The sequence below is a fragment of the Nicotiana tabacum genome, chromosome 4, assembly GCF_000715075.1.
Source record: "Nicotiana tabacum cultivar K326 chromosome 4, ASM71507v2, whole genome shotgun sequence".
Taxonomy (NCBI): domain Eukaryota; kingdom Viridiplantae; phylum Streptophyta; class Magnoliopsida; order Solanales; family Solanaceae; genus Nicotiana; species Nicotiana tabacum.
In genome coordinates, this window is record NC_134083.1 from 100,615,163 (window position 1) to 100,687,251 (window position 72,089).

At 37.7% G+C, this 72,089-nt stretch overlaps 1 long non-coding RNA gene across 1 annotated transcript; it reads right to left on the reverse strand.

The window, feature by feature from the left end:
- Positions 1-25,524: 25,524 nt before the first annotated feature.
- On the reverse strand, positions 25,525-41,805 carry LOC107789929 (uncharacterized). Its single transcript, XR_012708867.1, has 3 exons — positions 41,255-41,805; positions 27,972-29,043; positions 25,525-27,247 (listed from the first exon to the last, which is right to left on the reverse strand). It is a non-coding gene; the product is annotated as an uncharacterized LOC107789929 (long non-coding RNA).
- Between the last annotated feature and the right edge of the window lie 30,284 nt (positions 41,806-72,089).

Consider the following 72,089-nt stretch of genomic DNA (forward strand, 5'->3'; position numbering starts at 1 on the left):
AGTTCATTTACAATAGATGAAAAATGATGAGATTAAAATAAAATGGCCGAGTCTGACTCAGATTGCCTACGTATCCAAATGGAATCAGGCCAGAACGTAGCTCAATTCCAAAAGATGACTGAATCTGATGAGGATTGCCTATGTATTCCTTCCAGAGGAAATCTAGTCATGGCATAGTTCCGGGTAACATACAAAATGATATTTGGATTTTCTTTTACAAAAGAAAGGGGGAGAGAGAAACCGAACCCTACGTGGGTTGCCTATGTATCCCTCCGTGGGAAGTCAGGTTGAGCGTAGTTCTATTACAGCCAAACCCTAACTCTATTGTCTTCAAACATAGTATCTCTTGATTGTGTCTGAGTTGATAGGCTTTGTGCCGACTCTTCCGTCCATTTCTTCCAAGATTAGAGCTCCACCCAACAACACTCAGTGGACCACGTAAGGACCTTGCCAATTCGGTGCGAACTTTTATTTGGCTTCTTCCTGATGGGGGAATATTTTCTTCAAAACCAATTAGCCCGATATAAACTGGCGAGGCTTCACCCTTTTGTTAAATGCACTGGCCATCCTATTTTGATATGGCTACCTATGACATACAGTGTCCATTCTCTTCTCGTCAATGAGTATGAGTTGATCCTACCTGACCCGTATCCACTCTGCATCGTCTAACTTAGCTTCTTGGATGACTCTTAAGGATGGTATCTCAACCTATGCGGGTATCAAAGCTTCGGTGCCATATATCAACATGTATAGTATCGCCCCAGTGGATGTTCTCATGGTAGTTCGATAACCCATTAAGGCAAAGGATAACCTCTCGTGCCATTGCCTATGATTGTCCATTATCTTTCGCAGAATCCTCTTGATGTTCTTGTTGGCTGCTTCGACTGCTCCATTTATTTGTGGTCTATAGGTTGTAGGGTTGTGGTAGACAATTCTGAACTTCTCGCAAATTTCTCTCACTAGATCACTGTTAAGATTAGTTGCGTTGTCAGTGATGATTGACTCGTGGACCCCAAATCGGATGACGGTGTTGTTTTAGACGAAATTTTCCACTACCTTCTTTGGGATGACCTTGTAGGTAGATGCTTCGACCCATTTTGTGAAGTAGTCAATGGCTACCAAGATGAAACGGTGCCCATTTGATGCGGCAGGTTCTATTGGTCCAATCACGTCCATGCCCTAAGCGGATAATGGCCAAGGCGAACCCATTACATTCAACTCATTAGGCGGGACCCGGATGAAATCTCCATGGATTTAGCACTAATGACACTTCTGCACGTAGCGAATATTATCGTTTTCCATGGTCATCCAAAAGTATCTAGCGCTCAAGATATTCTTGGCTAAGGTGAAACCATTCATGTTGGGTCCATATGTTCCTGCATGTATCTCTTCTAATAGTCTGGTTGCTTTGGCAGCATCTACACATCTCAACAAACCCAAGTTTGGGGTCCTCCTATATAGGACTTCCCCGTTAAGGAAAAGGTTATTTTCCAACCTCCTGAGAGCTCGCTTCTAACTATTAGTAGCACTCTCTAGGTACTCTCTTGTTTCGAGGAACCTTTTGACTTTATGGTACCATGGTCTACCATCTGGCCTTTGTCTACATGAAAATAGTATGCATGTTGATCTATGATTTCTACGTCTATAGGGTCAATATATTTCTTATTTGGATGTTGAATCATGGATGATATGGTTGCAAGAGCGTCAGCAAACTCATTCTGGGTCCTGAGAACGTGCATGAACTCAATCTTTGTGAACTTCTTGCATAACTCTTTTACACAGTGCAGGTTTGGAAGAATCTTGACATTCTTGGTATACCACTCCCTTGGACTTGATGTATCAATAGATCATAATCCCCTATGGCCAAAAGCTCTTTGATGTTCATGTCGACTGCCATCCTGATCCCAAGGATGCATGCTTTGTACTCGGCCATATTATTTGGGCAAGGGAACCTTATCTTTGCTGATGCTGGATAGTGCTGTCCTGATTCCGAAATTAGGACTGCCCCAATTCCTACTACTTTGAAAATTGCCGCTCCATCGAAAAATATTCTTCATCCATAGAATGACTCTGCGATATCTTCTCCGGTGAACAACACCTCCTCATCAGAAAAGTACGTGGTGAGCGGTTCATAATCTTTGTCTACCGGATTCTCTGCAAAGTGGTCAGCTAAAGCTTGTCCTTTGATGGCCTTCTGCATTATGTACACAATGTCAAATTCGCTGAGAAGAATCTTCCATTTAGCTAGCTTTCCTATAGGAATCGGCTTCTGAAAGATATACTTAAGCAGGTCGACCCGAGATATCAAATATGTGGTGTATTCTATCATGTAATGCCTTAATTTCTGAGAGACCCAAGTCAAGGCACAGCAAGTGTGCTCTATCAAAGTGTATTTGGCCTCACATGGTGTGAAATTCTCGGTTAAGTAGTAGATGGCCTGCTCTCTTCTTCCGGTTTCATCGTGTTGTCCCAACACATATCTAAATGTGTTATCCAAGACCGACAGGTACAACAATAGTGGAATCTCGGGCTCAAGAGGAACCAACGCTGGTGTACTTGACAAATACTCCTTAATTCGGTTGAAGGCTTTCTGACACTCTTCTATAAACTTTGTGACAGCATCCTTTTTCAGCAGCTTGAAGATAGGTTGACAAATTACTGTAGACTAGGCTATGAAACGGCTGATGTAATTCAGTCTACCCAGGAAACTCATCACATCCTTCTTGGTCTGGAGTGGTGGCAGCTCTTGAATAGATTTGATCTTTGAAGGATCCAATTCTATCCCTTTTCTGCTTACGATAAAACCTAGCAATTTTCCAGTAGGGACCCCGAACGCGCATTTTGCAGGGTTCAACTTCAAACTATACCTTCGCAAACGTTCGAAAAATTTACTCAGGTCGTCCAAATATTCTAAACTATTTTGAGACTTGATGATGACATCATCCACATATACCTCGATCTCTTTGTGAATCCTGTCGTGAAAGAGCGTCGTCATGGCCCTCATGTAAGTAGCACCGGCATTTTTGGGACCGAATGGCATGACTCTATAGCAACAAACTCCTGAAGGTGTAGTGAAGGTTGTCTTTTCTGCATATTCTTCATGCATCAGGATCTGGTGATACCCAGCGAAACAATCTATGAACGACTGCAGTTCATGCTTCGCACAGTTGTCGATGAGGATATGTATGTTTGGTAAAGGGAAATCGTCCTTTGGGTTGGCTTTGTTGAGATCTCAGTAATCCACGCATATCCTAATCTTCCCATCTTTCTTGGGTACTGGGATGTTATATTCCAACCATGTGGGATAATTGGTGACCCTCACTACATTCGCCTCTATTTGCTTGGTTACTTTTTTTATCCTCAAACTCAGGTTAAGCTTGAATTTTTTGGGTTTTTGTTTGACTAGTGGTCTAGCGGGATCAGTAGGCAATCGATGCGAAATGTATCCGTACTTAACCCATGCATGTCATCATACGACCATGCGAACACATTTATGTATTGTCGGAGGAGCTCGACCAATTCTTCCTTCTGCCCGACTTCTAGATGGATGCTGATTTGGGTTTCTTTTACGTCTTCCTTGCTTCCGAGGTTGACCACTTTTGTCTCTTCAAGGTTAGGTTTTTTCTGGCTTTCCAGCTGTTAGATTTCTTATGGGAGATTATCTGGCATCATACTCTCATCGTATTCCTCGTAATCTGGATTGTTTTGCTCGAGGGTTTCTTTACATGTAACAATCGTGGAATGCGGGTTTTTACCGTTTTGATTAATGAAAAGAGAAACTAAGTATAAATGAAGTAATAAATAAATTTGCAATAATTTTAAGAAAGCAATTCTTTTTATTTCATCAAAAGAGGAACGTCTAAGCTTTCAAAGAGGCAAATGACAAAAGCTACAGACACGGTTCAGGCCTCAATTGACTGTGCGCTTTTTTAAAAACAATTTACAATTCCACACTACCAAGACTCTCAGAGAACCAAAGACGGGCTGGCGGTCCAATTCTGCAGGTCTTCTCCTGGTTCGACATTCTGAATGGTCGATGTCTTGATATCAATTCCTTCACATCATTCTTCGATCATAGTTACGGACAGCTTTCCCATTCCATCGACGATGTCGTCCTTTGGTGCTGATCTCTGGCCCCTACCCAAAATATGCTCTGGCACAAAAGCCTTTTTCCCGGAGCCACCTATACAACTATTTCCAATCGGAGGCTGATAACCTATGCTAGCTCTTCCTTTTTTCCTACTTGGCTCAATCGACTCTATTATCCCGTCTGATCAAGCTCCTAGCCCGGTTCCTGTTCTGCATCCGTACTTCATTATTTCCCTCATGGTCATCCTTGATCTATACGGTGACTGCATTCCCAAATTTTGCTCAGTCTCTTCTATTTCGGTGATCTGCATGATCTCAATTGCATGGAAAGCGACCCCGTCTAAACCTTCTATGAACGGGACTGCATGTTCCAGATAAGCTGACTCGCTCCATTCGTTATAGACTACGATCTCTTGACAGCCTCATTCGAATTTTATACACTGGCATAGGGTATATGGGACGACCCCTGCCATCTGTATCAAGGGTCTTCCTAGTAGTAAGTTGTATGAAGATGAAATATTCATCACTTATAATAGTATGGGAATCTCAACTGGTCCAATCTGCAGAGCCAAATAGATTTCTCCAATGACATCCTTCTGTGACCCGTCAAAAGCCCTTATTCTCACATAACTTTCCTTGACTTCCCTCAGGTAGATACCCAACTCTCGTAGAGTATAGAGTGGGCAGATGTTGACTCTTGATCCTCCATCAACTAGTACTCGGGACACTACCTTATCTCCACATTTGACAGTGATGTGTAGAGCTTTCTTGTGACCCATGCCTTCGAGAGGAAGCTCATCTCTTCGGAAGGTGATCATATTTGCTTCGACCATTTTCCCAATGGTTGCTACCAGTGCCTCACTGGTGGTGTTGCTCGGCATGCTCATCCCACTAAACACTTTCATCAGGGAATCTTTATGTCTGTCAGAACTCATCAATAAATCCATGATTGATATTTGTGCTGGAGTTTTCTTCAGTTGTTCCTCCATGAAGTATTATTTGGTTGACATTCTCTTCTAGAATTCCGCAGCCTCGGGATCTGTTATATTTCTTCTCTGAATCTGCTCCCTTCACAAATTTCCTCGATTTGCATCCCCAAGAGTGTAGCACATCCCCGAACTAGTCATACCGTGAGCCGCTGCAAAACCTGTCATCTTGGCTTTCCCCTTCTATTCATATATCCATAGGACTATCTTGTACTCCCGATCCTCTTCGTCCCTAGTAGCAGCAGTGGGTTGTTGCTGGTAAGTCTGAATCATTACCATAGGTTTCAATTGTATTAGGATCATCGGAGTCCTCTTAGGTGGGACCCCTGTAGCCTTAGTATTTCCTATCATGACAATGGTTTCAAGTCATATTCTTGGCAGCGGATTGCGGTTCACATTGGGTGGAGTCAGAGTGCACTGAATGGCTCCGCTTTTGATCAGTGACTCAGTTTCACTTTTCAACTTAAAACAATCTTCAGTATCATGACTAGGTACGTTTGCGTGGTACACACACCTTTTGGTTACATCAAAATACTTTGAGGTATACTCAGGAACCCTTCCTTCTACTAGATGTATCAAACCTGCTCTCCTCAATCTTTCACACAGTTGAGCTAGAGGTTTAGCAATCAGGGTGTAATTTCTAGGACCTCTCTCTTCAAAATTTGGGCGAGGTCGGGGTGCATAGGTGGGTCAGTTTTGATGAGTGGTGGTTTGAACATGAATGTATGGTCATGGTGGTTTTGGATTGTTATGGGCTCAAGGCGGGTTATATTGAGGTTGGGGATTGTAATATGGTTGTGTGTTGTAGACTGGAGCATAAGAATGTGGTTGACACTGATTGGATTGCTTTACTAGCTGATTGCAATGCAGCCATGGATTGTACCTTGCCGTACTATATACCTTCTTCTAAGAAATCTCCTATTTTGACCAGTTCAGGGAATTTCTGTCCCATCATTCCCAACATTTTCTCAAAGTAAATCTCTTCCTGGGCCCTGATAAAATACTTATTCAATTCACTATCGTCCAACGGAGGTTGTGCCCTGGCGACCTCTGATCTCCATTGACTTGAATATTCATGGAATGATTCGGAAGGCTTCTTCTGTAGGTTTACCAGTGCGAACCTATCGGGAGTGATCTTTGAGTTGAATCGTAAGCGATTCATGAAATCTTCCGCCATATCCTGCCATGTCCTCCAGTTTCACGGATCTTATCAAGTATACCAAGTAAGTGCTTCCCCTGTCAGACTTCTTATGAACAAATTCATTCTCAACTTCTCGTTTCTTCCCACTCCAACTAACTTGTCACAGTAGGCTCTTAAATGTGCATGGGGATCATCTGTCCTGTCAAAGATATCAAACTTTAGAGGCTTGTACCCTGCCCTCAAATGCACATCGGGGTGGATACACATATCCTCATAGTCTAGACTTTCTCTCCCTTGAACGACTTGAAAGTTCTTCATTTGATTTCTCAAGGGTTGTAATTACTCAGACACTGACTCCTCCTCCTCCTTATGCCTAGCTTCCCTTTCCATTTCGGCGTACTGGTCAATTTCATAAGGCACCTTGACTGTGACAGGCATTGTAAATGTGGGCTCATGTGCAGCGGTATGTGTCGTGGGAATGTGCTAGTTTTGGTTAGTGGTAAAGGTGACTATGTCACGAGGAAGGGTATGAACTGGTGGGTTTTGTGGCGTCTGAACATAATTTGGTATGTAAATTCCTCTCCATCGTCATTGAACTCAGATTCTTTCTCTGGGTCTTCCTCCAAGTCTGTTTTGGACTCTATCTTGATACATTCCACTAATTGGTCATCATCTTCAGCGGGTGGCATCATGTGATCAATGGACCTCGGGACCACTTTGTGGTGCATGGAGGTAGTCACAAGATAGTGCGGCAAGATCTCATGATAAATTTGCAAAGCTGCCAATGCGTCCTCCAAACATGCTATTCCTTCCTGGCTTAGTCGGGCTAGCTCGTCTTCTTCGTTGATCCAGACATAATATTCCAGAGTGCACCACGAGTTTTGACCCATTGGCATTGTGACCAGATCATTCCACTCTTATTGGAGCCTTCTTATCCTTGGTATTGGGATCTTTCTGTTGTACTCGTCCTCATATAGTGATGTCCTTGTCCAGAGAGGCACATCCTGAATCAACCCGAACTGTATGAGAACCCGTAGAGGTGAGTATGGTTGGATACCCTCAAGTCTTATAAGCTCAATGAAGTATTTTTAAGGAGTTCTTAGGATTGCCCTTTCTCCTAGCCATGACAGCTTCCAATTGACCCATTCTCCACTTATGTTAGTCAGCATCTCTCTCCATTTTTCCTGCCCATGTGGGGAGACCCAACATCTCATCCTCTCATTGTGGCTCTGAATCATGTTGCTCATACCCACAAAGTAGTCAATTGTGGCCTCTCGCTAAAAGAAATGCTCTGTGGCCCAGATTTGAAGCAGCAAGTTACAGCCCTTGAAGAAATCATATCCTCGAGAACATACGGACAAAGCCCCGGGAATCTCATCTAACACTATGGGTACTAGAGTGGCTTGGAGGTTGCCTCGGAATGTCACCAGAACCATGGGTAACAAGTTGATATAAATCCTCCTTCTTCTTTGTGGGAAAACCAGCAGTGCCAAGGAGAAAGTTATGGGTCGGAGACTCTCCCACATTTCCTGATCATACTGAAATTCTCCCAAGTACCATTCATAGTTTTCACGATGTCCGAACCTGTCGAATAGTTGGTACAGGCTTACACATCCATCCTTGATGCTTCTCAAACCTTGATTGTTTGCTAGACCCAAAGCGTCAAAAAACCTATAACCGGGCATGGTGAATGGTAGTATAGGTTTCCTCCCTATAAATGGCAGCTCTGTGAAACTGGTAACTTCTTCCAATGTCAGTACAAACTCATAATCAGCAAACTTGAACATCACCTTGGCCGGGTCGCAGAACTCTATCAGTATGCGAGTAAGCACATTGTGAGCCTGGATGCTTAGAAAAGCGGTCAGTGATTCTAGGTGTATATAGATTTCTTCCCCATGTTCTCGGCAGATATTCTTCCACCATTGCTTCAGCTTGTGTGGTGCTCCCATCACCATATTGATCTCGGGGATATTTTGGTTGATTTTTATTTCTGAAGTGGGTAAAGAAAGGATTTGATAAGTTTTTTTTTTGGATCTTAAGTGTCTCGTCATGGTTTGTTTGTCTATCCATAGAAGTTATGTCGTTGGGTGCATGACCCGTTGACATTGGGGTGGCTTTCCTAATTGTGTATCGATGCCAAGGACTGACTCACCCGTTGATAATTCTGAAAATGCTAACAGAGGTGTAGACTAACAATTGCAACTAAACATCTAAGGGAATTAGGAGAGGGTAGGTTAACAATCACGACTAAAATCCCTTAAGAGTGCTAACCACATTACAAGTTCGTTACTACAGTTGATGCTTTCTAAAGAATGCTAATAAAGACCCAATTCAAACAACTTCAATGATAAATACATATCAATAACCTTAATCATGAGGGATAGGCTAACAACTTTAAATAGGACATTCAAGAAGTATTGACAGAAGTTCAAAAGCAGTAACCATAATCAGAACTCTCACTGGTACTACCGCATATATCAAACTACCATCAAGATTTCTCAAGCAATGACAGGATCACAGATTTTATCTTAGAACAACACTTCTAAGGAGATTAACAAGATCATAAATTAGCAAACTGTGATTATAACTTCTAATGATATTAACAAGGTACAAATTCATAAATCCAATTAGAGCTCCTAAGAGTACTTAGCAGGATTTCAAACCATCAATCCTATTTAATTTTAACAATTAATGACATGTTCACTTTTTTAAGAGATCATAAGTTAAATCTAGTATACTTAAGAGAATTTAGTGAGGTTTCAAAGCAATGTTGGAATGTATATAGTCATGAGGGGCAAACAGAGATGCTGGATAACATAGCTGAACCCAGGATCACAAAAACGCACAAAGGGGACATAGTAGAGATCATATCATAGAAGTTCTACAAATAGTGTCATCATGTGAGGTCCAAAAAAAGGAATAAAGATACCATCACATTAAGGGAAACATGCTAAGTATGTCTGGGATTGGGCTTCAGGTACAAAGGAAACTTAGCAGCAGTGTTCTGAATGAACAAATGTGTTACCACAACTTAAGTACATTTCAATAGCTTTTCATAACTTAGGTTCAATATAAAGCAATCTCAGAATCATACACAATGTAGCATGAAGATCTAACTAATTCAAGATATACCTACATAAATAATCATGAGTTCAATCAAGTAATCGACAGAATCATAGAGATACACCATAGAGGTAAGAATCGATTTAAAGGTCAAAAGCTAATGCATTAACACCATAATAACAAACTGATTTTTAACACCTAACAGAATCATGCTCTATTGGATTGAATGAACCAATGTAGAATGGTAAAATGATGTTCAAGACAGATTAGTGCAACAATCACGACAGTGTTAACAGAACATAAGAGAGAGAGGTTTGGAACTAATATTAAGAAAGTCGAGAAGACATTTCAAAGTTAATAATAGACATGAATCAACATATGCATTTCAGCGTTCAAATATTTTTAGAAGAGGTTAAAGGTTGCAGAATGTACTCATCAGTTATTAACAAACACATAAAACAACTAAAAGACATGAATACATTATCAATAAGATCAATCGATAGAGACAGTAAAGCACTTCATATTCAGGGATTTAAACTAGTAAAAAGAAGAGTAAGGTTAAAGTTTCACTAACCTCTTTTGGGGCAGCAAACCAAACGAGTATTCAAATGAGCCTTTAGGAAACCAAGAGCTCAAGCTCTTTATCAGTAATACACTCAAAATCAGAGAGGAAAAGAAGAACAGAAAATTGACTAAGAACTCAGCTTAGTCGAAATCTTCCTAAACACTGTATTGCGTGTTAACTTTATTAGATGTTAGATGTAGCTAGTAGATATGTCTTGTTGTATGTTTTAGGTAAAGGCATTAAAAGCCTCAATTTATAGTGGTTATGAAATCCTAGAGTTTCAGATTCAAAATCAATAGTGAAAGATGACGAAGGATAGATGATGATAGAAGAGAGGGTAAAATCAGAGAGAAATTGAATCTGAGAGAAAAATGAATGAGAGTCTTACATGAGTGCACGATAGTCGTTACAAGTGAAGAACCCATCGGACAAAGATCGGAGGTCCAGAGGTCATTGAATTTGACCTTTGGTTCAGAATAATCATCATGAGAAGCTCATGCATGCTCTAATTTTATCGCAACATCAGAAGATTTGAAGACTTGAAGTTTCATATTTGTGTTTGGGTCAGAAGACTCGAGATTTTGTAGCTCTATGATGAAACGAGAAAGCGACGGCGAGAATCGCAGATAGGGAAGCATAAGGAATGAATCTGGGTCAAGATTTGGAACCTTGAACAAATTTGCATAAGGAATGAATCTGGGTCAAGATTTGGAACCTTGAACAAATTTGTGCAAGGTCTGTGGTTGATTCGTTCATGGAAGGTCGAGGGAGTTTAGAAAAGAAAAGGAAAGAGAGGCGGCAGAGTCAATAAGAAATGATTCTTGGGTTTTTGGGAGGGGCTGGTTGTCTCTAGGGATAAGAATGGGAGACTGAACGGGAGTCGTTGGATCATTCGATCAACAACTCTGATTACTTTGACAATTGAGTGTTTTAAAGATGATTTATGGACAAAATTTAATGGTCGTTCGATTGTTGGATTTTGATGATGAGGATTAGATCTGAAGATGTATTAAAAATAAGAAAAATGGAGTTAAAATTGTGGGGCATTGATCTATGGAATGGACGACCCAAATAGTTTTTGTTTCTTGTGTGAGTGATTGGGATGGGTGACGTGGCAAGGTTTGATTGGTCTAATAGGAGTGGCATGGATTGCCAAGGTGGAGAGGGAAGGGTTATTTGGACTAGGTATTTTCCGGATTGGGCTTGTAATTTTGGCCAAAATAAATTTAAAAGATGACCATTTTGTATTCAATAGAGAATTACAATTATAACTTTTAGCCACTTAAATCCCTTTTGAAATTAAATTACATAAACTTAATTATTTTTAATAAAATATAATGAATTTAAAATTATCATACACACTACTAATTATTGTCAAGTAATTAATTATAAAATTACTCTATTTTTCAAACTATAATATTAGTTTCGAATTATTAAAATGATAGACCAAATAACTAATTAAACTAATTACAAGACCGATGTAATGTATATAAAGTTATTTTACTAATCATAAAATGGTAATCTAAAAATAGCAAGCATGGTATAATTATAACATTGAATTATTAATTTTAAAACTACTAATACTAAATTAATCTTGTAAAAATAATTATTATTGATTGAAAATATTTTCAAAATATTTATTGTAAACTATTAAGTATAAATAAATTAGTTTTAAAAAGGAGGGTCAAAATTGGTCGTCAACAGTAACGAAGGAGGAGAAGTCATTGTGGCTTCTTGGGTTATGTGATTGTGGCATAAAGCCAAGTGAGGGAGCCTATCGTCGATGATTGGGTCACATGGTCATGTATTGTTTTATAGTTTTTGGATTTCGTTACATTGGTGGATTAGTTATGACTTGAGTAGGAGGACATCAAGGGGTAACTCAAGCAAGGAATTTGACGGATGTGTGTTATATTTTGCCTCATTGATTTATGTAGGTTGTAGGATGACTCAAATTTGATATTCCTTTGTGGATGTGATGTGCAAGGGAAAGGATTTATTCAGTTGCTTCTTTTGGAGTATTCGTGTGCTAACGGAGCACTAGTCATTTGGAATGTTTGGTTATATACTCGGGACTAGCTTAGAGTGGGTGACTCTCAATAATAATTCTAGTGGGTTCAAAATTTAAGGTGTGCCTAAGGATTTTTGGATTTGTTGTTTGGCCAAGGGTTGAGCTTTGCAGCAGATTGTGAAAAAAACTTGGAGTATTTCTATATCATTATCGGGTCTGCGAGGTAGTATTAGAGAGATGGAAGAAATAACTTTGGATTCATAAAAGGTCTCTTCGTAACGGGTGTATCAGTTGGAGGAACTATTGAGTACACGAGAGGGTATGAAATGGCTTATGGGTATTGAGACGACATGGTCATCTGAGTTGGGATCACTCAGGATGAGTGTTGATTGAGATACATTGTGTGATGGAAAAGAGAGGTGTTATTTTGAAGGTAAGTCTAGAGAAACTCTGAAGAAGTTGGGTCAATTTAGTAGTGGCTTGGATCAGCATGGTAACGAAAATGAACGGTTCCTTCGATATGATAAGGCCATACATGTGTTTGCAGCATTACTTGCAGTCTTGGTGGTCTGCATGACTTGGTTGATTCAGAGAGATTCAATCTGATGGCCTGATTATGTGCAAGGGGTCCCGAGGAGTTTATGATGGTTTTGACCATAACTTGAGATTTGGGTCTTCTACGGTTATGGAAAGTTAGATGCGTGTTGTGATTTTACTCTGAAATAAGTTAAGTGAAAGGTTCTAGCAAATGAAGTGCTTATTCTACTAGTGATTCAGGATTTATGATGGAATTCCTTTCCATATGATAGCATGGTGGATGCGGTGAGCTGTGTGGAATTGGTAGCCATTGATGTTCAGATTTTGTTACTTGGAGCAGAAGGTTGTGGGAGTATATCATATGGGATGATTGTGTAGGTGTGACGTGTCATTTATTTAAGTGAGACATATTAATATATGTAAAGAGATTTTTGTATTGTCGCAGAATGGAGAATTTATTTCTGAGGGGCGGACTATTCCTCTAGCGGCAAACTGTGAAAGTTTATTCAGGATTTGACGGTTGATTGTATGTGTCATGGATAGGATCATTGTGGATCTTTGAAAGACTAATTATCTATTTTTGAGAAGATCAGAATCATTTAGAGGTCCATTAGTAGGCCTAATATGAATGTCTATTCTACACTATACCAGATCTATTTATTTAGCACAATATTTGTCAATGGATAAGTCTTCGAGCATGGTGGAAGTTATTCTTGTCATCATCTATTTCATGTGTTACTCTTATGGTATGGTGGATAGTGAGACTACTGGATTATTTAGGCGCATGTTGTGGTCCTGTGTAGGTAATGTGGCAATATATATGATCGAGGTGGCTCCCAAGATTCCAATTTGTTTATTGCACCTTAGTCGTGGTTGGCCTTGTTCGTAGTGCAATATGCTATCTATCTCCCTAGGATTATGTTTATGCACTTGGCGTGCTTGTTGTTGATATAAGTGTGTCTAATGAATATGAGCATCTTGGCTCGATGGGTATTCCCATGCAGATTATTATGTGTGGGTCGGGTGGCATGCCGCCACAGATATGATGTTTGGATCGGGTTGCATGCAGTAATGGTATCATGTGTGGATGGGGTTGCATACTACAACGTTGAGATGTTGGGTAAGATTCTTTATACTTATTTTGTGTGTTTTGTTTCTCCTATGTGGGATAGATCCCTAGCATTTTGCTTGGCTGTTATATCTATTACACATGTTGGGTAGTTTTGGTACTTGGGTTCCTCTCCTTTTTGATCATATTGGAGTTGTGGCTTGATGGCGTATGGATCACGTCGTCTGAGATTTTAGATGGTGTTTGATGTGCCTTGTCGGCCGAGAAATTTGTACTGGGTGAGACGAGGTTGTTGGACTTGAAATCAGTGCAATCGAATTGGTATAATGTATGTTTGGAGGAGGAATGTACTAATCAACTCAGAATTTGGTAATGGGTCTTGTCGAGCGAGAGAACTCCATGGCTTATTGATTTGACTAGTGATTATGAGTTTCTATACATCTCTTTAGTATTACAAAGTTTGTAACATGATTATTATGTGTCGAGAGGTATATTACTGGTACCGGCTTCGGTAATGAGGGGTTATTGTAGTTGGAAGATATTGATATGGGCATATGAACTATACGGTACATTAATTATGCTTTGGTATAGCTTATTGAGGTTGAAGGAAATTTCAGCGGTGGTAGTGTTGGACTTCGCGATTGCGAGGGTATTTCAGCGATCAAGAAGTGGAAGGGGCTGGGAAGAATATAAGTTAGCAAATCTGAACCTAGCTCATTTTCATCTTATTTCTTTCATTGGAGCCGATTTTGGGACGATTTTGAAGGGCATTTTCATCATCTATTACAAGGTAAGTGATTCCTACTCATTGTGAGCTATATACATGATTTATGTATGGTTTTAAACATGAAAATTGGTAGAAATTATAAAATTTTGGAAGAAAACCTAGAAATGGTATTTTTGAGTTTTGACCACAAAATTGGACATGAAATTTGGAATACATTATATATTAGAGTTTGTGGTGCTATGGGTTATATTAATCTTTGAGAACTTTTGCAATCCGGGTGCGTGAGCCCAGAGGTTAACTTTGTTGACTTTTTGTGTGGAGTCGAGAATTATTTCTAATTATTAAATTATGAGTCTTTGAGTATATTTTGATTGGTTTGCACGTTATTTGACTAGTTTCGGATTATTTGGCATTGGTTCGAGATGTTAGAGAAGCGTTGGAGTCGGTTATTAGATTTCGAAGCGAGGAAAGTGTCCTATCTAACTTTATAAGAGAGAATTTACCCCTGTAGGCACTATACTTGCTACACGCTACGTGTTATGAGAGTTGTGCACGTATGAGGTGACAAGCATCCTTGCATATGCTAGGTTCTTGATTATGTCCGAGTAGGCTTAGACTCACACCATGCTTTAATTGTACTACTTGAATTATTCTTGCCTGTTTAAATGCTTTAATTTATGTTTTTGCCTGAGACTAGATTTGCATAGAGTATCGTACTTTGCTATTCTAGAAACTTGACGCACCACTTGATTAGAGGCAAAAATTACACTTTCTCTTACGGATTTCTCACGCGTTGTACGTATATGTCCGAAAGTTTCTTGATTTCATAACTCGCACATATATTCGCAAGTTAGATTGATGACCCGCCAAAAATTTTATCATTCTTATGGGATCGGGCTGAAGCCTTAGCAGTACTATTAAGGATCGGGTCGTACGACCTCGGCAGTATTATGAGATGTATCTATGGATCAAGTTGTACGACCTCAGCGGTATTATGGGATTGGTCCGTACGACGACGGTGGGATATTGTACAATCACTCTTATGGGATCAGGTCGTTCTCCTCGGCATAATCATGCGTAATATTTGAGAGAGAGTCAGCGTATATATGAGTTTTTCACTTGGAAATTGACAGTGTATTTTATTTTGGTGATCTTTGTTCTCCTTCGAGGTAGTTTATGGTATTCGATGATTTCGTAATTATTGTTACATTGAGAATCATGTTATTTATATTTATGTGTTTCGATGCTAGTTGTTGTGTTTCATACATGTCTACTTTTATGTATATTATTATTATACCACTAGTAAGTGTCTATGTCGATCCCTCATTATTACTTCTTCGAGGTTAGACTAGATACTTACTAGATACGAATTGATTTACGTACTTATACTATACTTTTACACTAATTGTGCAGGTACTGAAACATGTACATTTGGTGGTCATACCGGCGCGTAGGTGAAGTTACTGAAGAGATTTTATGGTGAGCTGCTCTTTGTGTTACAACTCGCAGCATACGGAGTTCCCTATCCTATTCATTTATTTTACTCTATCTATTTTCTGTTTGAGACAGTTGTTGTAGTAGTATTGTATATTCTAGTAGATGCTTATGTACTTATAACATCAGGTTTTTGAGATTTAGATTTTGTTCTTGGTTGCATTTCTGTTATGATATACGAATTTATAGTTCGACCATGTTCGAATATTTAAGATAAAATCATTATTTTACTATAAAAATAGAATGATTCCGCTTATTTATTTCATCACATGTACTAAAATATGTTATGGACTATCAATCAGCATGTTGATTAATTGTTGGCTTTCCTAACTGTAGCATTGGATGCTATCACGATCTATGGTAGAAATTGAGTAATGAGAATGGAACTGCTACTAAAGCTAAATCACGAGATATGACATTTCTGGAAAATAATTTTTCAAAGAAGGGCAAAGTAAAGAACGAAGTGCCTCCTTATGAAATATTGAATCAGACAGCCAGTGTCTTATGACATATCTGATAATAAAATCGATCGAGATCTTATTCATGATCTGAGTATAAGAGTTCTTAATTTCAACATCCTTTTGATGAATCTGAATTCCAACTGCAAAAGAGTACCACAAAAATATTCCTAAATGTACTTATGAGATTAAAGGCTATGTTTTCTTGGTTTCTGTCATGACCCAAATTACCTCATGGCTGTAATAGGCACCCTACGAGTCCTAACATCCCAACTTGGAAGGCGAACCTTAATAACAAGATAACCAACAATAATAATAACCAAACAATATAAGTCTAACAGATAACCATAATATAAATAGAATTAAGTGCAACATTAATAATACGCTCCATTGGCTCTAACGTGCTCAACATACCCAAACCACAGTCATAGAAAATTTAATATAAAATACATAAGTCTGGAAATATCGAATAATACAATATCCACTAAACATAAGATATAAAGCTGAATAAAGATAGCTGGCATCCCCACGAACAAGTGGCAGCTCACCTCCTCAAACATTGCGGTGGAAATGTAGGAACAACGGCGTCCAGTGGAGGAGAAACAATAGAATCCAAAAGAAAATGTGAAATAGAGAAATGAGCTATATATGCAAGATATATGATCCAATAGGTTCAACCGCTCCAAGATATATCTTTGAGACAAGAGTTAGAAAATATAAACACAAATATTAAGAGTACAAAAGATACTATAGTACTAAACATATAACACCAAGTCAGAAATAACATATACCCTCTAGTACTCCACTCAGTATTGCCCTATGATCGATTGTAACGGTGTTGGACCAACCTACACTTTATTCATCGGTGGCTGGGAATGGTGCTGGACCAAACTGCACTCTATTCCCGAATCAGAATGATGGTGCTGGACCAACCTGCACTTTATCACTCTCTCCCAAATTCCATTTCAACATACCGAGTGCCAAACTCTAAGTCTTACTCCAAGTATGTCCCTAAAATCAGCATCGAAATAAGTCCTACCCGCATTCACACAGTTTATGATGCCCACCTCTCTACTTGTTGTACGCTCGTCCTAACACATAAGGCAGGTCGAGCCACATAGCAGGCAAGCAATGAAAAGCAAACATAACAAGGTTAAGCATCCTCTACATGGTATTCGGTTCTCAAATGCCTCCAAAGTCCAATACTAATCAAACAGAGTCTAGATGCGCTCAACCTATCCAAAATCATGATCAGAATGATCAAAAACCTCAAAATAGCCATTTTTGAAGTTTTAGGATCCCCATTAAAGCAAACTTTAACCCACCAGGTCAACTTTTAGTTAATCCATCCCGAATACGCTCAAACACTCTCCAATGAGTAATCTTCACCTATAGGAGTCCGAATATATGCTCAAAGTCAAATCTTGATGATAAACGGCACATATAAAAAATTTTGAGTCATTTTTCAATACTAGGTAAAATCACCATCCAATCCACGGGATCAAAATTAAAATAATTGTATATTTCCACAAAGCTCAAAAATTAAGGTTTTCAAATTCATAATCAATATATGATTTTAATTGGAAATTGATGGTCAATTGAGCATTTTTCCAAATTAGCCCAAAAGCAAGAACCCTATAAAATTCCATAATTTTGGTGTTAGATTCATGATCCAACCATGTTCACTAATCGAAAATGGTGCCATAACATTACCTTAATGTTTCTTGTTGATCCCCAATATTTTTCACCTTTTTTCCCATAAGCTATGCTCTCAAAATCTTCAATAAAGTTTGGGCCAGATTTTTTATATATAATACAGCTAGGACAAATCTGCTATTTTTATAATGTTTTTCATCAGAAAAATCTGCATTCACTTATTTCAGTTTTAATTGTTCGGAATATATTAAATGGACTCGGAATAGGATGAAACTAGTCTCTATGAGTCACAAATAATGATACTGACCTAACCAAGTGGTCAAATTACCATTTGGACCATATATGCACAAATTGAGGGGTCAAATTTATTATTTTTTCTAGAAATGCTATCTATGCATAATGTGTTCCAACACCCCCCCCCCGAACTACCTCGAAATCTAATTAAATTTTGAAGACAAGTCCAAAATAGCTATCACAAGCTATCAAAAGTGTTGAAACATGATTTGTACTTCTAAAACGAAAAATGTTCGGGTCATCATATTAGCCACCACTTAGAAAGACGTTCGTCCTCAAACGTGCTTAAAATCTTCAATACAAGTTGAAATTCGATAAGACCAGATCCTACAAGTCAAAAGTAATGAGGCAAAACTAACGGTATAATCAAATCCCAAATCCAACCCTATCACAGCAAAATGAGACGTTGAAATGTCATAATGTCTCCCACTAAAAGAGGTGTTCGTCCCCGAACAACATAAAAAATAAAGTAAAGTGTGAAAACACGTACCTGCTTTTTCAAATAGATGCAGGTATCTTCTCCGCATTTCCACCTAGGACTCCCACGTGGCCTCCTCTATCGGAGGATTATGTCACAACACTTTTACAGATGCAATCTCTTTGGACCTCAACTTCCGAACATGCCTTTCAATAATAGTAATGGGCCCTTCCTCAAATGCTAGATTCTCATCTAGTTCAATCTCCACAAGATGAATCATGTGACTCGAGTCATGAGCATGCTGCTGAAGCATCGATACATGGAATACCAGATAAACTACAAAAAACTCGGGTGGAAAGGCTAACCTATAATCCACCAAACCAACATGCTCCACGATCTCATATGGAACAATGAATCTATGGCTCAACATGACATTCTTACCAAATCTCATGACGCCCTTCACCAGCAAAGCTTTTAGAAAGACCTTTTTACCCTTTGAGAGCTTCAAACCACGAATATGTCTATCAGCATAACTCTCCTGACGACTCTGAGTTTTCACTAGTCTCTCTCTAATCACTATCACCTTATCCAAGGCTTCTTGGACCAAATTCAGTCCCAATAACTGTGCCTCCTTAGGCTCAAATTATCCAATAGGAGAATGACATCACCTACCATACAAAGCCTCATAAGGTGCCATCTGAATACTCGACTGATAATTGTTTGTTATAAGTGAACTCTACCAAAGGTAATAAATCATCCCAATATTCACCAAAATCAATGACACAAGCCTTCAACATATCCTCTGAAATCTAAATAACTTGCTCGGACTGTTCATTGGTCTGAGGATGAAAAGCTGTGATTAACTTAACTTTTGAGACCAAAGAACACTAAAATGACAGCCAAAACTCAGATGTAAACTAAGAGCCCTAATCAAAAATGATAGAAATAGGAATACCATGCAATCTCACTATTTTTAAGAGATACAACTCTGCTAGTTGTTCGGCAATATGATTGGTACGAACTAGTAAGAAGTATGCTAACTTAATGAACTTATCAACAATCACCCAAAATAGAATCATGTTGCCTACGAGTACGTGGATATCCAACAAAAAACCATGGTAATATGCTTCCACTTTCACTCGGGAATAATCAAAGACTGCATCAAACCACCAGGTTTCTGATGCTCATACTTGACATGTTGGCAGTTCAAGAAACTAGTGACATGCTTCAAGATGTCACTCTTCATCCCCTTCACCAGTTCAAGTCCTTCAAGTCTTGATACTTCTCAAGTCCCCAACATTGGGAACACATAACCGGACCTGAAGCCGAATAACACCATTAGTACCAATGTTGAAAGTCTCAATCTCGCCCTTTGAGAAACGTTCCTAAAGCCCAACAAGATAAGGATCCTCAAACTATCAAGCTCGAACCTTGTCCAATAATGAAGATTGAGCTACCACACAAGCAATTATGGTATAAAGACCTACAATATCAACTCTAACCCTCTAGTTAGCTAAATCCTCGATCACAATAGCTAATGGTTGTTGCTCGAACTCTAAGTATGATAAATTACCCATGGAAGTACTCTTCTGGCTCAAGGAATCCGCTACTATATTTTCCTTTCCTGGATGATACAAGATGGCTAGATCATAATCCTTAAGTAACTCTAACCATCGTCGTTGCCTCAAATTAATATCTTTCTACTCAAAGATATACTTAAGCCCATTATGGTCTGGAAGACCTCACATGGCTCACCATAAAGATAATGCCTACAAATCTTAAGTGCAAGTACCACAACTGCCAACTCCAAATCATGAGTGGGATAATCCTTCTCGTGAACCTTCAACTGACGAGAAGCATATGCAATGACTTTACCATTTTGCATTAATATACTACCCAAGCCAATGCATGTAGCATCACAATACACCATGTACCCATTGATTCCTAAAGGAAGTGCCAACACTAACGCGAAAGTCAAAGCATCCTTGAGGTTTTGAAAGCTCTGCTCACAAGCATCAGACCACTAAAATGCTACCTTATTTTGAGTCAATCGAGTCAAAAGTGCAGCGACCTTTGAGAAATCCTACACAAAATGTCGATAATAACCAACTAAGCCCAAGAAATTGTGAATCTCTATAGGTATAGTAGGTCTAGTCCTCTATGCCACTACCTCAATCTTTTGAGAATCAACCATAATACCGTCACATGACGCAACATGACCCAAGAACACAATGGTGTCAAGCCAAAACTCATATTTTGAGAACTTAGCATAAAGCTCTCAATCCTTCAAAGTCTGAAGCACAACCCTTAGGTGTTGCTCATGCTCTGCCTCACTATGTGAGTAAACAAGAATATCATCAATGAAGAATATCACAAACTGATCTAAATATGGCTTAAACACGTCGTTCGTAAGAGCCATGAATGCTACCGAGCCACTAGTCAGTCCAAATGATATCAAAAGAAACTCAAAGTGCCCATATCTAGTTTGAGAATTTGTCTTGGAGATAACCTCCCTTTGCATCCTCAACTGATGATATCAGAATCTCAAGTCAATCTTCGAGAAATAAGTGGCACCCTGAAGCTGATCAAATAAGTCATCAATACGAGGCAAAGGATAAAGATTCTTAATCGTCACCTTATTCAACTGTCTATAATTAATGCACATGCGCATAGAACCATACTTATTTTTTACAAATAGAATTGGAGCACCTCAAGGTGATACACTAAGGCAAATGAAGCCCTTATCAAGCAAATCCTGAAGTTGAATCTTCAACTCTCTCAACTCTGCCGGTGCCATATGATATGAAAGGAGTAGAAATAGGGTGAGTTCCCGAAACCAAGTCAGTACTAAACTCAATCTCCCTCACAGGCGGCAAACTAGACAAATCCTCGAAAACACATCTATAAACTCACAAACAACGGGAACACTATCAAGTGTAATCTCCTCGATTTCAGTATCCCCAACTGTAGCAATAAAGCCAAGGCAGCCCCGGCTTATCAATCGGCGAGCTCGAACATAAGATATAATCTTTTCCTTTGCAAGAGGAGTCGAACCCTTCCAACTCAACCTCAGCATACTGGGAATATTAAAGTGCATGATCTTGGCATGACAATCTACAGAAGCATGAAAAGATGCCAGTCAATCTATGCCTATAATAACATCAAATTCCATCATAGATAGGAGAAATAAGTCAACCATGGTGTCTCTGCCCTGGACAGACACAATACAATCTCCATATACTTGATCCACAGTTATAGACTCATTTACTAGAGTCAAAACCAAAAAGGTATTATCCAAGGTCTTAACTGCCCGGTCCAAGAATAATGCAAAGTATGGGGACACATAAGAATAAGTCAAACCTAGGTCAATAAGCGTGTAAGATCCATGAAAACAAACTGTGAGAATAGTTATCACAACAATATTGGATTCCTCGGCATTTTGCTGTGTCATAGCAAAGAATTTAGGATGACCACCTGGTCCTTGAGCAGTTGTACCACACTGATAACCATGTTCTCTACTTGCCAGAGGAACCTGTCTCACTAGCTGAATTGGAATTGATGTTGCTATCATGGTACCCTATTGCAGTGCACCTTCTAAATTGTACCAAAAGCTCTTGGGCAATTCCGAGCAATATGTCTAATCTTACAGCAAGTAAAGCAACCCTGCTCATAGCATCTCCCACTATGCCTCCTGCTACAGCTGGAACAAACTAGAAGATGCCCTGTCTAAGACGAAATACCTCCACTCCTATGAGGATGAGGTCCATGTTGGCCCTGAGTCCTGACGGCTTGAAGAAGTACCCTGAGAATACTGGGAACCTCCTGAGAATGTCCAGAAGATCCACGACCACAACCACCCTTGCCCCTTGATAGAGCGCTGCTAAACCCACCTAAATGACGAGTCTTCTTGCCCTCTTACTCGGCCTATCACGACTAAGAAATGACTCACATCTACGGGTAGAATCAACAATGTCAGCAAAAGATCCCCACCTAACCTCTTCAGCTATAACTATTTAAAGACACCTCTTAAGGCCATCTGCAAAACGAATCGCCTTCTCTCTCTTAGTGGAGATTAGAGAAGTAACATAGCAAGATAACTTGGTGAATCTCCTCTCATAAGTTGTCAGTGTCATGTCTCCCTACACTAACCTCTCAAACTACCTGCGACACTCATCACGATCACTCAATGGCATGAACTCATCCATAAATATAGTAACAAACTCAGTCCAGGTGAAAGGTGGAGACCCTGCTTGTCTAGCATCACGAATAGAAGACCACCATGCATCAACTGCACCAGATAACATAAAAAATATGAACTCTACTCTCTGGTCTCACGCAAACCCAAAGCTATCAAGATCTTCTCACAATTCTCTATGAACTTCTGAGGTGGCACTACCTCAGATACACCATAAAACTCTTGTTGGCCGAGCTCCTTAAAGGCCTTGAACTCTCTAGACTAAGTCACAAATGTTGTAGTTGGCTCAATAATAACTGCAGGCATAGAAGATGGTTGTATAAGTACACCCTAAGATACTAGAGTTTGAAACTGAGGTGTAGCAAGTGGTACTGAAGTCATCATCGGTATTTGAGAAGCAAGCCTACCCACTGATTGGGTGCATAGGAGTAAAACCTGGAAGCTGGCCCAGAGCAGCCAACATTCCTAAGAGTCTGATAACCACATCTAGAGTCAATGAAATAGGTGATGCACTTGCTAGTTACCTAACAGGTGATGCCGTGCGCATCGGTTATCTAATATGAAATACATGTCTGAAATGTCGAACAATGTAGTATCTATTAGACATAAGAGACATAGCTGAATGAAGATAGTTGGTGGCACCAAGAACAAGTGGCAACTCACCTCCTTAGATGCTGCGATGGAAACTTAGGAAGATGCTAAGCGTCTGCGGCGTCTGGTGGAGGAGAAATAATAGTATCTGAAAGAAAATATAGAATTAAGGAAATGATCTATACATACAAGATATATAACCCAAGAATAAATGCTGATTAGACTGGTGACCGAAATGATAGAAGTGGTGCTATTTCATAGAAAAGTAAGAAACAAACTTGTACAACCCTTTCGATTATGGAAGTTGAGTTCGTGGCTCGTGCATCTGTATTATAAGAAATTGTTTGGTTAAAGAGATTCTTTAAACATTTGGATATTACGAAGAATTATCAAGTTCCCATGACTTTATGAAGTAATAATCAACCGGCTATTGTATACACAAAGGACCCTAAGTATCACATCAAGACCAAATACATTAACATCAAATATAATTTTGTGAGAGATATAGTAGCAAGTAGAGAAATAAAATTATAATATATTCGTATGCAAAGTATGATAGTTGATCCTTTTACAAAGGCGATATCCAGAGACATGTTTGGAAAAACATATTATGGCTCTAGGCTTGGAAGGATATAATCATGTTTATGTATTGTAATATATTCCTATTCTTGTTCATGTTCCTTGATTTAATCTTTAATATATTGTTTCAAGTCATATATATATATATATATATATATATAGAGAGAGAGAGAGAGAGAGACAGGCAGGCATGTCAAATATATATAGTCAAATTATACAAACTGATTAAACATTAAATATTGGATTGGCACCATCTAAGCCGATCGACTGTGGAAAGAAGTATACATGTCATGCATGAGTGTGTATTTTTTCCAAATTCAACATTCTGAAAACTGTTGAAAGGTGTTCTTTGGTTTGCTTATCAATTATGAATTTCTTGAGCTTCCACCCATTTTTAGCTGTTAAGAGTTTTTTCTCCAACCAGGGCAGAGATTTTTGTTTCTTCTCTTCTGACCACAGTAATGAGAGATTTGAATTGCTATCAATTTGGTGCAAGAATTGGGCTTTCAAGACTGAGTTGGAGTGTCTAAGTACGACCCTTGTTATGCTTCAAGATGTAAAGTGAATCAAAGGAATTAAGAGCTTTGTCAAACATGTGCAAATCTGCTGCTACTTGGCAAACAACAGTTCCTCGATAGTTTGGAGATTGTAGTACTGATCAGTAACGTCAAGTATTTGAAGGAAATTAACAGTCAGTATGGAGATGGACGATTTTCCTTTATTGTCCTAGTCTTAGTCTTGGACAGATGCTTATCAATTGCTAGGACCTATTTTGTTGGTGGACAAAAGCTGGAAAAAATCAAGGTAATTCGAATTAGAAACACAAGATGCCAATTGCAAATTCAGAACATAATAATGTATATTCTTGATTTGCAATGTAATAATTGAGTGAAGATCGCATTGCCCCAAAATGAATATTGAAACTTTAGCATTGTTTACATCCTTAACTCACCACATGGTTAATCAAGGCTCGGCACAAAGTAGAAACAACATCATCCATTCATGAGCTCCTATCCATAGTGGAATGAGGAAAAAAAAAAGAACCAAAAAGAAAAAGTGAAAAGAAAAGAAGATTGGCTTAGAAAGAGACTTTGTAGATTAAAGGAAAGAATTGCACAAACAGAGAGAATGCAGTTGTGACTACTAGTGGTTATAAACAAGTGATGAGGTATATACCTATACTTCAACCTAAAGCACAGGATATTTAGGAAATAGTTGTAAAGTTTCTGAAGCACATGGCCCCTCTACTTATTGCTGCAAATTCTCTTAACTAGCTAGTCGTTTGAGTGAGGGAGGGCACACCTCCAAAACTTTTTAGAACTGACAGACTTTTTCTCTTTCTTATTCCTTCGTAAACAAAATAAAATCAAAAGGGCAGGTTGCTGAAATGTGCTAAGAGGAGAGTCCTATGTTCCATGTTGCTCATCAACGTGGAAACATTGTTTTATCTTTCGCCGCCCCTTTAGATTGTTAAATGTAAGCATTTAGCAACCAAAGTAAGATACGATATCAATTTAAAAACATAATGATGTCCAGATTCTTAAATGTGCAAGTACTTATTGAATTAAGATCGCATGACCTATAATCAATTTGAGTATTGAAACTTTATAACTGTTCACATCCTTAACATACAATGGTTAATCATGTCTCAGCAAAAGCGGAAGCAACACCGAGAATCAATTGACTGAACTCATTGTTGATATGTACAAAAAAGAAAAGGAAAAAACAAAAGAAAGAGAAGAAAATAATGTATTTGTTCTGGAGAAGACTTGTAGCTAACTGAAGGAGAAATTTTATGACTAACTAGAGAAAAACAAGTGATGAAGTATGCTACCTAATTTGAGCTAAACTCCAGGGTTTTCAGGAAAGAGCTGCAAAATTTCTGAAGTGATTGGCCCCTCTATTTGTTGCTGCAGATTATCAAAGACAGAGCTCCCACGAATATCCGAATGTGACCTTTGTTTCTTACAAGAGGAGCAACTGGCTTCATTCATCGTGGTGTCATGGTGTTCCGAATTGTCATATCTGCTCCTCCTTACCCCGACACAAAGTTCTGTTGATATATCATTATTTCCCCTCATTGGTAACGAGGCCTCAATCTCAGGTTCATCCTTATACAACAAACGAAATTCAAACTCCTCCATTTCTCCGGAAAAAAACAACCTAATAATCCCATAGTCATTTGGTGTTTTTCTGTTTGCCTTAGATGCATCCCATAAGCCATCAAGAGGTACGAAGAAAAAATGAATATTTGTACCACATTCTGAATGGTTGCATAGGGCAAATTTTCGGGTCATCGACGAGACCCCATCATCACATAAGGGAATCAGTTGAGCTGTGGTTTCAACTAAGCTGCCAGAGTAACTGAAAGCAAATCCCGTGAAGTAATCACATATGTACCAATATTGAGGGATACACTTGTGTCCATTCCATAATAGTGGAACCAACTTGGGATCTTCCTGTCAGGATGCTCCATGCTAAACACTCTTTGTGACAAGATGCCTAAAGCGGTGATGTCATGGTGCAAGGAAAAGATTTGAAAAAGGGTATGTGCAAACAAATTGTAGATCGAAGCATTGTAAGCATCATCCTTATCATACAGTGGTGTGAGTACCACCCGCTGTAAGTTTTTCTTCTTATTGGTTGCTAAACTATGAATACTTTTCAGAGCCACATGACAATCTGCCCACAATGTGTCTATATTTGGTGGAAGTTCTGGTAGCTCTTTAAGACTCTTGCAATGTGCTAAGCCCAACAATCGAAGAGCACCAAGTTGCGCTATGTTTCAGAGGCAAATGCTCAAAGTTATTTCCACTTAGATACAACTTTTTCAAAGAGGATAAGCATCCAATGTCTTCTGGTAGTCCTTCATCTATCAAATTACAGCAACTGAGATACAAATGCGTAACCCTTCATAGTTCATTCACCCGAGGGAACAAAAAATGCATTGTAGCTTGCCCTTCTTCTGATTTTTTAACTCCAAAAATTAATGATATAAGTTTGTTTAAGCATGTGATGGAACACGGAGGCCGTGAAATTAGAGTATCTTGGGCCTCAAGCTTCATTAAGTTTTCTAAATCCCCTATCTCTTCTGGCAAGCTTTCAAGTTGTGAGCAACCTGAAACATTTAGCTCCACCAAACTTTTCAACATACCAATGCTACTTGGAAGAGCTATTTAACATACCAATGCTACTTGTAAATTATATATTGATTTTTTGTTAAATTATATATTGATTTCAATGGAGCCATCATGGAAACTTACAATAGCCCAAAATAAATCCCAGCCTCCTATGCTCATATTTTTCAGGGCCTTTCTGCTACACTGCAGATTTTGTGGATTGTTAATCCAAATTGCTTCCACTGCCTTGGTCCCCTGGTTAATATGACTCTTATTTAATAGACTATAGAATATAATTTCAAATGCAGTATAAATAGAGTAATTTCCTCACAAGTTCCAATTTCCTTTTACTTTCCTTTCTCGTAGTTCTTCAAAGTCAAGTATAAAAGTTTTTCATTCAGTATTGGAAAAAACTTGTAATTCAGACATTACCTATAAGTTGTCATGTTTTTTAATAGAAAATAATCAGCTGTAAAGCGAATTCATGATTGAATTATTATGTACAGAATGTCATACAAATTGCAAGTTAACTCAGAATGAAACAACAACAACAACAACAACAAACCCAGTGTAATCCCACAAGTGGGTCTGGGGAGGGTCGTGTGTACGCAGACCTTACCCCCACTTGAAGGTAGAAACGCTGTTTCCGATAGACCCTCGGCTCGCGAAAGACGAGAAGAAAAGCAATAACTCAAAGAATGAAAGTGGATGAAAAAATATTAAGTGGCTACTTGGCTATTCATGACTTAATAGCATAAGAAGAAAAAAAACAGATTATGCAACATTACTTAAAGTGGCTACTTGAGGAATTGGCAGCGTTAGACAACATGTTCCTTTTGCTTCTGCTACATACTGAAGCAGACAGCTATTACGTGCAAGAGTAGGAACCAAGGGGACAAATAATTGGAAGTCTCACTATACGTCTTTGGAATCTGAAAGAATTAAAAATTGAATTTATTGCATTGTGTATCTCACTTACCGTATTATTGATCATCACTTCTTTGAAATCTTCAACGAGCTATAGTCTGCTACGATCTCCCGGATATTTTTGCATATTCACTACATATTCACCCATATCTTGTATTAAGTCATGCATTTCAATCCTGTCTTCAGAGATGAACACAAGAGATTTTTTCAATTAGGACATCCAATCCGATATTAGCTCCAAAATCACAGCTCTCTAGGATTTCCATGACTTTATCTTTGTTATACCCTCGAAAGAAACATGCTATATCTAGAAATATTTCTTGCTCTTCGGGCTCCAACCCATCAAAACTTATTTTGAGCTTTTCAACAATTTCTGAATTGGAGTTTTCTTCATTTGCTCTATAGTACTTCGCCACTTAGTAACATCTCTCTTATGCAAGAAAGAGCCCCACACTTTTAGAGCTAAAGGAAGGCCTTTAGCATGATTTACTACCTCCCATGAAAGCATCCGAAACTGCTCATCTGGAACTTCTTTTTTGAAAGCATGTAGATTGAACAAATGAATAGCTTCATGATGAGGTAGTGTAGTGACTTGATATAATACATCATTCCCAATCAATTGTTTATTCCTTGTTGTTACAATAATTCTACTGTCCTTGCCAAACCAATCAACATCCCCTGCCAAGTACTTCAAATGGTCTATATGATCTATGTCATCAAGCACAATTAAAACACTCTTCGGACAAAATCTACTAGATATCAAGTCCTTCCCGTCCTCTTTATTGTTCACATAATCAGCTTTCTTCCTTAACAGTTCAGAGAGAAGGGTATTTTGCAAAGAATGCATTCCATGTTTGTTTTCTTTAACATCTGCTAGGAAACAAGCAGCTTCAAATTGATAAGAGAGATCTTCAAAAATGGCTCTTGCTATTGTCGTTTTACCTACTCCTCACATGCCCCAGATCCCCACGATTCGAACATCATTGATATCTATCTTTAATAGGGATTTTACGTGCTCTAAATGAATATCTACTCCAACAAGATCTCGCAATGTAGGTAAAGAAGTCTTGCGTAATTTGGAAGAAATTTGGTCGACAATCTGCTGAATACACTCTGATTCAATCCTGCAAAAATAAGAAAATTGCTGATATGGGGCAAAAGGTCAAGAATTAGAAGTATTTTACACTGTTACAGTGCATAAATATGATAGAAGGACTATGCACATAATCAAACTCCTGAGTCTGGATGAACCAATTGGAATATATCTACGTAGCAATGTCCTTGTGGAATTAAATTGATAGGAATTATGCTTCTTACTGACAAAAACATATATAATCAACTGCCATTCTTGTTTTGAATATTATAAAACAAAAATCTTTTTAACATCTAAATGAGAATTAATGAAATCGATAGAGCATACGCTTATGAATTTTAATTCCTTAAAAAATCTACTAGTATAAAGAAACCAGATGTATAGGAAATGTATTTGTATGAGGAAACCAGATGTATAAGACATTTACTTGTATAAGGAAACCAGGTGCCTAGGAGGTCTACTTGGGTGGATATGCTGCTTTTCCACCAAATTTTGATCTTCAACTAATATCACTAGTACTGTAATCCATGCCTTTGGTTCTATTAAGGATTACTTGAATTGGAGAACTCAAGTTACTGTCTTTCTCATCTCTCATAATCTCTTGGGAGCTGTAGAGAGGTCCCTACCACTTCTTCCTCAAGTGACCGCTGATAATTCTAGCCATTCTACTTCCTTATGTGGATGCTATCATTTCCACTGAGAGCTCTGCCTCTTTACTCCAACACGTTATCTCTCAACTTTCCTATCAATTTCCAATGAAGGATCTTGGTAACCTTCATTACTTTCTGAGTGTACAGGTTGTGCGGTCTCTGGATTTTATGTTTCTTTCGCAAACTAGTTATTTACAAGACTTCTTCACCAAATTTAATATCCATAAATTGAAACCTGTCTACATACCACTATCCTCAAGGACCTCGTTATCATAGTGGATGGGAATTATTATCAGATCCTTCTATATATCGCAGTATGATAGGAGCATTACAGTACTTGACTATGACTAGGCTTGATCTAGCCTTCGCGGTGAATCTTGTTTCACAGTTTATGCACGCCAGTTCCTATTGCTCACTTTCTTGTTGTGGGAATTTTAGGTATTTGCAGGGTACCACATATCATGGTCTCGTGTTGAAGCAAGCAAAGGATCTTTCTATGATGGTGGCTTATTGAGATGCTAATTGGGCCCGAAGGCCTCACACTTCTCGATCCACTGCTGGTTATGCAGTCTTCTGGGGTCCAAATCTGGTTTACTGGCGCTCTAAGAAGCAGCCAACAGTCTCAAAATCCTCTACTGAAGTAGAATATCGTGTTGTTGCTTACACAGCCATTGAGACGCTGTGAATTCGGTGGTATGCGTATTTGTCAACCTGTGAAGGTCTTATGTGATAATATCTTTGCTACTTATATTGCTGCCAATCTGGTTCTCCATGGTCACCGTAAGCATGTCAAGGTTGATTATCATTTTGTCAGAGAATGTGTCTCCCATGGTGATGTAGTTGTTCGTTATATACCTACTCACCTTCAGCTCACAGACATTTTTACCAAATCATTGCATACTTGCTTCTTAAAAGCAATATGTCTGAGATCCACCCCGACAAATTGAGGGGGAGTGATAGAGGATAATCTTAGAAATTTCAATTCCTTAGGAAATATACTTATATAAGAAAACCAGATGGAGAGGAAATCTGGGAAACCAGATGTATACCACTCTCAAGTCTCAATTATATACATGAGACCTAAAGGCTGATGGGTCCATCCCATGTGTAATATGGCCATTAATTTGCCCTCTTTTCAATTGTGGACCAAGTTTTCATGGCATTTGCCATGACATCATATCCACTATAATAAATTTGTGGACCAAGTTTTCATGATATTTGCCATGACATCATATCCATTATTAGGCCAAGGATTTCTTGCTACAAATAGAGGAGTTTCTCCTCATTTGAAATAACACCAAAATAAGAGAGAAGCAATAAAAGCTAGAGAGAGTAATCCACAAATTGTAGTCTGTGAGATAAATAGTAAGTGTGAGTAATATTGTAGTGAGATGTTTAAATAAAGAGTGTTATTTCTTTCAAAATTATAGTAGTGTCTTGACATTACTAAGTTATAATATTAGTGGTAATATTGCTTCGTTCGGGTATTGTACCTCATTAAAAGAGTTGGTGTCATTGTTACTCTCTTGTGTTATTATTATTTGCCGTGAATATTATTTCTCGGCGGGATTATTATTTTTTTCCAACAACGTGGTATTAGAGTCATGGTAAATAATGGTACGCTATCTTTTCAGTACCCCCGTCTCACAAAAGATAATTATGAAAAATGGTGTCTACATATGAAAGCCATTCTTGGCTCCCAGGATGTGTGAAAAATCGTAGATAGAGGGTATGCAAAACCCGATAATGAGAAAGTTATGCCTCAAAATGAAAAAGATATCTTGGCAAAGACAAGGAAGAAGGATCAACAAGCCTTCACGCTTATCCACCAATGTTTGGATGATGCCATGTTTGAGAAGGTGGCAGATGCTACCACCTCAAAGGAAGCTTGGGAGATTTTACAAAATTCTCTTCAAGGAGTTGACAAGGCGAGGAAGGTAAAACTTCAAACTCTAAGGGCTGACTTTGAAGTTTTAAAAATGAAAGAATCCAAATGCATTTCGAATTATTGTTCAAAAGTGAAGGCTGTTGTAAATCAATTAAGAAGATACGGGGAGGACATCGAAGATGTCCGTGTGGTAGAAAAGATCTTTCACACTTTAACACCTAAATTTAATTTTGTGGTGTGTGATATTGAGGAGTCTAAAGATTTAGACTCTATGCTGGTAGAGCAATTGGAGGGTTCTTTACAAGCCCATGAAGAAAAGATCAAAGAAGACAAGAAGTGCCACTGGAGCAACTTCTTAAAACTCAGGCATCCTTTAAGGATTATGGAGGTGAAAAGAGCGATCGAGGAAACGGACGAGGACGAGGCCGTGGCGGTCATGGAAGAGGAAGAAGTAATGGTAACAACTTCAACAATGAAGTTAAAATCCACCAAAGATTCAGAGGTCGTGGCCGTGGACAAAGAGGAGGAAGAGGATGTGATTGCTACCAAGAAAATAATGTACTAAGGTATGACAAATCAAAAATTAAGTGTTATAATTGTCAAAAATTTGGTCATTACTCTTGGGAATGTCGTAGCAATATTGAAGAAAAAGTTAACCTTGTTGACGACAAGAAAGAAGAATATGAGTCAACGTTGTTGATGACACTCAAGGAAGAAGACATGGATGATTGCAGCTCGTGGTATTTGGACAATGGAGCAAGCAATCATATATGTGGATGCAAAAAGAAGCTTGTGGAGATCAATAAAACGGTGAGAGGTAATGTGTCCTTTGGAGATACCTCAAAGATTCAAATCGAAGGGATAGGTACGATTCTGATCTCCTGTAAAGATGGTAGTCACAAGCTAATTCAAGATGTTTATTATGTGCCAAAATTAAAAAGTAATATTTTGAGTTTGGGCTAACTTCTTGAAAAGAAATATGACATACACATGAAAAATATACATCTTTGGCTTAGAGATTCAGGTGAAATTCTAATTGTTAAAGTGCATATGGCAAATAATAGATTATTTTCTCTGAATCTTAAAACAATTGATGTAAAGTGTTTGAAGGCTAATATGCAAGATAAATCATGGTGTTGGCACGTGCGGTTTGGGCATTTGAATTTTGAAGCACTCAAATCAATGGGAGAAAAGAACATGGTGCATGGGATACCATCAATCAACCATCCAATCAATTGTGCAAAACTTGTCTTCTGGGAAAACATGCATGGAGGAGTTTTACAAAGGAGGCCATGTCAAGATCAACTAAACTGCTTCAGCTTGTTCACACTGATGTGTGTGGACCAATCAATCCACCTTCCTTTGGTAAAAGTAAATGCTTTCTACTTTTCATTGATGACTTTAGTAGAAAGACTTGGGTTTATTTCTTGAACCAAAAATCTGAAACTTTTGCTGCTTTTAAAATTTTCAAAGTACTTGTGGAGAAAGAAAGTGGTTATGAAATAAAAGCTTTTAAGGTCTGATTGAGGAGGCGAATTCAGTTCAAAAGAATTTAATGACTTCTGTCAGTATCATGGAATTCTTCGTCCTCTAACGGTACCTTATTCACCCCAACAAAATGGAGTTGCAGAGAGAAAGAATCGAACGATTCTTAATATGGCTAGATGTATGTTAAAAGCTAAAAGTATGCCCAAGGAATTTTGGGCAGAAGTTGTATCTTGTGCAGTTTAAGCAAAGAATATTAGAGATTAAACCCCTCAAGAAGCATGGAGTAAAAGAAAGCCAAGTGTCAAGCACTTAAGAATCTTTGGGAGCATAGCCTATGCTCATGTGCCACATCAAGGGAGAGCGAAGCTTGACGATCGAAGTGTCAAGTATGTGTTTGTTGGCTATGATACGAGTTCAAAAGGCTACAAGTTATACAACCCAAGTAGCGGCAAGATGGTAGTGAGTCGTGATATTGAATTTGATGAAGAATTCGTATGGAAATGGGAAGCTCGGGAAGAAACTTCATATGATTTTCTTCCATACTTTGGCGATGATGAAGAACCAAAGACCGTGGAACTTGTGCAGGATACAACTCCACTTCCTTCTCCAACCAATGTTGCATCTCCTTCTCAACAAAGTTCAAATGAGCAACCGCAAAGGACAAGGAGCATTCAAGAGCTTTATGATGGCACAGAAGAAGTTACTAATTTTGATTTTTTATATTGTCTCTTTGCTGATAGTGAACCAATGAACTTTGATGAAGCTGTTACAAACAAAAGATGGAGACAAGCCATGGAGGAGGAGATCGAGTCAATAGAGAATAATAACACTTGGGAGTTAACTACTCTTCCCAAGGTTTATCGCGCAATTGGAGTAAAATGGGTATACGAGACAAAGAAAAATGCTGATGGAGATGTGGAGAGATACAAGGCATGACTTGTGGCTAAAGGCTACAAGCAAAGGCAAGGCATTGACTATGAAGAAGTCTATGCACATGTTGCCCGCATGGAGACGATTCGTTTGCTGATCTCTTTGGCGGCTCAAATGAAGTGGAAGATCCATCAACTAGACGTCAAGTCAGCCTTCTTGAATAGCTATCTTGAAGAAGTCTATGTTGAACAACTATTGGGCTTCGTGGTCAAAAATAATGAAGATAAAGTGTTGCGGTATAAGAAAGCTTTATATGGATTAAAGCAAACCCCACGAGCATAGAATAGTTATATCGACAAGTATTTTCAAGACAATGGGTTTACTCGTTGTCTCCATGAATATGCTCTTTACCTTAAAGTTCATACTAATGGAGATATATTACTTGTTTGTCTTTATGTTGATGATCTTATTTTCACGAGTAATAACCCAAGTTTGTTTGAAACTTTTAAGAAAGATATGTCCCGTGAGTTCGAGATTACTGACGTAGGGCTCATGTCATACTACCTGGGCCTAGAAGTGAAGTAGATAGAGGATGGAATTTTTATCTCTTAAGAAAGCTATACAAAAGAGATACTGAAGAAGTTCAACATGCTCGATTGCAACCCCGTGAACACACCGATGAAAAGTGGGATAAAATTGTCCAAGTTTGATGAAGGAGAAAAAGTGGATCCCATATTTTTCAAAAGTCTTGTGGGAAGTTTGAGGTACTTGACTTGTACCAGGCCAGATATACTCTTTGCAGTTGGAGTAGTAAGCCGCTTCATGGAAACTCCTACCTCCACTCATTTGAAAGTCACTAGAAGAATTCTTCGTTACCTAAAAGGTACGATTGACTTAGGATTATTTTATTCTTCTTCTAGTGATTTCAAACTGATGGAATTTTGTGGTAGTGATTATGCGGGAGATATTGATGATAGAAAAAGTACAACTGGTTTTGTGTTTTTCTTGGGTGATTCTGTTATTTCTTGGAGTTCAAAAAAATAATCCATTGTTACTTTCTCGACTTGTAAAGCTAAATATATAGCAGTAACATCTTGTACATGTCGGCTGAGAAGATTATTGAAAGAGCTCAGTTTACCACAAATTGAAGCTACAACAGAGATTTGTATTGACAACAAATCCGCACAAGCACTTGCCAAGAATCCGGTGTACCATGATCGAATCAAGCATATATATACAAGGTATCACTTCATCAGAGAATGCATTGCCAAGAAGGAGGTAGAACTCAAATATGTGAAGTCTCGTAATCAAGTTGCGGACATTTTTACAAAACTTCTCAAACTTGAAGATTTTCAGAGATTAAGATTAAGACTTGGAATGAAGAAGAAAAATCAAAATTAAGGAGGAGATTTGATGGGTCCACCCCATGTGTAATATGGCCATTAATTTGGCTTCTTTTCAATTGTGGACCAAGTTTTCATGACATTTGCCATGACATCATATCCACTATAATAAATTTGTGGACTAAGTTTTCATGACATTTGCCATGACATCATATCCACTATTAGGCCAAGGATTTATTGCTATAAATAGAGGAGCTTCTCCTCATTTGAAATCACACCAAAATAAGAGAGAAGCAATAGAAGTTAGAGAGAGTAATCCACATATTGTAGTCTGTGTAATAAATAGTGAGTGTGAATAATATTGTAGTGAGGTGTTTAAATAAAGAGTGTTATTTCTTTCAAAATTGTAGTAGTCTCTTGACACTACTAAGTTGTAACATTAGTGGTAATATTGCTCCGCTCGGATATTGTACCTCGTTAAAAGAGTCGGTGTCGTTGTTACTCTCTTATGTTATTATTATTTGTCGAGGATATTATTTCTGGACGGGATTATTATTTTTCCTAACAGAGGCTCCCAGTTTGTTGAGCCTTGTTGAGCCTTCCGATTAATCTTAAGTCTGTCACATAAACTATTTTACTCATGTTGAATCAAATAAGAAATTGCTGCATTTTCATTTATTTTATTTTTGTAAATAAGATGAATTTATTTAGCGTAGATATTGTTTAACTTTTTGGGAGTAGTGATTCTTCTTGTTCTGCAGAAGAATATGTCCAGACTTCACAAAAGCATCCAAATCCCAGTGGAAGTTTTTCCCTTGTATTTCATTATAAGCAATTAGGATGTGCTACCTGTTACGGATATCATGGCCTGTAAGATTGGCCGCAGCGGTTAGAGCAGTCCTCCATCTTTGCACCTTCAGCATTCCCTCAAAATCATCCTTATACCTTGATTCATGCTTCTGCAAAGCTCTCCTTTTGGTATCGAATTGTTGATGGATCCACATCATAAAACACTGGTATTACACTCTGTCCATATTCATTCTTGTATTTCATGATCTTCACTAGTTCATCCAAGCACCATCTCGACGAAACATAATTCTTTGAGAAAATGATGATTGCAAATTGAGACTCTTCAATTGCTTTACAGAGTTCTTCTGAGATGGATGTTCCATGCTCTAGTCTTTTATCATCTTGAAAGGTTACTATTGCAGACCTTCATATAAGTGACTTGTAAACGTTTTGAGAGTATCTTCTCCTCTAAAACTTAAAAAGACATCATAGTTCCATCTTGGACACCATGAAGAACTCGGAAAAGAAGAAGACCTCATTGGATTCAGTTGTGAAAGAAAACAAATTGTAATCGAAGATTGTAGTTGTGGTAAGATCAATCGATGCTAGGTATTCCTGATAAAGTTAATGGAGGAAAAGATAGAACCAAATGAAAGCAGTTAAATAGAATTATGGCTATTGGGTCTAGTCAACTGATGTCAACTAAATGTAATGTGGTTCTTTGAACTGCAGTAGAACTAAGTGCATAAGGATTCTCACAACGACCTGGAGTCGATTATGAAGAAACATATTCACCCGTTATGGATGCCATAACATTTCGATATCTCATCAGTTTAGCCTTACGTGAAAGGCTTGAAATACATATGATGGATGTGGTTACAGCTTATCTGTATGGGTAACTTGATAATGAGATTTACATGAAAATCCCTGAAGGATTTAAAATGCCTGAAGCATATTCAAAATCTCGGAAAATGTACTCAATCAGATTACAAAGATATTTGTACGGTTTAATGTAATATGGGCGCATGTGGTATAATCACCTCAGTGAATATTTGTTGAAAGAAGGTTACATAAATGATGTTATTTGTCCATGTATTTTTATAAAGAAAATGGCATCCGAATTTGTTATACTTGTTGTTTATGCTGATGACATAAATCTTGTTGGAACTCCAGAAGAGCTCCAAAAAGCAATTGAATATCTTAAGAAAGAATTTGAGATGAAAGATCTTGGAAAGGCAAAACTTTGTCTTGGTCTGCAAATTAAATATTTAGCAAACGAGATCTTTATCCATCAATCTACCTATACAGAAAGGGTCTTAAAACGCTTTTACATGGACGAAGCGCACCCATTGAGTACACCAATGGTTGTTCGATCACTTGAAGTAAATAAGGACCCGTTCCGACCTCCAAAAGAGGAAGAGGAACTCCTTGGTCCTGAAACACCATATCTCAGTGCAATTGGTGCACTTATGTATCTTGCTAATGCTACAAGACATGACATAGCATTTTCTGTTAATTTACTAGCAAGATATAGCTCTTCTCCTACAAAAAGACATTGGAATGAGATTAAGCATATTTTGCGATATTTAAAGGGAACTCTTGATATGGGTTTGTTTTAAGCTAACAAAGGTAGTGCAGATCTTATTGGTTATGCAGATGCAGGTTATTTATCTGATCCCCATAAAGCTCGATCTCAAACCGGATACGTGTTTACATGTGGAGGTATTGTCATATCATGGCGCTCCACAAAGCAATCTATTGTTGCTACTTCTTCCAATCATGCTGAGATAATATCTATTCATGAAGCAAGTAGGGAATGCGTATGATTGAGATCAGTGATTCATTTTATTCAAGAAAAATATGGTTTGGAATGTGATAAAAGATCTACAATTTTATACGAGGACAATGCTGCATGCATAGCTCAATTGAAGGGAGGATTTATAAAAGGAGATAGAACGAAGCACATTTTACCAAAATTATTCTACACACACGATCTTCAGAAAAATGGTGACATTGATGTGCAACAAATCCGTTCAAGTAACAATCCGGCAGATTTATTCATTAAATCTTTGCCAACTTCAACTTTTGAGAAGATGGTATACAAGATTGAAATGCGGAGACTCAAATATTTAAAACAAAATTTTCATGAGGGGGAGTAAAATACGCGATGTACTCTTTTTCCCTTACTAAGGTTTTTTCCCACAGGATTTTCCTTATAAGGTTTTTAATGAGGCAGCTAGCAATGCATATTACTAAATATGTGTACTCTTTTTCCTTCACTAGGATTTTTTTCCCATGGAGTTTTTTCTAGTAAGGTTTTAATGAGGCACATTATCTTTTAATGAACATCCAAGGGGGAGTGTTATAAATATATTATATTATGGATGTTCATTTACTCTGTTATAAATAAGCTTCCTGAAGAAGTTTATCCATATGAGACTTCGCCGTAAATATGTTTATCTATTTAGTACTCTATTGGAAATAAGCCTCCTGAAGAAACTTATCATTTTGGTACTCCGTTATGGATAAACATAACCCCCGATAGAAGATTATCTATATATGGTACAGTAGCAGCTTACACAGTAGCTTGCAGTAGCAGCTTACACAGCAGCTTACAAGCAGCTTACACAACATCTTGCGTAGCAGCTTACACAGCAGCTTGCAGTAGCAACTTACAAGAAGCTTACACAGCAACTTGCAATAGCAGCTTACGCATCAGCTTCCTTTCTTCTATAAATAGAGGAGTTTTCAGTTCATTATGTACAGAAGTTTGAAGTTTGAATAATATATTAGTTTCTCTCTATACTTGTCTTTACTTTACAGTTTTTATTTTATAACAATAAATAATATATGGACAATTATATTCCCTCACAATTCTGTCTTCTGTTGTGCAACACCTACTTATAGCTTAGATTGGCTAAGCTTCTTTTTGACTAAAAATATTTTTTTCAAAGTTAAGGTGTTTCGCCAAGTTTTTAGAAGAAAGAAAAAGTGATTTTGAGTAAAAGCAGAAGCAATTCTTGGGATTCAGAAAAAAGTAGCTTCTTCCAAAAGTACTTTTTACGAAAAATACTTTTGAGAAAAATAAACTTAGAAGTAGTTTATAAATATTTGGCCGAATACTAATTGCAGCTCAAAAGTACTTTTCAAATTAATTAGACAAACATAATTGTGTATCACCAAAAGTACTTTTTTGAAAAGCATTTTTGAAAAAAATATTTTTCAAAATAAATTATATTTTAGAAGCTTGGCCAAACAGGGTATTAATCCCCTTCCTCTCATCCTCGCCTCATCTCTTATTTTCTTACTTCGTGGTTATTTAGGAACCTGTCCATAAGTAATTATTTTTTTCAACAATGTGTTTGTATAAAATTTTGTAAATTTTTTCGAAATTTTTTGAAAATGAGTTTTTCAAAAATCAAAAATTTGGTTTTGACTACTTTCTTATATTTTCAAAAAAAAACTTTTTTCCTCACTCATGAAACTGCATCATTTGTTTCAAGTGAAATGCATATCCAAACATAATTTCAAATATCATTTTTTAACTTAACTCGAAATATTTTTTTTCTCAATGTTTTTTAATTTTTATGTCTAAACGCCTACTTAGAAACTCTTAGCATATTTGCTTTTTATCTTTATGTCCTGATATAAATAGGATGAGCTATTCTTTTGGGGGTATTTACTGAAATACAAACATTTAAAGAGTTATTTACAAAAAATACAACTACTTTAAAAAAAATTACGTTGTATACAATTATTTACAAATTTTTAACTTTCTGATTAGATTATATAAAACTTTAATATTCCTTAAATATCTCACTTTAAAACTTAAAAATAGGAACTGTCTTTACAACTATTAGTATCTTAATTGTATAATTTTCTCCTAAAAATACTCTCACTTAAAAGTGAGGGATTGCTTTTACTTGGTGTGAATTCTTTTTCCACCGCAGGAACAAATCTAACTAGCATTATCACTCACTTATTATTAATATTTCAAATTGAGTTAACATTTGACGTGTCAATAAATTTCTTCCCCATTTTCCCCCTCCGAACAATTAGAAAAATTATGATGTTTCCAACGCTATTTTTGATCCCCCAAAAAAGAATCTAGCTTGATCTTTGGAGTATCAAGCTATGCGAAGAGTATAAAAATTATACCGTATATATGAATGGTATGTAGTATAAATATATTTCATACTAAAGATATAGTATATTTGATATAGTATACGTATAAAATAATATATTTGATATAAAAATATTAGTAGAAATATAAAAGAAAAATCTATTATACATCAAGCATATATACGATATATCACTCTAAATGCTGAGTTTATACATTATATGTATATAAGTAATATATGTGACATAATTTATTCGTATACGTATATTATATCAAATATATACCATTAATATATTATTATTAAAAGCATATACCAAATATTAATTTTAGAAACTGATTTTAGCAAAAGATTGTTTTTGAGTGGCCATTATAATATCCACTTTGTTTTCACACACACAAAAAAAGGAGAATAAAGAAGAAGCTTCTTAACAAAAACTACTATTTATATATGAAATTGGAAATAGTATTTTTTCTATTTTTGAGTAAACAATATTTTATATTACCAAAACAAAGGCATATATGTATTACATCTGATGGTGGGGTGCTTTTCGAACTTCTCTTCTACTTTTTAGGAAAGATTGTTATTGGGAATTAATTGAGAAGCTTAAATTTAGGGATTCTATTGTAATATAAACTCCTTAATTTCCGCAGTGAGAGGGAGTAGTTTTTTTTTGGTGGATCATGTATTGTACTAAATGTAATAATAAAATTAGTTGTAGTTAATGTTAATAATCTTGTAAGAGTTGTAGTTACGAAAACTTCCCAACAAAATTGTACTTAGCAACCAAAGTCTAAGCCATTAACAAACTAACACACGATGAATGAAAACGGTTAAAACATGATTGCTAAATGGTCAAATAAATGAGAGGGTATACATGCTAATTGATTACTAATCTACTACATGAAATCTTAACTATATTTATCATGAAATTAAAAAATAAATCATGGTACTAATGGCTAATCCTACTTCTGAGACTAACACAAAACAAATCGACCATTAATGCACGTTATTCTTAACTAAGAGAAAAATATAAGAAACAAGCACAAATAAATTTACAAATAGAAACATAGAAGAAGCAAAAGGAAAGGTGTACCTATCGGAGTTCAACGAATCGTCCAAAAGGAGTTCCGGCAAGCAGGAGCGATTGCTACACGAGCACTGGCCGAAATTTTTCATGTCAGCCAGTGCTACATGTAAGCATGCCTCTTGCATGTCGGAGAGAGAGGAATCAATTGCTTTGGAGGGGCCTAGCCGTTCAACGGAATTTTGACTGGGTTTCAGTTGCCATAAAATGAGTAAAAACCACCATCAATCGATAACTCTCATCAAGAGCAGTCCATTGATGTAGGTTCAACATCAAACGGGCCGGGATTTAGAAAACATCGGAAATGGGCCAATTTAGATTTTTTGGTAATTTTTAGAGGAAGGATATGATGGATTAGGGATGGGTAGGGGACGGTTCTGGTGATAATTTGGGGCTCTTTAGTGGTGGTCCGCTACCTTGAGGCGATTTCTGACGGCAGTCAACGGTGGTCAATAAGTGGTTGAAGGGTGGAAGAGAGTCGGTGGGCAGCGAAGACAATTTTCGGTCGCCCAGGAGAGGAGATAATTAGGAAAGGATTTGGGGAGGAATTGAAAGATTGAATCTTTGAAATTCATTTTTATCAAAAATCAAATTGAGCCAAAACGACGTAGTTCCACCATTCTACTATGTCGTTTGGCGTTCAGGGTTAATGAATCATGAATCAGATATGGGAAAAATTGATCGGGCAGGGTTTTTTTGCAAAGACTAGGCCAAGAAAAGCAGGCCCAGTCTGGTTCCACTAACTAAACAACCCCAATCCCTCTTTTTTTTTTTTTTTTTTTGGTTTTATTCAATTAACCACTTTTAACTTATCACTCTAACTAAACATATCTTGTATAATTAACCCATTAACTATTTATCTACTTAAATATCTATAAAAATTGTAAATTAACAAATTGAACTTGATTAATTAAGCCACTAATAAATCCTAAAATAAAAATGTAGAAATGATATATGACCACTATTTCTTTATGATTTTTGTATTTAAAAATGTATTTGACATGTGGCTAAATGTTAAAAATGCAACTAAAGTTCTAAAATGCAATGGGTGAAAGACAACAAATATTTTTGGTAAATTTATGATTTAAGATATTCTTAATTATGCAAAAAGTGCAAATAAGTGCAATAAAATGCGAACAAACAAATTAAAAAAAATTTCTAAAATTATTAAAAATCAAAATGATTAAAAGACTATTTTGGAGTATTTTTAGGAGCATTTTTATACGGGCAAAAAATACGTGCTCACAGATACAATATCCTTTGACCTCAGCTTTCGAACCTATCTATCCAAAATAGCCACGAGCTCCTCCTTATAAGCCAGATTCTCATCTAACTGCACTATGATGAAATACAAGACATGTGACTTAGCTTCATGATACTTCCAAAGCATAGAAACATGGAATACCTGATGAACTTCTGAAAGACTAGAAGGCAACGCAAGTTTATAAGCAACCCCACCGACTCTCTCTAACACATTAAAAGGACAAATAAACCTCAGGTTCGGCTTTTCCTTCTTCCCAAACCTCATCACACCCTTCATATGCGAAACTCAAAGAAGAACCTTATCAACCTCCATGAATGCCACATTACGAAATCTCCTACCAGTATAACTATTTTTCCTGGACTAGGCTGTGCTAAGCCTCCCCTGAATCAACTTAACCTTCTCCAAAGCATCACGAACCAAGTCAGTGCCCAATAACCTAGTCTAGCTGGGCTCGAACCAACCTACTAGATAACGATATAACCTCCCATATAAGGCTTTATACGGAGCTATCTGGATACTCGACTGGTAGCTGTAGTTGTAGGAAAACTCCGCTAAAGGTAGAAACTAGTATCACTGAACTCCAAATTTAATAGTGCATTCCCTCAACATATTATCCAAGATCTAAATGGTCCGCACGGATTGCCCATCTATCTGAGGGTGAAATACAATACTCAACTCAACTTGCGTGCCCAACTCACGCTGAACTGCCCTCTAAAAGTGCAAAGTAAACTGAGTATCGTGGTCTGAGATGATAGAAACAAGCACACCATACATGCAAACAATTTCCCTGATGTAGATCCTAGCTAACTACTCTGAAGTGTAGGAAGTCATGACCGGAATAAAATACGCTGACTTGTTCAACTGACCCACAATGACCCAAATGGAATAAAACATTCTCAAGGTCTATAGAAACCCTACCACAAAGTCCATAGTAATACGCTCCCACTTCCACTCTGGTATATCAATCTTCTGAAGCAAACCACCTGGTGTCTGATACTCATAGTTGGCAATTCAAGCACCTAGAAACATGCCCAACAATTTCCTTTGTCATTGTCACAATACGTTTTTGTAGCACCTAGATGAATAGAATATCGCAAACTATGAGCCTCCTCAAGAATAAACTCTCTCAAGTCATCGACATTAGGAACAAAAACTCGACCCTAAAGTCGCAACATACCATCTTCACCGATAGTTACCTCCTTAGAATCACTGTGTTGTATCGTGTCCTTAAGGACAAGCAAGTGATAATCATCGCTCTAAAATATCCAATCTCACCAATCTATTGGCCAATGCCTAAACATCCATAGCTAAAGGTTTCTCCATAGCTGGAGTGAATGCTAAACTCCCCAAGCTCTCTGCCTTCCAAATCAAGGTGTCTGCAGCTACATTGGCCTTCCCCGGATGATAGAGAATAGTGATATCGTAATCCTTCACCAGCTCCAACCACCTCCACTTCCTCAAATTCAAATCTTTCTCTTTGAATAGATGCTGAAGACTCTGACGATCTGTATACACTTCACAAGAGATTCCATATAAGTAATGCCTCCAAATCATGAGCTCTTGTATAATAGCTACTAACTCCAAATCATGCACCATATAGTTCTTCCCATGGGGATCCAACTAACATGAAGCATACGTAATCACCTTACCATTCTACATCAAAACACACCCGAGAACAATACGCAAAGAATCACAATAGATCATGTATGACCCCGATCCTGAAGGCAACACCAAAACTGAAGTTGTGGTCAAAACAAGCTTTAGCTCATAAAAACTCTCCTCACACTCATCAGACCACCTGAAAGGAGCACCCTTCTAAGATAACTTAGTCAATTGAGCTGCAATAGATGAGAAACCCTCTACAAAGCGACGATAGTAACCCGCTAATCCTAGAAAACTCCTGATCTCCATGGCTGTAGAAGGTTTGGGCCAGCTCTGAACTGCCTCAATCTTTTTTGGATCTACCTTAATCCCTCAACGGACACAACGTGACCCAAGAATGCCACTCAATCTAGCTAGAACTCACACTTAGTGAACTTGGCGTATAACTTCTTCTCCCTCAAAACCTGAAGCACAACCTCAAATGCTGCTTGTGCCCCTCTCTGCTACGGGAATAAACCAAGATTTCATCAATGAACACAATGACAAAAGAATCCAAATAAGGCCGGAACATACTATTCATCAAACTCATGAAAGTTGTTGGGCATTAGTTAAACCAAAAGGTATCACCAAGAACTCATAATGCCCATAATGGTTCCTAAAAGTCGTCTTAGGAATGTCCAAAGCCCTGATCTTCAAATGATGGTACACCTATCTCATGTCAATCTTGGAGAATACCCTGGCAACCTGCAGCTGATCAAACAAATCGTTAGTGCATGACAGTGGATACTTATTCCTGATGGTAACCTTTTCAATTGCTTGTAATCAATGCACATTCTCATGGAGTCATATTTCTTCTTCATAAATAGTACCGGTTCATCCCAAGGTGAAACACTCAGACTGATGAAACCTTTATCTAACAATTCCTGCAACTATTCTTTTAATATGTTCAACTCTATTGGAGCCATGCGATATGGTGGAATAGGTATGGGCTGAGTGCCCGGTGCCAAATCAATACCAAAATCAATATCCCTATCGGGTGACATTCTCAGTAAGTCTGTAGGGAACACATCTGGAAACGCTCTCACTATGGGGACTGAATAAACCGAATCAGTTTTAGCACTGACATCTCTAACAAAACCTAAGTACGCCTAGCATGCCTTCTCAACCATCCTTTGAGCCTTCAAAAAAGAAACCACCTTACTAGAGGTGTGACCAATCAAACCCCTCCATTCTAACCTTGGCAACCCCAGCATAGCCAACATCACGATCTTAGCATAACAATTAATAACAACATGGTACGAAGATAGCCAATTCATACCTAAAATCACATCAAGGTCCAAAATATTAAGCAAAAAAAAAAGATCAACTCTCTTCTCATAGCCCCCAATAGTGACCATACAAGAACGATAGACACGATCCAGCACAATAGAATCCCAAATAGGTGTAGACACATAAACAAAAGTATCCAGAGAATCAAAAGACATAGCCAAATATGAAACAAAGTAAGATGACACATATAAATAAGTATAACCCAGATCGAATAAAACTGAGGCATCTCTATAACAGAGCATAACAATATATGTAATGATGACATCTAATGTGACTGCCTCATTCCTACTAAGGAAAGCATAATAACAAGCCTAGCCTCCCCTTCTAGGACAACTTCTACCCTCTAGTCGCCCATCTCTAGCTGGCTGTGCAGGTGGTGTAGCATCTGGAGCGGGAATCATAGCCTGGTTACCCTGCTGAGGTATACTCTCCTGAAATCTAGGATAATCTCTCACAATGAGCCTCATATCACTAAACGCGTAACAACCTTTATGTGGATATGGATGTTGAAACCGAGTCTGTCCCGGACAACTTGAATAACCGCTGTGAGAACCCCGTGCAGGAAGTGCACTAAATGATGATTATCCAATACGAGTGCGATGAAATCTATGGCTAGTTGGAGCACTACATTAAACCTGAAGTGATACTTAATTTGTCGACTAACAAAGCCTCTACCATGAAGTCACTTGGCCCTAGAGTAGGAGCAACTAAATCCTCCAAATCCACTAGGCTTATTAGCCTCCTTATCCTCTCTTTCCCGCCTGTGGCTACACACTAGCCTCCTAGAAATCTCCACAGCGTGATGAAATGTATTCTCAGTCTCCATCTCCCGAGCAATCCCAAATCTGAGATTGTAGGTGAGTACCTCAACAAATCTACGGACTATGTCTCTCTCCGTAGAAACCAAAGGATCTGCATAGCATGATAACTCTGTAAACCTTATAGCATATTGGGTCACAATCATACCCTCTTGACACAAATGCTCAAACTCACTGTGCAACTCATCCATGCGAGTCTATGGGATAAACTCTCCAAAGAAAAGATCTGAGAACTCTACTATGTAAGTGGTGTTGTGTCAGCTAGCCTACTCGCCTCATAAGTCTGCCACCATTTGTATGCCGACCCCGTCAACTGAATAGTAGTAAAGTCGACCCCGTTCAACTGAACCAAACCCAAAGTATGTAGAATACAACGATACTGATCCAAGAAACCATGCGCATCCTATGAAGCTACTCCACTGAAATGGGGAGGACGAAGTATCTAAAATCTCTCTAACCACTTATGCACCTCAACAGACATGACTAGCCCTACCTCGAGCTGAACTGCAACTATTGGTTTCACCAGCATAACAAGATATTTGATAAACATGAGACAATTGCTTTGGTGTACGTGCGGCGGGGTTTGAGCTCCTCCCCCAACCTATGAAGTAGCTAGTGCAGACAGAATTGGGCATGCTTGTTCCAAACTCTCGGGCATACTCATAAAATGAGCCAAAGTCTCCTAAAGCCCGGGTGCAACAATAGGCCCCTCTATTGATATCCAATTTTGCCCTCATATTTTTCAAAATATATACATGCCTTCAAAATAGCATTTTATGCATCATTATTTAGTTTACAAATCTATACAAGCATTTCCTATAATTTTCTATATTTTTAGAGCTCTTAAATTAATTTTCTTGCATTTAAATTATATAAATATCTAGTAATTATCCCTTTGAATTATTTTGTGATGACTTAGTACCTAAAATTATTATTTTGCACCTATAATATATATTTCAAATATTTTATTTCATTCCATATAATTATATTAGCATTTTAAAGCTATTTATCTAATTTTGGAATAATAACCTATATTCATACACAATTGCTATTTATTTTATATTAGTTGTGTCAAAATAGCAAATTTATATTTTTTATAATACTAAGTTATTATCTTAAGCATTTCAATGCATAAATAATATTTTCATTTATTTATTAAGCATTTTTTATAAATTATTTTGATAAAGTTTTGGGTATTTAAATAATAGCCCATTCTAACCAATTTTGGACCACATTAGTGGCCCAAAACTACCCAAACCTTAGCCCAGTCCATCCCAGCCCAGAGCCAAATGACTCTTAGTCTCAAACCCGGACGGAACCCGTCTCAAATAAGCCACCCCGTTTCCCTTGTGATCCTGGCCGTTGATCTCAAATGATCAACGGCCCATAATTAACTTACCCGTTTTATATTACCCCTCACCCTAAACCCTAAAGACCCATTTTTTCCTTTACCCGCCGCCTCTAAACTCTCTCTGTCTCGCCTCTCTCTTCAGAAACCCTAGTCTCCTCCCCAATCTTCTCTAAATCCGAGTAAATCATGGATTCCCTCTGTGATTTATTTTTCTTTTACGCGTTATCTCGTTGTTACTTATAAGATTATGGTGTTACTTGGTACTTGCCTAAACATGGCAAGTACTATCTCTCCGATTCTGTCTGAATAAGTCCTATTTCTTGAATCTGGACCTTATTTCGTCTACACGCGTCTGATTTTACACTGTGTGAGTCCGATTTCGTTTGGATTTCTGCTGATTTACACTTTTCCTAAAAAACTAGGGTTTATCGGATTCCTCTCTTAAATCGATTTCAAATTTATTTGCATGTTGTCTTTCCTTATTTTTTGCTTAATTTACTCTGTTTTCTTATGTGTTTGTTCGATTTTTGACTACTATATAAACCCCCTCATTTTCCCTTCTGGAAGGGGACTTTTGAAAAAAATTGATTTCTTCACTAAAAGTTTGAGATTTTTGGTACTCTCTTGCTTGATATTCTGTATTGGCCGGCTGAAAGCCAAGGCTATTAGCATCTTGTACTTAACTCGTTCTTGGTGCGAGCACTGCCTGAGTTCATCAAAACTCTTGGGAACTTTGACGCATTAGGGATCCTGGGTTTTCTGTGAAAACCTATTCTTTACTGCTCTTCGCTTAACTGGTGAGTCACTATACTTTGCAATTTTGTTCCTAGGCATCTATGGTTTGTATACATTTTCATTCTTGAGAATGGTCAGTTCAGTATGTTTTTTGGATTCCTTTTGTGTGTAATTCCGTTTGCTTTCCTCAACTCTTTAGATCTCTTTAGCCTTTAGCTTCAAGCATGCCTAAACTGGGTTCTATTAAGTTCTGACCAGTCAATGTGTTAGAAATTATTATTGTTTGGGACTCTTACACTTGTTAGCATATTCTGGTGTTTAATTTAGTCTTTTTCTATCAATCTTGTTACTCGAATATGCCTTACTCGCATAATTTGTACTTCTTTTAGTCAACTAGTGTAGTGAGTTCAAATGTATGAATATGCACACCCACTGTATGTCACAAGCCTGTTTTTCATCATATTCTGAATTTCTGTGGTAGCTTGCTTATCTAACATGTTTGACCCTGTTCTCTATCAATATGCCTTTAGCATGTTTAACCCCTTCCCTGATTCACCAGTAGTTATAATCTACTTTTCTCATGTCCAAATGCTCCCCTATTGCCAAATTAGCGTGACTGTTTCATAACATCAAGACCTATACTTAGCACAATCTGGATCTTTTTTAGGTAAATAGTCTACTGTGTCGATGCTAGAATACCTACATGTGCTATTTAACACGAGCTTACTCTTCACTCTGTACTAAATCTCTATGATGCTTGTCTTGCATACATAATGTGTTTTAATATTATAAGACTTTTTCCCTCAACTGTGATCTTGCTTCCCTGCTAATATGCCCCTAAGTATGTCTTAATCCCCTGTTCCTTCAGTGATTGCTTGGACTGTCATAATGTGTGCTCCCTATCATGTTTCAATGCAATCTTGCCTCCTGATGAGAATTAACATGTTTGTCTTATGATACTAAGATGCATGCTTAGCTTAATCCTAACCTCTTAGGTCTCAATTGGTTTAATGTCATGAATGATAATCTATGTATATCTTGCAAACCTGTTTCTTCCCCAATTTCTTTCAATATGAGGCTATCTTTGTGGTGCTTTGCTGTCCTGCTGAACCTACTGGCCTATTTGATTAACTATTCTATATGCTCAATTTGGCTATGTCTACTTTAGGATATGAATGTATCTCCTAACTTCTGTCCATTTTCCTCACTGGTAACTTATGCTATTCTGAACTCTTCATTCTTAGCTGGTTGTAAGCCAAGGCTACCTAGGTTCTATTATTGGCCTCCCTAGTGTGAGCACTGCTCGGGGTCCAATTGAGATCCTTGTGAACTCTGACACACTAAGGCTTGGTCCTAAGTCACCCTCTCAATCGCAAACTGTTCCTATTCACTCTACTTCCCCCTGTTATGTGTTGTGTACTTAAATTGGCTGATTTAAATGGTGCAACACTTGGTGCCATGGTTGAGTAAACTGGTTCTGGGCCCCTCTGTGGATCCCTGAGTCATGTATTAAATGTGGCTCTTTGTTGAAGGCCTGGGTATGCTATGTAAGAGCTATTGAAGGCCCAGACAATACTGGGTATTTATTAGGCATGCTGTGGGCCTCTTATCACTATTATGTAACACTGTTACTTTTACACATTATTGGGCCTGTAATTATCTTTGTATAAACAACTGAGGTTATTAGTAAAAGGGAATGAGGGTAGCTTTTAATATTTACATGCGATGGGTAGATAATATGCCTATAGGACTTAATAATGTGTTTGCTATATGTGTCGTTCACTCTATGTACACTATAGAAATCATGCTATTAGGAGAAGCACACACTCACGCTACTTGTCTACCAGCAAAGCATGAGCTCAAATGCTCAATTATCCTTGTTGCTACAGGTTATTCGAAAACATGCCCATAGGAAATAAATATCGTTGAACTTTCCTTCAATTTGCATTGCTAGAAATCATGCCTATAGTATTTGGATCATTTCATTTGCTACTGTATCGCATTGTTCACTAGAAATCATGCCTATAGGACTAAGTATAATAATAAAATAAGTTCCAAGCGTCAACTGTTAGAGATCCTGCCTATAGGATACCATAATTCGCCTTAATAACTGTTAATGATGCCCTCTCTCAACATTATTTATTGTTCGCTTAGACCACTATCAAAAGCGTGAGTAATTCCGGGCTCCTCCCAATGGTCTTCATTGCGTAAGTCACCTAGACACAACAGGGTTAATAACTGGAAATCTGCAATTTCAACAATCAATATGCGATAATTGTACAATCCTGTCTATGGGCAACGCTTGGTTTTTGAAACTTCTTGCATGCCATAACGCCTTGTCAAATAGAAATCATGTCTATAAGGATTTAAGTTCTTAGTTCCGAAACTGCTCAACATACAATTTGTCTTGCGTGCATTTGTTGCTTAAGTGCGGAGGCAAACTTGAGCCTTGACTGCCTATACGTGAAGTCCAATGTGTTTTGTATGTTGCCTATTTTTGACATTTCTGAGCAGCCTAAGCGAGGTCTAGAACCATCCAAAGTAAAGGTCCAATACCTCCTGGACTATAGGTAGGACAGGTAGTGCACGCATAAGGTATGACCTATAATTGAATTAATGCGCTTTAGGTAACAACTTTAACATAGTAATCGGGTAGCAGGAGATGATAGTCTATGCCCGCTGAATAATATGAGCAACACCCCCATCTTGAGGGAGTTATGAATTATTATTTATGTTGCACGGGGTGATCCTTTAGGCTAAAAAACTTAGGACCCCTCCCCTTTATATGTCGTTATTAGATTTAAATAGTTGTATCCCTATATTCGTACTAAGATCTGTGTCAATCATGTTGTAATAAAGTTCTGTGACTTCTGAACTCCTTTGTTTATTTGATCACCTAGCTTAATCATAATCCACATAATCTTAAATTCAGCCGGGACCCATAATTATGGACCTCGAGGAGTGCCTAACACCTTCCCTTTGAGGTAACTTGAGCCCTTACCCGATATTTGGTGGCGTTGACTAGTCAAACGGAGTCATTTGCATAATAGGTGCCCTAACACACCTTAAACCGTTAGGTGGCGACTCTCCTCTTTTAATACCTCCTTAAAAGAGTTGTCACACGTCGAAGCCCGCTTTTCGCGAGAAAAATGCGGCGCGACACCCTCAGGTGCCCGAGCAGGTCCTACCTGCTCAACATAGTCAGGCTCCTACTCCTTAACTGGAGATATTGGTGGCTCCACAACTGCTGCTCTCGCAGGGGCTCTAGCTACGACACTTGCCCCACCTCGGCCTCTACTCGGCCCCAGCCTCTCGCGGCTCTGAAAGGGGGCACTGGTGCCTTCTCAGTTGATCCCGTAGATCGTGTTCTTAGCATATATGAGAGAATAAAAGAGTAAAGGTTCAAATTTTGGAATAAGCAAATCCTCACTATAAAGAATGAAAGAAAGTGAAGTTTCCTAATAGTCTGGTAGACTCTCGAAGATAAGTACAAATGTCTTCGTACCGATCCACAAGATTCTACTAGAATTAATCATGACTCGTAGAACCTATGAACCTAGTGTTTTGATGCCAACTTGTCACGACCAAAAATCCCACCAATAGCCGTGATGGCACCTAACCTCTGAGACTAGGTAACCTAATCACACAATTATATAAAAATAGCGAATGAGGATATAATAAGTCTGAAATTACCATAAACAGTGAAATAAAGCTCCAACAAAGCCAATACAAAGGTACATAAGCTAAACTCCTAAAACTAAGTAATACAGAGTCATGAGTTCTAAACTGAGTACATAATGAGTCTCAAAAAGCACAATACTGTCAGGAAGTAATACAACAATATGGAAATAAGGGAAGGGGACTCCAAGGGTCTGCATCGTCCATTGCACTACCTCGAATCATGTCGAACAGTCCAAAGCTCACTCTCGAGGTTCGCTACCTCCAACACCCAGATCTGCACAAAAATGTACATAAGTGTAGTATGAGTACGGGACAACATGTACTCAGTAAGTATCAAGATTAACCTCAGTGAAGTAGTGACGGGGTTCAAGTCATGTGATACTCACTAGTTAAAGAAACATGTGAAATATATCAAATAACCGACAAGAAGAATATAGCAAGATATAGTAACATCAATCTCAATAAAACATGTGTTATCAGCTCATCACATGTCACGACCCCAAATCCCACCAACATCATGACATCGCCAAACACTGCTTGCTAGGCAAGATATTCATTACATAGAAATAAATTTAAATAACAATAAGGAATAGTCTCAAGAGCAGAATAAATAAATAACAGGAGTTAAGATGTCAATACAAATGAATCCACCCCAAAATCGGGTGTCACCGAGTGCATGAGCTCAATATAGTACTAAATACAAACTCTGAACAAAATACAATATTGCCTGGAAGACTGAACAGTAAGCACATAAAATAAAAGGGAAGATTTCAAGGCCTGCGAGCAAGAGAATAGTGTTACCTCAAAATCTCCAAGCTAGTCCAGATTCGATTCATGGGCAACCGCCTTTATCTACAATACTTGGATCTGCACATGAAGTGCAGAGTGTAGTATGAGTACAACCGACCCCATGTACTCAATAAGTAACAAGCCTAACCTCGGGCTGAAAGTAGTGGCAATCTTGGAAAGATTCAATGCTCACTTTCCATAGCAAACATTAACAATAACACCAGAATAATAGCATTTAAAGAAAAAAAAAGGTCAAATGTAACACGCTCGGCCTAACATAATAGGAGGAAAACTAGAATATGCTTTTTCAGATGTAACAGTCAAGGAATCAACTTCCATTCACTTAGATAGGTATTTAACAAAATAAAATTATCATATCAAGCTCTAAAATCAAGTAGAGACATCAAATGCTAATTAGCATGAGGAATAATATAACTATATGCCTGCATGTCAAATATACATGCCAAATCAACAAAGAATCATAATTTAAATATTAAGTATATGTAATCCTAGCACATGAAAAGTTCCTGGCACACAGTTACCCTAAGTCATAGTCTTATCACTCTCACGGTGCCTGGAAATATGCCAATGGATCCTCACACATACACATATGCACACTATCAGCACCGTACGGGTACTTGGAATAATTCCCTCACTCAGCATGTAATATGTCCCTGCACTCACAGGGCCCCAAACACCATGGGTTATCACCTGACTTCGGAGGGGCGGATCCTAGCCTAAGCACTGATCGGAAAGTCAACGATCATCATAACATAGCCCAAATGGCTTGGCGTACGTGTCACCTCACTATCAATACCAATCAGCCCAATATAGGGCCTGACGTATACGTCACCTCAATATCACTACCAACGTTCCACAAATCTACTCAAAACCATGTCATATAAGTAAGGATGTTAACAACATGTAAGAAGTATACAAAGTTGGTTATATAATAAGAGAATATAATATCATGACTGAAAAAGTATGACAATGGCTAAGAAAAATAGTTCAACATAGAAAAATAGCCCTCAACAAATCATCAAATAGCCTAAACATAATTTCTAGCATGAATAACAGCCCACATAGTCATACAAGTTGAGAAAACATGATATTAAGTAAGCATGATAGAAAAACAAGGCATATAGTGGCCTAAGAACTACCCAGATCATGAATAACCACGGTGCACGCATATATGTTTGTTACCTCGCATATACGTCACCCCAACACATAACAAATATCACAGCCAATAGGGAAATTACCCTCAAATCAGGCTTCGAAAAGATTCTTACCTCATCCGGGCTAATCTTCAACGTTGAATCGCGTGAAAACCTTGATCTAGTCCTCCAATCGTGCAATTCTAAACCGAATATCATCCAAGAAAGTCAACAATGCTATAGAAAGCAGTCTTAATCCATAAAGCTTCGATCTTTTAAGAAATTCTCAAAGGTCAACAAAAGTCAACCTAGGTCCACGTGCCCTGAAATTCAAAACCAATACCAAAATTCGATGACCCATAACCTGCCGAATCTAAATATGTAATTAGTTTCCAAAACCGAGTCCAAATCGGTATTCCAATCCCCAAAATACACTCTCTTAAGGTGTAGACACCCAAAGCCCAAATTTTCTTTTAAAATTCTAAGTTTTAGGTGTAGAAACCCGTGGGTAATCAAGATATAAAGCCAAATCAAGTGAAAATTGATTACCTCCAATGTAGCAGTGAAATTGCTCTTCAAATTCTCCTCATCTCGAAGTCTAGGACTCTAAATATGAAATTACGGGCCAAGTCCCGAAATTGGACACCTTAAATCACTGCCAATTAATACTCTTCACGATTGCAGCCCAATCCACACAATTACGATGCACCAAGACCGCATTGCCTATACACAACTCCATGAACACGACCTAAAGCACATGATCGCGTAGGCCAACTTGCCTTCAAACTATGCGAATGCCAAAGATGAGATGTGAACGTGAACCTCTTGTGACCGCTGACCCCAACACATCTTGAACATGATGTCTGATACACAAACACGATGAACATCGCTCACAACTCACTGCGAATGCGCTTCCCTTGACGCGAACGCGATGCTTAACCACTAGGAACCCAAAATACACTTTGCGATCGTGAAGCTCCAACCGTGATCGCAATGCTCAGCAGAACAATACCAGAAATCAGCAATGCAACACAACCAAAATGGTCTGATACCACCTCGAAACTCACCCGAGCACCTCGAGACCCCGTCCAATCATGCCTATAAGTCTAAATATGTTATCCAAACTTATCCAAAGGCTCAAACGCCAATAATAATATCAAAACCAATAATTAAAGATCAAAATCGTTCTATTAACTTTAAGAACTTCAAACTTGCAACCAAGTGTCCGATTCACGCCTAACCAATCCAGATTTCAACCAATTTTTACAGACAAGTCCCAAATGATAAAATAAACCTATTCCAACTTCCAGAACAACAATCCAAATCCAATACTATCAAAGTCAACTGCTAGTCAAACTTGTAAACTCTCCAATTCTTTAAATTGCCAACTTTTGCCAAATAGAGCCAAAGCCTTCTAGGAATATCCAAATTCATATATGAACATACGCCAAGTCCAAAACCACCATACAAACCTATTAGAACCATCAAAATACCATTCCAAGGTCGTTTACTTAAAAGTCAAACATTGGTCAACTCTTCCAACATAAAGCTTCAGAATTGAGAAATATTCTTGCAAATCAACTTTGAACTCCTCAAAAGTCAAAACCAACCATACATGCGAGTCATAATGCACCATATAAAGCTTCTCAAGGTCTAAAGCTGCCGAAAAAATTCTAAAGCTCAAAATGATCAATCAGGTCGTTACATTACAAGTAAATCAACTTTTAACATAGCAACTATCAGTTAATAAAAAATGCATAGAGTAGCATGTTAAAAGCAATGCAAAATCATACAAAGTGCATAAAAAAGAATAAAGAATTCACTTGCATAATCAAGAGTGCCGCCCTTATGCTCCACTCATCATCAAGTTAAAATGCCACCCTTATACTCCGCACATCATCAAACATGAATGCCATCCTTATATACCACCAAATCAATCACACCAATAACAGTACCATAATATGGCTGTACACCATTAAGAGAAAAATATAAGAGGCCGACCCTAGGGGGATGGATCCATATCCACACGCAGCGCGGTAAAAACCTCGTGACATAACAATAACAATATTGTAATCAAGAATGCCACCCTTGTACCCTCCACATAATCACAATAAATAATGCTACCCTTATACTCCACACATTATCTCAATAACAATATCCACACGGAAGAAACCTTGTGCTAATACCCAATCAATCTGCCCAACATGTCCACATGTGCCATAATCATAATAGTTCAAGATGACAATCTACAATCAAGAGACATATTCTCACCATTCATCATTAAAGTGCACAAGGACATAAAAATAATAAAGTGTGGATGTGTGCTCAATACATAAGAGATGACTACGACTAAATCAATTTGGGAATGATTCCACAAATGCCTATCTTGGCTAATTAGGAGGTTATAATTCTAAAACACGATCTCTAACATGAAAGGATAATCTAACGTAGTCATATTCACAAGAATCATAGAGAGAAAAAAATCAAATTAAGGTATAGTAGAAGTTTAGAGTCCAATCCGGTCATTTTTCAAACATACACCGATATATATGCTCGTCACCTCGCATATACGTTGCTTTACATACATTACAGTTAGAAAAATAAGATCCAATCCTAAGGTTTATTTTCTCACATAAGATTAGACAATATACTTACCTCAACTGGGCCAAATCAACCCTCTAAAATTGCCTTTTCTTTAGAAACCACCTCCGACCGGCTCGAATCTAGTAAAAAATAGCTCTATAATGTCAAACAAAGTGTAACTACCCAATAGGCCATTTTGAATTATAGCTCCCAATTCATGATGTGAGACCATTCATAGTATTATTTGATGATTTATGACTTGTGCGCGTGGTCCATGTTGATTTTCAAATAGTTTAAATATGAATTTTTAAAGAAAATTGAATTTTTGAACATGAAAATGGTTAAAGTTTACTACGGTCAACATTGTTGGTAAAATACCTCAGATAGGTATTTTGACGATTCCAGTAGGTTCATATAATGCTTTTGGACTTATAAGCAAGTTTGGTTGGGGTCCCGGTGACCCGAGGCTGTTTCTATGCTTAATGTGAAAATTTTGAGTTTTAAAGTACCAATTGTGAAATTCATTGGTTATTTATGTTGATTCTTGATTTTAGATGTTATATTGATTATTTGAGCTTATGAGCGAGTTCGTATGATATTATTGAACTTATGCGGGTGCTTTGATTGGGGTCTGAGGGGCTCCGCTGAGTTTCGAATGAGTTTACACTATTTTGGCAAGGCTTTAGATTTCTCTTGCTATAGACATCACAATTGTGATGGTCTGTTTGCAAATGCAAGCCATGTTTTTGTGAGTGCTCGCTCCCATTTGCGATATTAGGGGAGTCAGGACAGCTTTGCAATTGTGAAGCTTTTATTGCATTTGCGAGGAGTAGACCTTCGCATTTGCTAGCATCATGTCGCATTTGTGACAATGGGTAGAGAATGAGTAGTTTCGTATTTGCAAAACTTTTTTCACATTTGCGACTTCCAAAAATGTTATGCATGGGTTGCAATTGCTATATTAAAGGCTCAGGGATTGGTTCGCATTTGCGACCAGTTGTTTGCTTTTGCAAACAGTGCAATTGCAAACACTTGTTCGTAATGGCGATACCTATAGCTAGGTAAAAGGTAAGGACTTCGAGGTATAGCTCATTTTATTCTATATTTGAGACCTAGACTCTACATATAGGCGATTTTGGAGAGCAATTTCTCCTTACTTGATAGGTTAGTAACTTTAATTTATTTTTATTCAATTTCTATTACTTTTTCAGAGATTTTCACTGCTAAACCTAAGATTTCATAGAGTACAAATATGGTTTATGGGTAGAAATTTAGGATTTGTATTTTAGAGATTTAGACCTCGATTTGAGGTTGAATATCGAAACAAACCACAAATTTAGTCTCGGGGGTAAATGCATAATCGGGAGTTGGTCTTAATTTCGAATTTCAACCATGTGGGCTCGGGTTGAGTTTTTCAAATATGATAAAGATTGAACCTTTTTGATACAAGTGTAATTTCTAAAGCTTATTTTGACTTATTTGATTTGACTAAATCCGGGTGATTTGAAGGCTTATTCTAAAAAGAAAGCTGTATTGGATTATGTTCTTGTTCCAGAAAGATGTATGTATTGTGGTTAACCTTGATTTGAGGGAATTTGGTGTGATTGGTCTAATTGATATGTGATCTATGTGTTGGGGATCACGTATATGCAAGGTGACGAGTGCATATGCGTTGTCATGGGCTAAAAGTATATGGGTGGTGTTGCACCCTATTTTGCACGAGTCAAAACAAGATTCAACTAGTGATTTCTCTGTTGATGATGAAAAAGAGTCTCCACCTAATATTTAAAGGTATACTAGGGTACCTATTTAGTTATTAAATCATTATCCTATTAGTCTGCTAACCAATGAGATTTTGGTAAGAGTTCTTGTTCTTCTAATGGGTAGGTGTTAGGCACCCCCTAGAATCTACCTAAGGTAGCTCCATAGGACTTAGACTAGGTTTATGAAATTAAATGTCTATATTCTACTTAGTTAGTGCTTAAAAGTGTATATCTTACCCTATGTCATGTTTAAAACTTATTATTTTGAAAGGAATATAGTATATGCATTTTAAAGAGAGAGTATAGATTTCACTTGCAAAAGCCTTGAAAAGTGTTCATATTTATGTGATTGAAAGAACTTTTGAAAGTAGGTCTATAAGGTTTTATTTGTAAACTTTGTAAGTATGGCTAGGTTTAAAAGTAATTTACTTTTGAAACAAAATGGTTGTTTGTGTAACCTTAGTGAAATAAGGGTTATTGGAGAAATGGGTTTAGATATACCTTGAAAACTCATTTCCAAATTCTACATCCAAGTTTAGAAGAAAACTGTTTGAAGTTCTTTGATCGCAACTATATTCGTTTGGTTTGTAGAAAACTCGACTTTTAAATTATTTGCCCGATTCTGGCTTTTAAAGAAAGATGTTTGTCAATTTTTCAAATTTGTGTTGAACTTCAAAAATTCATGAAAAACGGTTAGTATGAATGAAAGTAAAAATTGTATAATAGAAATAATTAAACAAGTTGAAGTTGCTTAACTGATGTAAGAGCCATCAATTCGTTTTAGTTACCTAGCGCTTTTAGCTTGCCTAGGTTTCTAAAGTAATTTAACGAGATAAAAGAGAAAAGCATTCACTCAACATTATCAGTGTCATATACACATAAAAATAACAACATATTTATGTAAAGTGGTAAAGGGAAGGGAATTTGACTCATGGTTTGTACCTGAAGAATGTTAGGCTCAGTGGACAACGAATAGCAACAACAGTTTCAATAACTTCATGCTCTAAGTTGGAACTTGGGCCTGAGTTATTGAGAACTTAGCAGGCCCAGTTCTGTCACATGTGCAGAAAAAGAAAAAAGGAAGACATTAGTAACAAGGCCCAATATGACACGTAAATAAAAATAAGATCGATGCAAGGCCCAAAACAGAACTGCAACAAATGTTATGACAAAAACATTAATGTATAACATTAATGTAAGGTCAAATGGAGTAAACAAATTCACAATGATGCTTTTTTTTTTCATTTAGCATTAATCCTAAAGAGATTAATAAATGCAAGTGATTAAGAGCTTAAGGTAAAATGCCATTTATGGCCAAGAAACCCTTTGGATCCCTGGTACTTCAGTGTTCACAAGGGTCTCAGGGACCCCGAGCAGTGCTTGTTTCAGAGAGGGTATCTCAACTACAAGCTAAACTTTACTCCTAAGTACCCTTAACCACTCATACTTACTATTCCCTATAGGTTTGAGTGCCAATGAGGCAATCATTGTAGCTCCAAAATAGTAACAATAACACAAAGGTATATACAGTTCTCACAGAAAACTATACAGAGTTCTGCTATGAATATGAGATAGCAGATAAAATCTTAGGGATCACAATCCAAACACAAGTATATAGTATACTGTCAAAAACTACCAATATGCAGAAAGGTGCTCAAAGAAACCAATTACAGATGCAAGGAAAGAGAAGGGACAACAACAGACTATTTTAGAAGTCCAAACATTAAGTAATTGTGATTAAGGAGTAAGAAAGCACACATATCTGCTGATAAGTTCAAGTTTGCACGAGTCCTTATCCATAATACCTTAACGACTTTTCAGACTATGTTCAAATTAATCAGGGGCTCATACACAGACTAAATCTTAACTTCTATTAGATGTATGGGTTGACAGCTTTATATGGAATCTCTGAAGAGCATTAGCATGGGTACTTAAGCAAGCAAGTTAGTCTTAACTTAACAGATGATCACTTTCTCCTTAAAAGGTTCCTAATCTCATATTCATACTAGGTTCCTGTGATGACCCAAAATGTCATCTTTAAATTTAATTATTAATTTGGTGTTCTAAGACCTTGAAAAGTACTATTTATTATTTTTTGACTTGCGTGCGCAGTCCGTAAAATTTTTCAGAAAGTTTTTATGTGAAAAATGGATTAAAATATGAAATAAAGCCTTAAAACATAACTGAGTTGAAATTGATCAATAGTTTTAACGAACGGACCTAGATCAGTATTTTGATAGTTTTAGTAGGTCCGTATCGTGATTTGGGACTTGGGTGTATGCCCGGAATTTAATTTGGAGGTTCTTAGCTCAAGTTATGACCATTTAACGGAAACTAGTAATTTAAAGGCTAAAGATTTTCAAATTTGACCACGGGGTTGACTTTTCGATATCGGAGCCAGAATCCGATTCTGCAAATTTGAATAGCTCCTTTATGTCATTTATGACTTTTGTGCCAAATTTGAAGTCATTCCGGATTCATTTAATATGTTTTGGCACGAGATTTACAAATTTAAAAGTTTAAAACTCAAAGTTCGAATCGGGGTGTGAATTGTAATTTCGCGTTGTTTGACGTGATTTTAGACCCTGAGTAAGTACGTAGTATGTTAGAGACTTGTTGGTATATTCAGACGGGGTCCCGAGTACCCTGAGTGTAATTCGAATCGAAATCGGAACAAGAGTTGGACTTAAGCAAAATCTGAAATTTGGCCTTTTGGTGTAATCGCACGTGCGGATTTTTGACCGCAGGTGCGAGCTCGCAGAAGCGAGCATTCCATCGCAGAAGTGGCCTGGGCAAGCTGGGAAAAAGTCCGCAGGTGCGAAAACTTGCATGCACCCGCGCGTCCGGAGAAGCGGACTCAACGATCGCAGAAGCGGAGGTCAACGCAGGTGCACATGTTTCCTCCGCAGATGCAAGGCCTCGCCTGGCAGCCCCATTTCGCAGATGCGAGATTTTTCTTGCAAATGCGAGCTTGGAAGTGCGAGCCCAGGCACCGCAAGTGAGGAAATGCCTGGGCAGTGTATAAATCGAAAAGTCCGAGATTTTTACTCATTTTGGTCATTTTGAGCTCGGTAAGGCGAATATTTGGGCGATTTTCACGGGAAAAAATTGGGGTAAGTGTTCCTTATCCTATATTGATTATATTTCATGATTCCATACTCATTTATATCATGAATCCGTGAATTTATGAAAGAAAAATCAGATTTTTATAAAATCTTCCAAAAATAAAAATTTAAGATTTGAAGGTCCATATGACATCGGAATTTGATAAATTTTGTATGGTTGGACTCATAGCAGAACAGATGTTCAGATTTCGCAAGTTTTTTCGGGATTTAAGACGTGGGTCCCACTGTCGAATATTTAAATAAATTTCGGATTTTTATCAGAAAAATTAGTAAATTCATATGGAATTAATTCCTATGATTCGTATCGAGTATATCGAATTGTTTGTGAATAGATTTGATGCTTTTGGAGACAAATTCAAAAGGAAAATCTGTGGTCGAATAATTTGTTGGAATTTGTAAAGCGAGGTAAGTGTCGTGGTTAACCTTAACTTGAGGGAATAGAACCCTTAAATTATTTGTTATGTGAAATGCATGTGAACGACGTATAGGCGAGGTGACGAGTGTCTATACATCGTCAAATTAATTATTTATATAATTATTTGAAAATCCTAAATTTATTTTAATACATGAATTAATTGTTATAATAATTATTTCTATCATATTATTCGTCAAATATTAATTCTTGAATTTCTGTAATAATTGCTACATGCTTATTTAAATTATGTGCATTAATTGCTACTTGACATTTAGAATATTAAACTTTAAACAACCTATTTTCTCCCTGATTTCCATAATAAATTGCTATTTGTCATTGTTTATTTCATAATTAAATCATAATTATTCTATACTTGTTGTCTTAAAATGTTATATTAATTGTTACATTTATTGGGACAATTGCTTCTATAAGAATTGGTAAATGAATATATTGGAAGAGCGGGTTGTACGCCGTAACAGAATTAATTGAAATGAATATATATTGGGGGATCGGGTTGCACGCCGCAATAGACTTATTAAAAAGTCTATATATATACTTGATAAAAATGAATATATTGGAGGGTTGAAAATGAATATATTGTGGGAATGGGTTGCACGCTGCAACGGAAATCGGTCGAAATAATAATTGATTATGACTGCTGAGTTGGATTCAACTATAAAGAAATGAACTACCTGATTTATTTCTATTATTATTGTTTTTACTAATATTGCGTACATGTTAATGTGAGTGACCTGCCTTAGCCTCGTCACTACTTTGTCGAGGTTAGGCTCAGCACTTACCAGTACATGGGGTCGGTTGTACTGATACTACACTCTGCACTTCTTGTGCAGATTTTGAAGTTGGTCCCACCGGCGTACCATAAACTTGCTCGGATTTCAACTACCCAGAGGAGACTTGAGGTATAACTACACGACGTCCGCAGTTCTGAAGTCCCCGTGTACTTTACTTTGGCTAAATGTTTGTTTCCAGACAACTTTATTTTATTCAAACCTTTATTTGTATTTATTCTAGAAGCTCGTGCACTTGTGACACCAATTCTGGGATGGTATTTAGACACCGTTATTTTTATGGATTATGCACTACATTTCAGATTTTACTTCCGCATTTGTTTCTCTATTATTAATAAATTTAAAAATTATTTAAAAAATGGCTAATACTATTCTAACGTTGGCTTGCCTAGCAAGTGAAATGTTAGGAGCCATCACGGTCCCAAGGTGAAAATTTCGGATTGTGACAGTTCCATAAGAGTTAAGGCATGGTATTATACTCGGGCAGGGCAGATAACATCATAAGGTTTATCTTAATTCTATTGATGAGTCACAGTCAACTTATAGAAGCTTATCAAGGCTCAATGATAATGGAGGCATAAGTATAAGCATGAAAGACAAGAAAAAGTCTGTTTCAAAACAAAAATGAGTATAGAATCTTTAAGGAAAGATATATAGACACACACAGGATATGCTCTTACAAGATTGCAACATTTTAACTATGGCTGAGTATCAAATAGCATAGGATTCGACCAACATGCTAACTACAGGGGTTCATGACAATGAGTTGTTTCACATTAAGTATGCACAATTCTAATAGTAGGATAGTGAGTCCAATTAAACATGCTAAGTAGATTAGTCCAAACATGATGAAATTTTAGTTTCAGATGTGTTAGCAGCATGGCATAACCAAGAGAGGATGCACAAATATAGCAAATATCAAGCTCTTAAGGACAATCAAGGGCACAACATAGGTTAGGCTGATAGAACAAATAAGACCAATTATAGAGATTCATCAAAGCTTAGTTAAATTACTTTAAAGCATATTTTATATAGTGAAACCTCACAAATAGAAAGTTGACAGAAAACCTTTACACTGATTTTTCAAGAGTTACATAATCACAAAATCACATTAGAAGGAAGAAGTCAACTCAAATAACATAAGTTGATATGCTTTAACTATAATGACAACCTTATATCTTAACTTTAATTGTTCATATCTATTTTAGTTTTGTTTTATCAGACACATAGCCTCAAGTGCATGATACAAATCAATAAGTAACATCAGTTAAAGATCAGTAGAGCAAACATGAGAGCCACAACAAGATAATCAGTAAAGTCTGAGGTCAAGAGAGTTGTAAAGAATCACGAAGGTTCTTTGTTAATCCCACATAGATTATTCAACAGCACATATTCAACAAGATTCAAAAGTGGTCGATTTGTATTGGTTTAGTTTCAGATTATTAAGGAAAACAGTACCAAGCGTAGTAGTCGATTATGAACTCGTAACAACACATTATAGGTAGAGATAGTTAATTATAAACTAATGTTAATGCATCATAAGTAGAGATAACCAACAGAGAATAACATAATAGACATGGTTTTGACTAAAACAATTAAAAGAGAGAAAGGGTCAAATTACACTGACCTTCCTTTGAGCAGCAAACCAAACAAGGATCTTGTTTAGTTGTTTAGGAACTAAAGCTCAAACAATTACCAGAACTCAAAACTGGACAAAGAAGAGATGAGAAATCAACTAAAAGACCTAAATTCTTGATTGAAATTGTAAGTTATTGTGTACTTCGTATTAGGTTATTTTTCGTGTTCGGTCTGCTAGGTGAGAGCACTAAAGCTCCTATTTATAGTGGCATTCAATGCCTTAGGATTTCAACAGATTTGAATCTACGTAGTGAAAAGTGACGAAGATTGGATTATGCGAGCAAAATCGAGTGAAAATCTAAGAGGCAGAGGGAAAAATCAGTGGGGATTTACCTGAGAGGAGGAAGTTGACCGTTGAAGGCAGGAACCATCAGACAAAGCCCAAAAACCTAGAGGTCATTGCATTTTATCTATGGACCTCGAATAATCATAATGAGGATCTGAGATACGCTCATGCATGCTCCGATTTGCTAGAGCACAAGAGAAATCTGGAAACTCGAAGTTTCATCTTTGAGTCTTCGGTTTGCGATTAGGAGTGGTTTAATTTGTGTGATGAAAGGGGGAGAAACATGCGAGATTCGCAGAGTCAGAAGGCAAATGGGATGGTTTCTGGTTGATTTGAGACCTTTCACGAATTTGTGCCAGGTGTTTTGATTGATTAAGGTTTTGGGAGTTAAGAGAATAGAGAGGAAAAGGGAAAGGGGGCGACTGTGTCTTAGACGAAATGATTTTAGGGGTTGGGATAGGTTAAGTCATCTTTAGGGTTAATGTTGAGAGATAGAATGGGAGTCGTTGGATCTTTTGATCAAGGACTCCGATTATTTGGAGATTTAAGAAATTTTTAAATGGTTTAATAGGAAAAATTGGTGGGCATTGGATTCTTGTAATGCAACGGTTGAGATAAAATACGATTATTCTTTTAAAATAACTAAAAATGAGATTAAACCTGGTGCATTGATGATATGGATCAACAGTCAAGATTGGTTCTGTTTGTTTTGTGAGTATAGGAGACGGGTGACGTGGCGAGTTTTGATTGGTTCGGGGAGGGTGGCATGGATTGCCAAAGTGAAATAGGGAATTGGACCTGGACTGGGTCAGATGTGGACTGGGCTTGTGCTTGGGCTAATTTTAATTTATCAACTAGCCATTTTGTATTTAATTGTGCAATTACAATTGTAGTCATTTAGCCTTTAACCTTTTTAAAATTAATTTAATTAAACTTAATTTATTTCAATAAAATATAACAAAATTATAATCATCAAATATATCACTAATTACTGAAATTAATTAATTAATTATTAAAATATCTTATTTTCCAATTTATGACACTAATTTCAAATTATTTTGAAATAGTAGGCTAATTTACTAAAATTAAGGAATAACTTTATAATTAATTATAATACCTATGTAATGAATATAAAGCTTATTTTAATAGTCTCAAAATAGTAAGAGTAATATATTTATAATTATATAATACTAAATTATCGATTTTAATATTATTAATTACTTAGTATATATAAAATAGTACTACTGATTGGATAAAAATTTTCAACTTATTTATTGTAATTCAATAAGTTTGAGTAAATTAATTTTAAAAGGGAGGGCCAAAATTGATCGTCAAAAGGTAAGACTAGTTTATTGATGTCTTTACTTACTTCATACTATTATTTGCTAAATGCCTTTGCTTATGTCAGGCTTTTACTCGTTAAATGTTTTACTTTATTTTTCCCTTACCTGCTACATGTTTTTACTTGCTACATGTGTTTACCTGCTATGTGACTTTACATGGTTGTAACGATCCCGTCAATCATTTTGAGTATTTTAGCTATATTTTCCCTATTTGATGCTTTACATATGTGTATTTGTGTTTATGTGACTTGAGGGGAAAGTTGGTTAGGTTTCAGGAAAGTTTTGGATTGAATTCGAACACTTAGTTCCAAGGTTTCAAGCTTAAATTGTGAAGGTTGATCGGAATCTAACTTTTGTGTAGACGACCCCGTAATGGTGTTTTGAAGGTTCTAATAGGTTCATATGGTAATTTTGGAGTTAGGCATATGTCCGGATTTGGATTTGGAGGTTCCTAGGTTGATTTGGTTCTATTTGGAGAAAGTTGAAAAGTTGAAGGTTTTGAAGGTTCACAAACGGGGGGTTGAGTTTGATGATATCGGATTCGGATTGTGCTTCCGGGAGTTCGAATAGGTACGTTATGTCATTTGCGACTTGTGTTCAAAATTTTAGTTCATTCCGAGTTGGTTTGGATATGGTTCGGCATGAGTTTTGGAAGGCTGAAAATTCATTAGTTTCTTAGGCTTGAATTGAGGTGTGATTAGTGGTTTGATGTTTTTTTTCCTGATTTGAGGCCTCGGGTAGGTTTGTGTTGTGTTTTAGTACTTGTTGGTGTGATTGGACGGGGTCCTGGGGGTCTCAAGTGTGTTTTGGATGGATTTAAGATCATGTTGGATTGTGTTTGCATTGTTCTAGTGCTGAGTTATGGTGTTTTCGATCTGCGAAGGTTTGGTCACAGATGCAGCCAGTGTTGCATAGAAGTGGAATGGACAAGAGGCAGGGGAAATCCGCAGATTTAGCGGTTTCTCGCAGAAGTGGATGCTCTTCTACAATGGGGAGTCCGCAGAAGCGAACACGCAGGTGCAATGGTGGACCGCAGATGCGGTTGGTCAGCTTTTTAACTGAATGTGCAGATGAAGCTTGGCTAGACGCGATTTTGTCATTTTTCAGTTTTTGGAGTCGTGGAGCTTGGCGAGACGCGATATTTGGAGGGAGTTTAACTACAATTGAAGTGGTAAGTGAACTTTACTTGATTTTAATTTTAAATATTGATTAACCATGGATTATTACACCTAATTTCTGTGAACTAAATGTGAAATTTGGAAGCTTTTGACTATGGTTTTGGAGAGTGAAAATTGGTGATTTGGGAGTCTATTTGAGGTTGGATTTGTATGAAACACATATACTTGGACTCGTATCGGAATGGCTGTTCAAGATTTGTGAGTTTTGTCGGGTTCCGAGGGGCGAGCTCAGGGTTGACTTTGTATGATTGCATCAAGATTTTAGCTTTATTGGTTGGGGTTGTTTTCTATGGGTTGTATTGATGATATTAAGTTTTTTTTGGCTAGATTCAAGCCTTCTGGAGGTTGATTGACGCGGGGAAGGGATTCTTAGAGTATTGATTTGGCTTGCTTGAGGTAAGTATCTTACCTAAACTTGGTTGAGGCACTAGTTGCTTGAGTTATTAGTGTTGGCTACGCTCTATGGGTGATGCACAAGTGAGGGGATTGAGTCTATGTGCGTACACGGGGTATTATCCATGCTCAGGGTAGTGTTTAGGCTATTATATGCCTTGAATCGATTGATAAGCTTCATGTTATCATACTTCTTGTGTTGTATTCCCATTATGAGCTATTTGAATCATGTTAGAGATGATTTGTTGGTTGATCTCTCATTCAAACATGTTAATGGCTATTCTTGTGGCGTAATCACCCCATTTAAACTATGGTAGCACACTTCGCACATGCCTACACTTTAGCATGCCACTTATATCAGTCCATGAATATGTAATTTGATATCCATTGTTCATGTCAATGTATTCTTGTATCTGCTTTTTTGTGTGATATGGACTAGGCTGATAGCACGTGAGTTGTCTGTGCAGATCTAAGTTATGTTAGTATGTGAGTTGTCCGTAAAAATGGTTATATATGGCACATGAGTTGTCTGTACAACATGTGGACAAGGATCTATCCCCCTAAGTCACCCTCTCACGTTTCTCTCTTGGCGGTGTATATGCTGTATGAGGAAAACTAGCTAGTGTGTGTTTTGGTTATTACATTTCATCTACTGCAATTTTCTTGGATTTATACATGTTTTATTTGTATATCTTCTCTATATGTTGGATCATTAATGTATACCTGCATTGTTTTGCATATCTTCTCTATATGCTGGATCGTTAACTTAAATAGAGAATGTTATGTTATCTTGTGCACCGAGGAGGCTTTATCTGATTTACGAATTGTTGATGTTATTGTTGTATACTTGTGAGGTTTATGATTTATATAGGTTATTAGTGAGTATCGTTAATAAGTCTTGCCTTTATCACCTCACCAAGGTGAGTTATTCTACTTGTTAAGTATATGGGGTCGGTTGTACTCATACTACACTCTGAATATAATTATGCATATCCAGGTGTTGGACCGAGCCGTGAGTAGCTTTGATTCATTGCTGAGGATTTGCAAAGATACAAGGTAGAGCTGCATTTTGATCATAGTCTTGGCATTTCTTTTCATTATTGTACTATTGCTTTCATTCATACAATATTTTTACTTTGTATTCTAGACTTGTACTTCCATTTTAGAGTGCATGACTCTGTATTACCAATTTTGGGTTATTTTTATGTATAGAAGCTATTATTTATGTTATTGGCGTTAGATTTGTACTATTTTCGCTATTTCTATTATCTTGTTCCGTTTTTAGTGTGTTTGGCTTGCGTAGAAAGTGAGTTAGGTGCCATCACGACCGATTGGTGATTTTGGGTCGTGACAAGTTAGTATCAAAGCCCTAGGTTCGTACGTTCTATGGGTCATGAGCAAGTTTAGTAGAGTCTTGCAGATCGGTACAAAGACGTATGTACTTATCTTTGAGAGGCTACCGAACTGTTAGGAAAGCTTCACATTCTTCCATTCTTGTCATGCATATTTGTTATTTCCAAAGTTTGAACCTTTACTATTATTTTCTCTCATAGATGGTGAGGACACATTTAGCCAGATCAGATGAATATGCAGCAGTGTCTCCAATCAAGGTCATGAGAGGCAGGGGCCGAAGTAAAGGCCGAGGTATGGGGCGTTATACAACAGGAGTAGCACATGTGGATCCACCAGTTGCTCTAGTAGTGGAGCAGGTACCGGATATTATAGAGCCAGTAGGACTAGTTCAAACATCGGCGGCACCTAATCCTATCCCTGGTCTTTAGGAAACTTTCGCTCAGATCTTGAGTGTGTACACGAGTTTGGCTCATGCGATCATGATACCGGTTGCACTAGCTACCTTTCATGTTGGGGAAGGAGCCCAGACTCCCACCACCCATACATCAGAGCAGCTATCTCAGGGTTATCAAACACCAGGGGTGTTACCAGTTCAACCAATTATTGTTGCTCGGGCCTAGGTTGGACTATCTATAACTGATGAGGAGCAGAAGAGGTTAGAGAGATTTCAGAGGCTTTATCCTCAGTTCAGTGGGGGAGAGTCAAAGGATACTTAGGGTTTCTTGATTAGGGTCACCAGATTCTTTGCACAATGGGTCTTGTGGACTCCAATGGAGTCGACTTCACTACTTTTCAGCTCACAGGTCCAGCCTACAAGTGGTGGCAGATCTATGAGTCATGTAGGCCAGCTGGCGCATCACCACTCATATGGCATCAGTTCTTAGTTCTTTTCTTAGAGATGTTTATTCAACAAACTTGCAGGGAGGGTTGCCTAGGGAGTTTGAGAATTTATTTTAGGAGGGAATGAGTGTGACTCAGTACGACATGAGATTCACAGAGTTGGCATGTCACATGGTATTTTTGGTCCCTACTGAGAGGGAGAGGTTTAAGAGGTTCATTAATGGCCTCAACTATGGTCTACGATATGGTATGGCTCACGAGTCTAAGACGAATACTAGAATTGACAAGGTGGTTGAGATTGCTAGACGCTTGGAGCATGTTTGTAGGCCTGAGAGATAGGAGGGGGAGGCCAAGAGGCCCCGTGGTTCGGGTGGTTTTGGTGGTGCCTCATCTGGAGACCTATTAAAGGTTGTCCTTTTAGGCCCACTCAGGTAGTTCGTCAAATTTACCGTGGTTTATCAGGTAGCCATAGCGTATACAGTGGTCACCCAACTCAGTCATCATTCAGTGCACTACCGACAAAGAGTTCTTACCGTGATTTGTCTGCTCATGGTTCTTCAGGCAATTATTTGGGTTATCAGGGTTAGTCACAGAGTCAGTAGCCTCTTTAGATGAGGGGTTGTTTTAAGTGTGGAGACTTGAGTCATCTCAAGAGGGATTGCCTTAGATTTATGAGTAGTGCACCACAATAGAGTACACAACCTATGGTTCCAGCACCATTATCTACACCACCCACACAACCAACTAGGGGTGGGGCTCAGTCGGTTTGAGATTGCCCTAGAGGGGGAGATTAGCCAGGTAGTGGACAGGCACGTCACTATGCATTTTTCGCCAGGCGAGAGGCAGTTTCATCCAACGTCGTGATCACAAGTATTATTTTAGTGTGTCACGAGGATGCTTCAGTGTTATTTTACCCTATTTCCACTTATTCATATATGTCATCCTATTTTGCTCGATATTTGGATATACCTCGTTATTCTCTAGATATTCATGTTCATGTATCTACACTGGAGGGTGATTCTATTGCGGTGGATCATGTATATCGGTATTGTGTGGTTACCACTTGGGGTTACGAAACTAGAGTTGATCTTTTATTGCTCAGTATGGTTGATTTTAAGGTGACTTTGTGTATCAATCGGCTATCACTGTACCATGCTATTCATGATTGTCACACTAAGACCGCGACATTGGCGATGCCAGGGTTTCCTAGGTTGGAGTGGAAAGGTTCGCTTAGTCACACTCCCTGTATAGTGATTTCATATTTGACGGCTCAATGGATGGTTGAGAAGGGATATTTGGCATATTTGGCCTTTGTGAGGGATGTTAGTGCTGGTACTCCTACTATTGAGTCAGTTCCAGTAGTGAGGGAGTTGTTAGATGTGTTTGCTGCAGACCTGTCGGACATGTCACCCAACATAGATATTGATTATGGTATTAATTTGGTGCTATGTACTCAGTTCATCTCTACTCTACCATATCGCATGCCACCAAGAGTGTTGAAAGAATTGAAGGAACAATTACAGGAATTTCTTGATAAGTGTTTCATCAGGCCTAGTGTGTCACCTTGGGGTGTACCAGTACAATTTGTGAAGAAGAAAAATGGTTCACTAAGGATGTGCATTGACTACAACCAGTTGAACAAGGTTACAATCAAGAACAAGTATCCACTACCGCATATTGATGATTTATTTGATCAACTTCAGGGTTCCAGGGTATTCTCAAAAATTGACTTGAGATCGGTATACCATTAGTTGAAGATCAAGGCTTCAGATATTCATAAGACGATTTTCAAGACCCGTTATGGGCACTATGAGTTCTTGGTGATGTCTTTTGGGATGATCAATGGCCCAGAAGCTTTCATGCACTTGATGAAAATCGTATTTCAACCTAATCTATATTCCTTCGTAGTTGTGTTTATTGATGATATATTGGTGTACTCTCGCAGTCGAGAGGAGCATGAGTAGAACTTGAGGATCGTGCTTTATACTTTGAGGGAGAAGAAGTTGTATCCTAAATTCTCCAAGTGTGAGTTCTAGTTAGACTCAATGGAATTTTTGGGTCACGTTGTATCCAGTGAGAGGATTAAGATGGATCTGGAGAAGATTGAGGCAGTTTGGAGTTGGACTAGACCTTCTATCACTACAGAGATCTAAAGTTTCCTTGGGTTGGCTGGGTATTATTATTGTTTTGTGTAGGGCTTTTCATCTATAACATCCCCGTTGACTAGATTGACACAGAAGGGTTCCCCATTTAGGTGTTATGATGAGTGTAAGGAGAACTTTTAGAAGATTAAGACTGCCTTTATTACAACTCTAGTTCTGGTTTTGCCTTTGGGATCAGGTTCTTATATCGTCTATCATGATGCTTCACGGGTTGACATTGGGTGCGTGTTGAT